Source organism: Triticum aestivum, chromosome 2D, assembly GCF_018294505.1.
Source record: "Triticum aestivum cultivar Chinese Spring chromosome 2D, IWGSC CS RefSeq v2.1, whole genome shotgun sequence".
NCBI classification, from domain to species: domain Eukaryota; kingdom Viridiplantae; phylum Streptophyta; class Magnoliopsida; order Poales; family Poaceae; genus Triticum; species Triticum aestivum.
The window spans coordinates 587827257-587897858 of record NC_057799.1 but is presented as its reverse complement, the minus strand read 5'-3'; the positions used below and the strand labels follow the sequence as shown (position 1 = coordinate 587897858).

The 70602-nt window shown below is 51.0% G+C and overlaps 3 protein-coding genes, 3 long non-coding RNA genes, 1 other non-coding gene and 1 pseudogene across 7 annotated transcripts; 3 read left to right on the top strand and 5 right to left on the bottom strand.

Moving 5' to 3' along the window:
* Positions 1–20882: 20882 nt before the first annotated feature.
* On the bottom strand, positions 20883–21955 carry LOC123050179 (uncharacterized). The gene has a single exon (XM_044473012.1). It carries the CDS (start codon positions 21743–21745, stop codon positions 21083–21085), a length of 663 nt encoding a protein of 220 aa, XP_044328947.1. The 5' UTR covers positions 21746–21955; the 3' UTR covers positions 20883–21082.
* A 2563-nt stretch (positions 21956–24518) lies between these two features.
* Positions 24519–27871, top strand: LOC123054737 (tRNA (guanine(10)-N2)-methyltransferase homolog). Its single transcript, XM_044478573.1, has 6 exons — positions 24519–24844; positions 24931–25142; positions 25312–25629; positions 25705–25779; positions 25953–26027; positions 27088–27871. The coding sequence occupies exons 1-6, from the start codon at positions 24643–24645 to the stop codon at positions 27631–27633; spliced, it is 1428 nt and encodes a 475-aa protein (XP_044334508.1). The 5' UTR covers positions 24519–24642; the 3' UTR covers positions 27634–27871.
* Positions 27872–30092: 2221 nt separating this feature from the next.
* LOC123050178 (NDR1/HIN1-like protein 3) lies at positions 30093–31127 on the top strand. Its single transcript, XM_044473011.1, has one exon. The coding sequence runs from the start codon at positions 30281–30283 to the stop codon at positions 30941–30943; it is 663 nt and encodes a 220-aa protein (XP_044328946.1). The 5' UTR covers positions 30093–30280; the 3' UTR covers positions 30944–31127.
* Positions 31128–38252: 7125 nt separating this feature from the next.
* LOC123050177 (uncharacterized) lies at positions 38253–39874 on the bottom strand. Its single transcript, XR_006423723.1, has 3 exons — positions 39543–39874; positions 39248–39313; positions 38253–38647 (listed from the first exon to the last, which is right to left on the bottom strand). It is a non-coding gene; the product is annotated as an uncharacterized lncRNA (long non-coding RNA).
* Positions 39875–47066: 7192 nt separating this feature from the next.
* LOC123056236 (uncharacterized) lies at positions 47067–47217 on the bottom strand (annotated as a pseudogene).
* Positions 47218–49277: 2060 nt separating this feature from the next.
* TRNAD-GUC (transfer RNA aspartic acid (anticodon GUC)) lies at positions 49278–49349 on the bottom strand. The gene has a single exon. It is a non-coding gene; the product is annotated as a tRNA-Asp (tRNA).
* Positions 49350–51303: 1954 nt separating this feature from the next.
* LOC123054735 (uncharacterized) lies at positions 51304–54733 on the top strand. The gene is made up of 3 exons (XR_006426309.1): positions 51304–51944; positions 52507–53193; positions 53464–54733. It is a non-coding gene; the product is annotated as an uncharacterized lncRNA (long non-coding RNA).
* LOC123054736 (uncharacterized) lies at positions 53187–57909 on the bottom strand. The gene is made up of 5 exons (XR_006426310.1): positions 57455–57909; positions 56481–56599; positions 54727–56091; positions 53414–53580; positions 53187–53325 (listed from the first exon to the last, which is right to left on the bottom strand). It is a non-coding gene; the product is annotated as an uncharacterized lncRNA (long non-coding RNA).
* Between the last annotated feature and the right edge of the window lie 12693 nt (positions 57910–70602).

Below are 70602 nucleotides of genomic sequence, written 5' to 3'. Positions count from 1 at the left end.
AGAGGAGCTGTCGTAGCCAACAAGACTCAGCAACACAGTTGGCGACGGCACGATACTCCGCTTCCGCACGAGACACAGTCGGTTGTCGTTTGGACGACCAAGAGATGAGGTTGCTGCCGAGGAACACGCAAAAACCGGAAGTGGACTTGCGAGTGTCGGGACATCCGGCCCAATCAGCGTCGCTATAAGAGATGAGGTCATGTGAAGAGGAGCGATAGAACTGGAGCCCGTAGTGAGTGGTGCCACGAAGGTAGCGCAAGACCCGCTAGATCAGCTGGAAGTGAGAATCAAGGGGAGCGTGCATGAACAAGCATATCTGCTGGACGACATAGGTAAGATCCGGCCGGGTGAGTGTGAGGTACTGAAGGGCTCCGGCGATGCTGCGGTATTTCGAGGGATCGGAGAAGGGCTGGCCGTCCACACTAGATAGTTTGGAGCTAGTGTCAATGGGCGTAGTGACGGGATGGCAATTAAGCATGTTGGCCCGATCCAAGACCTCAAGCGCATACTGCTCCTGAGATAAGAAAAGACCAGCGGCATTGCGATGTATGTTGATGCCGAGAAAGTGGCGGATGTCCCTGAGATCACTCATAGAGAATTTGCGGGAGAGCGAAGACACGAGCGATGTGAGGAGGGTAGTGGTGCTGGCAGTCAGGATGATGTCATCGACATATAAAAGCAGGTATGCCATGGACGCTCCGCGGTGAAGTATGAACAGTGAGGTGTCGCACTTGGAGGAGACGAAGCCGAGAGTGCGAAGGAAGCTCGTGAAGCGAAGGAACCAAGTCCGAGGAGCCTGCTTGAGGCTATACAAGGACTTGTTTAGGCGGCAAACATGCGTGGGGCGAGCGGAGTCAACGAAGCCGGGGGGTTGTTGGCAATAGACGGTCTCGGCAACATCACCATGGAGAAAGGCGTTTTTGACGTCCATCTGGCGGATCGGCCAACTGTTCGCCATAGCAAGACTGAGGACGACGCGGATCGTGGCGGGTTTGACGACGGGGCTGTTGGGGGTACCCATGGTGTGATGCTCCAGGGCGAGGGCCAAGGACCCCGGCCGAGTTGGGGGCGACCCAGGGCGCACGCGGGGGCGGGAAGGGCAGCCCCATGGGGGCAAAATACCCCAGGCAAGGCTGCTGAGAACCACGGCCACCGCTGCCCAAAGCGTCGCTATGGCCACGCCCGCGTCCACCACCACGCCCGCCAGGACGGTTTCCGCCGCCGAGTTGCCCCCCCCCCCCCCCCCCCCCCCCCCCCCGCCCGCCTGCAGCGGGAGGAGCGCGATCGCCGCCGCCTCCGCCGCCGCCGCGATCAACGCGGTCGCCGCCACCGCCACCGCCGCGTTCTTCATGGACGGCGAGGACCTGAGCACCCTCCGTGCGTGCCCGCTTGTCGAGGGCGAGTTCGGCGAGGACGAGGCGAGAGCGCGCCTGCGCGAAGGTCGGCAGCGGCACGGTGGACTGAAGAATGGCGGCCTGGAGTTCAAACTTTTTGCCGAGGCCATCCAACATCTGCAAAGTGAGAGTGCGGTCCGTGACCGGCTCCCGGACGTCAGCAAGGGCGGCAGCGATACCTTGGAGGTGGCGGCAATAGTCGTTGATGGAGCGATCGCCGCGCACGGCCGACCGGAATTCTTGGCCGAGATGCATGGCGAGCTCGGCCTCGTTCTCGAGGAAGTACTCATGGAGGCGTTTCCAGATCGTGAAGGCGGTGGACCCGGCGGGCGCGACGATGTCGAGGGGATCACCGGCGACGGTGGAGTAGAACCATAAGACAATCGTGTTGTCATCATCCCGCCAGAGCGGGTCGGAGAGGTGGGCGGCTGCACCGGCCTGGACGTGCGCCTCGGCGTGGTGCCGAGTGAGGATAAGGTTGATGTAGTTCCTCCATCGGGCGAAGTTGGAGCCATCGAGGGACAGCTTGAAGTCGACGATGTGCGTGATGCTGGCAGGAAGACCACCGGTAGGTGCGGCAACGCCAGGCACAGAAGAGGGGTCGGTGGTGGGGGTGGGTTGGGCGGCAGAGGTGCTAGGGGCAGACCACCTGAGGAGGATGAGTCAGGAGTGTCAGAGGCGTGAGGGTGCGCATCAGCAGTGGCTGCAGCGGCGGCGAGCTCTTCGGCCGAGGGGCCGTCGTCGGTGACGTCGCCGTCAGTCGAGAGCGGGTGAATCCGCCTTGCAATGCCGAAGACAATCTGCGCGCCGGACTCATCGTCATTGAAGCCTGGTTCAGGGGCTACTGAGGGAGTCCTGGATTAGGGGGTCCTCGGACAGCCAGACTATATCCTTTAGCCGGACTGTTGGACTATGAAGACACAAGATTGAAGACTCCGTCCCGTGTCCGGATGGGACTCTCCTTGGCGTGGAAGGCAAGCTTGGCAATACGGATATGTAGATCTCCTCCCTTGTAACCGACTCTGTGTAACCCTAGCCCCCTCCGGTGTCTATATAAACCGGAGGGTTTAGTCCGTAGGACAACAACAATCATACCATAGGCTAGCTTCTAGGGTTTAGCCTCTACGATCTCGTGGTAGATCAACTCTTGTAATACTCATATCATCAAGATCAATCAAGCAGGAAGTAGGGTATTACCTCCATCGAGAGGGCCCGAACCTGGGTAAACATCGTGTCCCCCGCCTCCTGTTACCATCCGCCTTAGACGCACAGTTCGGGACCCCCTACCTGAGATCCGCCGGTTTTGACACCGACATTGGTGCTTTCATTGAGAGTTCCAGTGTGTCGTCACTGCAAGGCTTGATGGCTCCTTCGATCATCGGCAACGATGGGATCCAGGGTGAGGTTTTCCTCCCCGTACAGATCTTCATATTCGGCGGCTTCGTACTACGGGCCAACTCGCTTGGCCATCTGGAGCAGATCGAGAGCTACGCCCCTGGCCGTCAGGTCAGGTTTGGAAACTTAAACTACACTGCCGACATCCGCGGAGACTTGATCTTTGACGGATTTGAGCCCATGTCAGGTGCGCCGCACAGTCACGACGAGCACGACTTAGCTCTGCCGTCGGACGGTGTTCGGGAGATCACACCTATGGCTACTCCGGCCCTAGATCCGGAGTCGATTGTGCCGTCCGAGGACGGGTGGATGGACCCCGCCTCGGAGGCCATACACTCAGTGGCGATAGAGCCGAATACTGACTTCACCTCCTATGAGACCTGTGTCGCCGGATCCTCGGATTCGTCCCTGACCACAGGCCCCGAACCACCTGCGTCCATGCTTATCGAATCTGATTGGGCGCCGATCATGGAGTTTACCTCCGCGGATATCTTTTAGCACTTGCCTTTTGGAAATGTGCTAAATTTATTAAGGTCTCTCTCCTTGTCAGGAGGCCCTTGGCCGAACTATGTCCGGCTCGAGTGGGAGGCGGACGACGAAGAAATTCGTTCCCCACCCACCACCCACTTAATAGCCACTGTCGATGACTTAACCGACATGCTCGATTTCGACTCCGAAGACATCGACGGTATGGACGACGATGCAGGAGAAGAACAGGAACCACCGCCCACAGGGCGCTGGACAGCCACTTCATCACACGATATATATATGGTGGATACACCCAAAGAAAACAATGACGAGGAACGGAAGGATGCAGCGAGGGATAGTTCCCTCGAGAAGCAACCAAAGCGACGGCGTAGGCGCCGCTCCAAATCCTGCCTCGGCAAAAACAGCGATAACAGCGCAAGAAAAAATAATACCCTGGTCGACCCCAGAGGAAACAACGACCACACGGACTCAGCGACAGAGCAGGATGAACCAGCGGACGATGAACATAGTACGGAGCCGCTGTCCGCTCACGGCGACGCCGAGGATAAAGCTCATCAACCTCTCTCCGGAGAGGAAAACAGTCCGGACGACGATGCACACACCATCCCGGAAAGGCACTCGGAACAAGAGAACCTCCATAGAAGGCTTATTGCCACCGCGAGGAGTCTGAAGAAGCAGAAGCAAAGGCTCAAGACCACACAGAATACTCTCAACAGTAGATGGAACAAAGTGCTGGACACTGAAGAAAAATATGGTGGCAGTCGCCACACAAAGAGCTATCCAAAGCGCAAGTTGTTGCCTGAATTCGATGATGAGGCCTTAGAGCCTACACAGCCGAAAAATAAAACGGCCGACCAATCGGGTCGACCACCTCGTGGCCGCGATAGGGCGGCTAACGAGGCCGCACATAAGTCAGCACACGATTCACGTGAGGACTTGCATCAAAAAGCCGGCATGACCAGATCCATCACGGATCTAGAAGCACGCCCCAGCGCAGAATCAAAACCGAACACTACAACCGTTAGAACGCCATGACACATCCAAATACAGGGGTGCCGCGCACCCCCTATGCTTCACCGATGAGGTGCTGGATCACGAATTTCCAGAGGGATTCAAACCCGTGAACATAGAGGCGTACGACGGAACGACAGACCCTGGGGTCTGGATTGAGGACTTCATCCTCCATATCCATATGGCTCGCGGAGACGATCTCCACGCCATCAAATACTTGCCCCTCAAGTTGAAAGGACCAGCTCGGCACTGGCTGAAGAGCCTCCCCGAAAATTCAATTGGAAGTTGGGAGGAGCTTGAGGATGCTTTTAGGGCTAACTTTCAAGGGACCTATGTCCGACCTCCGGATGCAGACGATTTAAGTCATATAATTCAACAGCCCGGAGAGTCAGCCCGAAAGCTTTGGAACAGATTTCTCACTAAGAAGAATCAAATCGTCGACTGCCCGGACGCCGAAGCCTTAGCAGCTTTCAAACACAGCGTCCGAGACGAATGGCTCGCCAGACACCTCGGCCAAGAAAAACCGAGGACAATGGCAGCCCTAACAAGCCTTATGACCCGCTTTTGCGCGGGCGAAGATAGCTGGCTGGCCCGTAGTAGCACCAGCGACCCAGGCACATCTGAAGTCAGGGATGGCAATGGAAAACCACGACGCAGTAAAAGCAAGCGTCGAAATAACGAAGACAGCCCAGACAACACGGCGGTAAACGCCGGATTTAGGGGCTCTCGACCCGGTCAACGGAAAAAGCCTTTCAAAGGCAACAGAGATGGACCGTCCAGCCTAAACAAGATTCTAGACAAATTATGTCAGATTCATGGCACCTCCGATAAACCTGCAAATCACACCCACAGAGAATGCTGGGTCTTCAAGCAGGCCGGCAAGCTAAACGCCGAACACAAGGGGAGGGAGACACCAAGTGAAGACGAGGATGAGCCTCGCCAGCAAAACACTGGGGGACAGAAAAAATTCCCACCAGAGGTCAAAACAGTGAACATGATTCACGTAACAAAAAGGAGGAGCAAACACGCACTCCGAGACATATGCGCCGTAGAGCCCGTCACCCCTAAGTTCAACCCTTGGTCGGCCTGCCCGATCACTTTTGATCGCAGGGATCACCCGACTAGTATCCGGCACGGAGGATTGGCTGCCTTGGTGCTAGACCCAATAATCGACGGATACCATCTCACCCAAGTCCTCATGGACGGCGGCAGTAGTCTTAATCTGATATATCAGGACACAGTCCGCAAAATGGGGATAGACCCGACAAGAATCAGCCAAAGCAATACTACCTTTAAAGGAGTAATACCAGGCCCAGAGGCCCGCTGTACGGGCTCTCTAGTACTAGAGGTTGTATTCGGTTCTCCCGACAACTTCCGAAGTGAAAAGTTAACCTTCGACATCGCTCCATTCCGAAGCGGCTATCAAGCACTACTCGGAAGAGCAGCCTTCGCTCGTTTTAATGCAGTACCGCATTACGCTTCTCTTAAGCTTAAGATGCCCGGTCCACGTGGCATCATCATAGTTAGCGGAAACACTGAGCGTTCCTTACGCGCGGAAGAACGTGTGGCGGCTTTAGCAGCCGAACACTAAACGGCCTCTCCAACCAGAATAAATGATCGGTCGTCAAGACCGCGGACACGGCTAGACGAGTCCGGCGCACCACTAGCTGTAACAGCTTAGATAAACCTGAGATTGGTTTGATGGATATACCCCCATAGGCGGTACCAGGGGCTTCCCGCATGTAAAAAGGACTACAGTTCAGCTTGACCTCATTTAGATTGAATTTTAATGAGAATAATTAGTTTTTCGCACGAAGACTTTCATCTAAGTTTTTCTCTTTTACAGATGACAATCGTGCTACACCCTTCCAGGATACGGCACAACGGAGACACAGGCGCAGACGTGCAGCAGGGCCCCGCTCAAAGGTTTCTTTTTAGATTAAGACCCTGTGTAAACCTTTCTTACTGTCTCTTGTTGCTTGACACCCCCCCCCGGATACCTAACACAACCGTGAGGGATGCTGGCGTTGTTGGCATTTCGCCACGTCAGACTAATGCATGTACCTGGAAATTTAGGGTCCATTATCAAGGGCGTTACTCAGCCCGGTACATGTTGTAAAGACCGAACACCTTAGGGAGTGTTCGGCGTCGCGAGTTTGGCCTTATATGCACCAGCTCCGAATCATGTCTTTGGTCAAATGTTGGGTTTGCCCGGCTCCCGCGTTTTGCTACCTTACGTTCCGCTCTATCGGCTAAGGTGGCACCGGGAGAACTACTGCGATTGTGCCCTGGTTCATCCGGATGAGCACCTCAGTAAAGAAAGCCGAAAACTGACTGTCATGATAAAGCGCGAGACTGGTCAACCACTCGATGACTAGCGGAATCTTCGGGATTCCTCCGCATTAACGAAGGGCCGGTTTTCCCGGTCATGTACGTACGCGCCCCGTACTCGGATGAGCGCGGAAGTACCAGGGGCACTGTCAAACTCCTATGGTTAAGTGAAAGTGTTAAAGCAATATAGTCTGATTGCCTCGTTCGCCGCGCTACCACCTCCTTAATGGACCAAGACGTTGGATCAAGTGTGAACACGCGCTTTTGCGAACATCCCTGCATTATATGCGTGGGGGCTGAAGTCGACGACTGCAAACTTTCAGGTATATATATATATATATACATAAACGGCCGCACAGGAGGCATCATAATACTTTCAGGCAAAAGTATAAACACAGCCTTTATAATTCAAATAGCATTGTTCTTACAATCGGGATACATGTCACTCGAACATGACACTCTTCGAGCATTGAGCCTTTATTAAACGAGCACCTTCTAGGACTTCTTCAAAATAGTGCTCGGCCGAAACCTGGCCTACGGCCGGATTCTGGGTTGCAATAGCGGTGGCCTCCATCTCTGCCCAGTATGTCTTGACACGGGCAAGAGCCATCCGCGCACCCTCTATGCACGCCGACCTCTTTACAGCGTCGATATGCGGCACAGCACCAAGGAATCGTTGCACTAGACCAAAATAACAATTCGGCCTTGGTCCTTCCGGCCATAGATGATCCACGACAGACCTCATGGCAAGTCCGGACAACCTATGGAGCTCGGCCCACTCGGCCATTTGCTCATTTAACAGCAGCGGACGCGCTGGAGCATTGAACTGCGACCAGAACAACTTTTCCACTTCGTGATCTTTTTGATCTTTGAAAAACTTGGTCGCATCAGCAACACTCGCTGCCAAATCCAAGTATGCGTCCGCAGAACTCCATAATTGATCCAGAAGGGCATACTTAGGATCTCCGAATTTTGTCCGTAACAAAAAGGGCTTCCCAGCCATGATATCTCCCGCTTGACGTAGCTCCTCCTTCGCCGCTTTGATTTTAGAGCGGGTTTCCTTGGCTGCTACCATGGCTTTCTCTAGGTCCGCCGTCTTCGTTTGACTTTCCCTTTCAAGAAGTTCATAACGGTCGGCGGCATCTTTTAACTCAACAACCATCTTGGCTATTTTCTCTTTGCTCTGGTAATGCGCAGCCTGTTCGGTTCTTAACTCTTCGACCGCCTTTAGGGCGGCCGCGTCACTCCTCCTGGCTTGTTCCTTGGCTCGGGCAAGTTTCGCCCGAAGGGTCTTCACGGCGGCAGCTCCATCTGCAGTCACAGCATATTATAGATACTAGCATCATGCTCCTCTTAATATATGTTGATCACCGGAGAATACATATCCTGTGCCTCGTCAAGCCGCCTGTTTACAAGCACGATGTCGGCATCCGCCGCATCACGCTTCAGTTTGGCAAACTCACCAGTCCGGCTAGCCACCGGACCCTCAGCCGCCTGCACATGAAAGCTGCATGATCATCACCTGGGACTATGATCCTCTGTTTGTCGCCTTTTTCGACAGCAACCAAAGTCTCAGGGGCTACTATCTGCATAGGGCACATCTAGCGTGTGCGGTACCATCAAAAATATACATATTACTTTGCGTACCTCAAAGCCTCTCAGCAGGCTCATAAAAGCTTCATGCAACCCGCTTTCGGCGGATGAAATCCTCTCAACCACCGTACCCATTAACGTACGATGCGCTTCTGAGATAGCCGCTTGCTCCAGAAGATTCATCAGTGCGTCTGGTCGCGCACCGGACAGTTCCGGACTCTTTCTGTTGCTCCCCTTAGGAGCCGAATACTCCGGACTTCGGGAGGCCGAAGGGTCACCTTCTGGCCTTGGTGGATCAGGAGAAATCCTTCGTGACGACACCTCTGGGTCGTCCGCCTCATGAGGCGGGGAGGCATGGGGAGGCGTTTCGCTCTCCATCATCTCCGGAAGAAGATCCCCCGAAGACGAACTCTGTCGAGAAGGGCTACGATCCGAACTACAAGACATACGTCTCGGTTATTGTCCTCGGAAATAAAGTAGGATATATTTACTATAAAGTACTTTTGTTTACTTACAGCTCGGTGGAGGGCTGGTCCCCTTGCGGGCACTGTGCGGTAAGGATGCCCTCCGGGGTAGGGCCCCTTGACAAAGGTTTCTTCCCTCGTTTGGAGACCATTGCTTCCAAGTCTTCAGAGGCGGTCCTCTTCCTTCCCTGGGGAGAGGGAATTTTAGATTCTTCTCCCCGGTTATCCTCCTTCGCGGAGGCACTAATTCCCCCGGTTTGGATGAATAATGAGTGAGGCCCGCTTTCGGCTTCTTTATTCCTCCCTTTATCTTCCCCTGATGGCGCTTGATAAGGCGCAAGCTCAAGCATCCTGGCTAGTACAGGATCCGGTGAGCCTTCGGGAAGGGGGGCCGAACACCTGATCATCTTCGCCTTTTTTATCCAGTCCTGGTCAAAGACCGACTTTTCAGAATGATGTTGTGATAAATAAAGAGACAGTATGTTCGGCCGAAGAGTTACTTACTTGGGTGTCTGGACGATTGCAGTTTAGGCCCGCATCCTCGGTGGTGTCCGGACACTTTATTCGTGATCCGAAGAACAATCTGTACATCTCTTCGAGCGTCACGCCGAAGAATTGCTGAATGGTTCGCGGTCCTTCCGGGTTGAACTCCCACATACGGAGAGATCGACGTTGGCATGGCAGGACCCGACGAACTAGCATGACTTGCATTACCTTGACAAGGCTGACATCTCTCTTGAGGAGATCCCGGATGCGACTCTGCAATGTCGGCACGTCATTAGCCGGCCCCCAGTCCAGCCCCTTGTTGACCCATGACGCCAGTTGTGGCGGGGGGCCCGAACGGAAGGCAGGGGCAGCTACCCACTTAGTACTTCGGGGAGCCGTGATGTAAAACCACTCCCGCTGCCATAAGTTGGACATCTCGGGGAAGGATCCCTTTGGCCATGGAGCATCGACGCCTTTGCTTATTATGGCGCCTCCGCACTCTGCGTGTTGCCCATCGATCAACTTCGGCTTCACATTGAAGGTCTTGAGCCATAAGCCGAAGTGTGGGGCGATGCGGAGGAAGGCCTCGCACACGACGATAAACGACGAGATGTGAAGGATGGAATCCGGAGCCAGATCATGGAAATCGAGCCCGTAATAGAACATAAGCCCTCTAACAAAGGGATCAAGACTAAAGCCCAGCCCTCGAAGGAAGTGGGAAACAAATACGACGCTCTCGTTAGGTTCGGGAGTGGGGATGACCTGCCCTTGAGCAGGCAGCCTGTGCGAGATTTCGGCGGTCAGATACCTGGCTTCTCTTAGCTTCTTGATGTCCTCCTCTGTGACAGAGGAGGCCACCCACCGGCCTTGAAGGTTGGATCCGGACATGATTGAAGGTCCGAAGCGCTTGGCCTCCGCCTTGGGTGCTGGAATTCGAGGTGGGAGAAGGGAAAGATCGAGCGCAAGAAGAAAAGGACAGGCCTTGACCCCTTTATAAAGAGGGTGAATATCAAGCGCCCTCCGCACGACCGTCTGGAACTTGCCTAAAATCGAGGAGTCATACCAGCGGGCACGATTGGGTTACCCACACCCGTATTGATGAGAATCCCGTGAAAAGAGGGACACGATCTCTGCTTCGACAGGATGTGCCAATAAAATCGCCTCGCAACGCGTGCAGTGGTAGGCTCGGAAAAAACGGTTCGTTATGACCAGACCACGGCAGAACATCACGTTAAGAAAAGCTGTCAGCAGATTAGATTTGTGGAAATATTATTCTCTCTACGGTGGTATGTGGAATTTGTTTTGCAGAGCCGGACACTATCCTTGTGTTCAAAATCTTCTATGGAGTATTCGGAGGAGGAACCCGCCTTGCAATGCCGAAGACAATCTGCGCGCCGGACTCATCGTCATTGAAGCCTGGTTCAGGGGCTACTGAGGGAGTCCTGGATTAGGGGGTCCTCGGACAGCCGGACTATATCCTTTAGCCGGACTGTTGGACTATGAAGACACAAGATTGAAGACTTCGTCCCGTGTCCGGATGGGACTCTCCTTGGCGTGGAAGGCAAGCTTGGCAATACGGATATGTAGATCTCCTCCCTTGTAACCGACTCTGTGTAACCCTAGCCCCCTCCGGTGTCTATATAAACCGGAGGGTTTAGTCCGTAGGACAACAACAATCATACCATAGGCTAGCTTCTAGGGTTTAGCCTCTACGATCTCGTGGTAGATCAACTCTTGTAATACTCATATCATCAAGATCAATCAAGCAGGAAGTAGGGTATTACCTCCATCGAGAGGGCCCGAACCTGGGTAAACATTGTGTCCCCCGCCTCCTGTTACCATCCGCCTTAGACGCAAAGTTCGGGACCCCTACCCGAGATCCGCCGGTTTTGACACCGACAGCGGGGGAGACTGGAGGTGGCTGGCCATGGAGAGAAGACCTAATGCTCTGATTACCAAGAAGAATGGAGGAATTGGTTGCCCGCTGTATTACTCATGAGATGCCGATACATATACAACAACCAGCGTGCTGGCCTTCCCTACATACAGGGAAGTGGGCGATCAGGCGCCGGGAGGTTAGCTAGCTACCTAAGGACCCGGCCCTGGAGTTAGGACTGGGCGTTCGGTTTATATGGTTAATACGGTTCGGTTTCTTCGGTTTTTAATAATTTCGGTTTTGAAGAAATGGAAACCGAAACAATCACACAAAATTAATAAACCGAACCATATTAACCATAATATATCGGTTCGGTTTCTTCGGTTAACCGAAAAACCAAAATACATGCACTGTCAGTATAAGTGTAATGATTCATGAGCGTTGATTCGCATTTGTATAGAAAGCATAAAATAGTCACAAGATCATGCAACTTTAACATTAGGCAATACTTTATTCGGTCAAGCAAACTAGTGAACATAATTAAGTGAAAAAATCACAGGGACTGTGCCATGTATTATATATGAAAGAATACGTATGATGCCTCTAAACTGAGCAGCTCATGCACTAAATTATACACTAGTACTCCCTCCATCCCCGCCTAAGTACCTTTTGGAGATACCTCCGCATGATGGAGTGAACATGGTATTACACAGGGCATCCTACACTTCGGTTTGTTCGGTCTATTCGGCTTTTGGGCATTGAAAACCGAACACAAACCAAACGCCGAACAACCTTAAAATTTCCCACCGAACCAAAAACCAAACCACCGAATTAACCGACATATCGGTTAATACGGTTCGGTTCAGTTTGGTTTTTCGGTTTTCGGTTTACTGTGCCCACCCCTACCTGGAGTTACAACGGCAACACATCTCATACATACATATACACGTACAACACTGGTCACGTTACAACTCAACAGGTTTTGCCTCTTTTGTTCTCCATCGGTTGTTAGTATGTGAACAGTTGTATCATGATTGGGTATGATCCTAAACAAAATAATGTCACCTGTCTATTTATAAATGCCTTGTGTGATATTTACTGAGTTGTTTCTTAAATGGCGTGCCACGAGCTTAGCTCAATGCCGCCTCTGGGTTTCTGCCTCCGGGTGCGGTTAAATCTGAGTCATCCAGGCTCAGCGGAGCAAACTTGTAGAAGCAGCGGCTGGGAAGTCGTCGATGCAAACCAAATACATCAATAACCGCGATCTGTGAAGCAAATCACCGCCCAGGAGAGGAAACTGCGAGAAAGGGAGTGTAGAAACTCCGAAGACCGTGAAAGCCCGCCGAATCCAGACGGATCCATCAGAAACCAAAACCAACCAAATCTAGGAAGACCCGCCGGCGACGATAAACACACCATTGGAATGGGCATGATTTCTACCCTTGGTTTAGCCTTGTGTTTCTTCTGTCAAAACCTTGGTAGTTTAGCCGTGGCAATGTGAGTTACCTCTGATGCTATGTGATACCTTCTGATACAGCAGCCAGCCCTATTTGCATCTAGAACTTGCTCTTGTCATGTAGGTGTGACGGATGCAGACTGTGGAGTTGCAAATCCTTCTCTTTTTTTCCCTAGACAGACTCCCTAGTTTCATTGCCAAAACAGAACATCATCGCCTGTCTAGGCTAGGCATCGGTGAATGCGTTGTTGTACCCCTCTGTCTTTCATGATGATGAGAAATGCGTGTCTGCAGTTTTATCGGCACTGGCAGCCACGTTCAATGTTATTTACTGGCTTGTGAATTGGAGATCGAGGTGTTAAAAGAAACTTGCATTATCACCTTCAGTGTTATGTAGTTATGATACATCTTCGCTGTATTGTGATCCATGTCAACTGTGCTAAGCTAAGAATGAACTAATGAACGCTTTGTATAATAATTCAGTGTGTTTGCAAAAATGTGTTTTTGCAGTTTTTGCTAATCGGTTATTAAAGCAACTCCAATGGGGCGACCTATTTCGTCCACCTGCGTCCGTTTCGGTCGGCGCGGACAAAAGTGGAGGCCCAACGCGCCGACCGAAACGCAAATCGCGTTTGCTTGGTGTCCGCACCGACCTATTTCCGGATCAAAATTGTGCCTGAAATGCGTCAGCACGGACGCGAAGCGGACGCGCCGCGCGTCTCCTCGGCGTTCGCCGCGTCCCCACCTGTAGGTCACCCAAACGCCGCCCGTTGTCTTATTTATGGCGATCACCGACAGCGGGCCCACTAGTCAGCCAGTGGAAGCGTCCTTTTTTAAGCATGCGTGCGGCGGGGGCGGCCTCATCCACTTTCGTCCACATCTGCCCCCCCCCCCCCCACCACTCCCTTTGCTTCCTCGCCGGCGACAACAAACCCTAGCAAGCAATGGGTCTCTTCGGTGGCAGCAGCAGCGGTAAGGGCAAGGGCAAGGACTCCCCTGGTGTCTCGTCGTCCCGCACTCCTCCTCCCCTTCCTCCTGCGACGCCGGCGCGTTTTCGCCCAGGTCGCCGGCGCCTGCACATTCCGGTGCACCAAGCGCGGTGGCACTGGGAGTACAGGCAGCCGCTGCCCTACCCCGACGTCACGCTGCCGCACCACTGGCACCTGGATCCACAACGGATCCCGATGCCGGCGGTTCCGCGGAGCCAGCGGGCGCACGACGAGGAGGTGCACAGGCGCCGCGCGCAGCACGCCGGAGCAGCGTCGGCTGCCTGAGTACGCCGCCGACTCTCCCAACTGGGAGGCTTGGTTCGCCCTCGAACACGAGGAGCAACGGCGTGTAGGCGTCTACGCCGACCCGCCGCCGTTCCCACCGCCGCCCCCGCAGGTAGAGCCGGAGGACATGGAGGCGGAGGCGGAGTACCAAGCCGCCCTCAAGGAGGCCCTGTAGCACGCGCTGGAGGCTAGCCGCCTCGAGGAGGACGCGCACTAGGATGGGCTGGAGCAAGCCCTTGCCCTGTCGGCGGCGGGGGACTCCGTCCACACCCCGCTCTTCGTGCCGCCACCGCCACCGCCGCCACCCGTTGAGCCCAAGCCGGAGCCGACGTGGAAGCGCTCCCCGCCTCCACCCACTTGGCCGGAGGAGGCCTACACGTGGACGGGCCAGTACCGTGAGTGGGTGAGCGCGCCTCAGGTCCACTTCGCCGCGACGCCGGCGCAGGAGGCGGCCCACCTTGAGCGCTGGAATGCGCACTGGCTCCGCCAGGAGCAGGCCGACGGCGAGCGCCAGATGTGCTACGAGGCGATGCTCCAACGCGACGCGGAGGTGCTCCGACTCGAGGAGGAGGAGGAGGAGCGCGCGGTTGGCCGCAATGCCGCCGCCCGAGCAGACGCCGGAGGAGGCCGCCCTGGCAGCGTACCAGGCGGCGTTTGGGTGGGCTGGCCCTGCTCCCGTCTTCATCAACCTCACCGGCGATGGCGAGGTCGACGCCAAGGGCAAGGGCAAGGCCGACGACGTCTAGGGCAGCGTGCGGGGCGGCAGCAGGCGGGCGCATACTTTTTTATGTTTTAATTCATGTTTAATTAGGTTTAAGTGTACTTTGACCGGCGTTTGACCGGCCACTTATGTTTAATTATGTTTATTTTGTGCGAACTGTTTTTTTTTCACACCGACACATTTGGGTCAGCCTTCCGTTGGGCAGTCAAGTCGACCCATTTGAGAATGCGGACGCGCATGTCCGCTTGGCCGACCCAAACAAACGAAAAGCGAATAAAGCGTGCGTCCATTTGGGTCGGTCCGTTGGAGTTGCTCTTAGTTTGTCAACCGGTTCTGTTTCGGTTACAAAAACAAAACATGCCACCAAAGGTTGCAGCAGATTTGAGTGCCAAGGCTGGCCGGCTCTGTGGAGAGATATAGAGGGCATCTAACCGGTTTTTACTTGTCCCCTTCGGCTTTTAGTTGGGAAGTCCACCGATGAGTTTTGACGAGTTCATATCTGTAGCCTGCAGGGGTGCACAACCTGGGAGCAGAGAAATTTTTGGTCGGCTGGGCAGCTTTTGGAGGACCTGCTTGGGCCATTTGGGCAACTCCTAGTGAGTTAATTAGTCTGTTATTGCAAAGTGTGTGCCTAATTGTTGCTCTTCTTATATTGTTTCCCTTAGAGATTAATCAAAGTGTGCTGGCCTTGATTCAATTTTAATATTTCTTTTTAATTGGGGGGAATATTTGATGACTTCATTCATATAGTTGTCAGTTAGCCTTATGAGCAATTACATTAAATTCTGTTTTTGATAAGCTAGATGAAGTAGAGTCTCTAAACTGACAAGTGGACTGTACATTTGCGTTATTGCTTCTCAAACATAGTACATTAGAAACCTGTTCATGTACTCCCTCCGTTTCAAAATAGATGACCCAACTCTATACTAGCTTTGTACTAAAGTTAGTACAAAGTTGAGTCATCTATTTTGAAACGGAGGGAGTAATGGTTTGCAGGCATAGTTTCAAAAACTAAACTAAGTTTCTTGCCCTTTATGTTAGAGTGTGGACTCTGTCTGCCCTCACCTCCCACGATCAAGGCCACGATCATCTCCACGTCGTAGCTGTTGTAGCGCTAGCACCTCTATATGTACCCCCCCCCCCTCCATGTACTCTCAAAGCAAGGTGTGAAACTCTCTGTTAATCTTCATGGTATCAGATATTCGATCCTTTTCCGCAACCACACGCTCGCCATGACGAATTCCGGCGAGCCACCTACCCACAACGGCGGCCAGCCGACCACCCAAGACGGCGGCCAGCCAATCCTTCCCTCCTCCAGCGGCCAGCCCATTGTTCCCGTTCCTCCCGTCGCTCAACCGCCTTCTCTCACCTTCAGCGACACGATCACAGACATCACCCCTTTTATCCCTATCGTGCTCGATCTCCATAGCCACAACTAGTACCATTGGCGGCATCTTTTTGAGATCCATCTTGGCCGCTGCTCTCTTCTCCACCACATCACCGGCGACGCGCCGCCGGCGCCCCACGACTCCCGATGGCTGAAGGATGATCTAGCCATCATCCAGTGGTTGTACACACGCATCTCCACCGAGCTCTTCAACTTGGTGGTCACCGATGGCGCAACCGCTCGCGACATCTGGATCGAGCTTCATCGGTTGTTCCAGGACAACCGCGACGCCCGCGTCTCCGCCCTCAACACTGAGCTTCGGACGATCACTCAGGGAGACCGCCCCGTCGGCGTCTTCTGCCAATGCATCAAGGCCATCGGTGATGAGCTTCGCGAGCTTGGCGAAGTGGTCGCCGACCGCTCTCTGCTTCACGCGCTTATGGGCGGGCTCGACGAGCGCTTTGCCCAACAGGCGACCTTGATCCCGCTTCTCCGACCACTGCCAACGCTTGCCGAGGCGCGATCCATGCTCCAGATGGAGGAGCAGAACCAGGCACGCAAGGCGGCTTCTCCGCGCCTCTTCCACGCCGCCACGCGCTCCGCTCCACCACCGGCGGTCGCGGTGCCGCCCCCGCCATCTTCTGCGCCACAACCTCCACCTGGGTGGCGCCCCAGCCCCAACTACAAGGGCAAAAAACCCGGTGTACCGCCCGCCGAAGCCCGGCTCGGCGTCTTCTTCATCGACGCCTGCCCCTGCATCGCCTACTCCACCGGCCGCCGCGCCCACTCCACCGGCTCCTTCGACCTGGCGTCCTCAGCACGATCCATGGACTGGGCTGGTGCAGGCGTGGCCCATGCCCTGGTCCGCGCCCTCGCCATATGGTGCTCCGCCGGCCTACAGCGGCAGCTGGGCTCCCGGCCTCCGTCCCTCCACCGGCGTGCCAGGTCTCCTCGGCGCTCGTCCACCACCGCATGCCTATGCTGCATATGCGCCTCTGTACCAGGCGGCGCCGCCCACGTACCCCTACGGCTTCCCCACGCCACCACCCTGGGAGCACGCGGTCTCGGGCGCCTCTTCGTCGACTCAGCCACCGCCGGCCTCTCCTTCCACCTCGACCGCACCGGCCTGGGATCAGGCCGCCTTCATCGCCGCCATGAACTCGCTTACCACTCAGGACGCAGGTAACGATTGGATCTTCGACTCTAGTGCATCCTGTCATATGTCTGCATCTAGCGCTTCCCTTTCTTCTCTTCATCCCTCTGTTCTGTATCCATCCATCACCATTGGAGACGGCTCATCTGTTCTGGTCACCGGCGTCGGTACTTCCTACCTCTCTCACTCTCTCTCGCCTCTTCTCCTTCGAGAAGTTCTTGTCGCTCCCGCTCTCATTAGGAACCTTATATCCGTTCGCCGCTTTACTATTGACAATCAAGTTTCCGTTGAATTTGACCCATTTGGATTGTCTGTGAAGGATCTTCGAACCAAGATGGAGCTGGCTCGGTTCAATAGTCTCGGCGATCTGTACACTGTCCACGGCGCCACCACTCCCACGCCTCCTCCTCAAGCCATGCTCGCCTCCGTCACTTTGTGGCATCACCGGCTCGGGCATCCCAACAGCACGACGACTACGGCTCTACTCGACGAATTTCAGATTCCTCATGCTCGTAGTTCCCATGACGCTTCTCTTTGTCACGCTTGTCAGCTCGGCAAGCATGTTAGGCTGTCGTTTGGCACTTCTACTACTCGTAGTTCTTTTCCTTTTGAACTTTTGCATTGTGACTTGTGGACGTCACCCACTCCAAGTGTATCCGGTTTCAAATATTATCTTGTCGTGTTAGATGACTACTCGCACTTCATCTGGACATTCCCTCTTCGTGCCAAGTCTGATGTTCATAGTCTGTTTGTTAATTTCCAACGCTATGTATCTACACACTTCGCTCTTCCCATCCGGTTCTTGCAATGTGACAATGGCCGTGAGTTTGACAACGCTCGCAACCGTGATTTTTTTTCTTCACCACGGCATCTTACTCCGCTTCTCTTGCCCTTACACCTCGCCTCAGAACGAGAAGGCCGAGCGCTCTCTACGTACACTCAATGATATCCTCCACACTCTTCTTATTCAGGCGTCCATGCCCGCCCGCTATTGGGTCGAGGCCCTTCGGCATGCAACTTTCCTCCTCAACGTTCGCCCAACCAAAACTTGCCCTCGTTATTCTCCCTACGATTCCCTTTTCCTCACCCCACCCAATTATGCCGATCTTCGTGTTTTTGGCTGTCTGTGTTACCCCAACATGTCCGCTGTCTCTGCCAACAAATTAGCTCCCCGATCACTTCCCTGCGTTTTCTTAGGGTTTTCCGACTCCCACAAAGGATATCGCTTCCTTCACATCCCTTCTGGACGCGTCATTCTCTCCCGCCACGTCATTTTTGACGAGACAACATTCCCCTTTGCCATCCACAAATCGCCAGACCTATCCGCGCCGCTTTCCACCCACCAGTCCTTTTCCCCACGATCCCCTACGATCAACGTGCATGGCCTGCATGGCCCTGTTCACTTGGACCCCGCCACCACCCCACCACTGCCTGCTGCCAGTTCCGCAGCTTCTGCTTCCGCCATCTCCGGTCCCACGGATCTCTCGGATCCCGCGCCCGCTCCCTCCCCCGCACCCACCACCCGCTGTTCCCCGAATCTCTGGGATCCCGCGCCCCCCAGCTCTCCCGCTCCCGACAACTGCTGCCTGCGGATCTCTCGAACCGAGCGCTATCCACTCCCCATACGCCCACCGATTCCTCCACTCCCCTCCCGCCAGCTCGCCAGCCGGATCCACCATCCGCTACTCCTGACTCCTCGCCTGCCCACCACCCGCTCCCACCTCGAGCCGTTCCTGTTCCCGTCCCTCACAATGCTCACTCCATGCGTACCCGGAGCAAAGCTGGGTTCGGCCGGCCCGTCGATCGTCTCAACCTCACTGCCTCCCCCTCTACCATCTCTCCCATCCCCGCCTCCTATAAAGCAGCTCTTCTCGACCCACATTGGTTTCAGGCAATGAAGGACGAATACGACGCACTCCTCCTCAACCACACCTGGACTCTCACCCCCCCCCCGGAGCTAATGTCGTCTCCGGAAAATCGGTTTTTCGCCACAAATTTCATTCCGATGGCTCGCTTGCCCGCTACAAAGCTCGCTGGGTCTGTCGCGGTGACTCTCAACAACCCGGCGTCGACTTTGACGAGACATTTTCGCCGGTTGTCAAGCCCAGCACCATCAGCGCCGTCCTCAGTCTCGCCGTCTCCTCATCATGGCCTATCCATCAACTGGATGTTAAGAATGCATTTTTGCACGGCTCCCTCAACGAGACTGTCTATTGTCGCCAACCCCTTGGTTTTTCCGATTCTTCCTTTCCCGACCACGTCTGCCACCTTCAAAAGTCCTTGTATGGCCTCAAACAGGCGCCGCGAGCTTGGTTTCAGCGCTTTGCTTCTTACATTCACCGCCTCGGTTTCGCTCCCTCCCGCTCGGATTCTTCCCTCTTCATCTTCCACTCCTCCACACATACGGCTTATTTGCTCTTGTACGTCGATGATATCGTTCTCACAGCCTCCTCCACTACCTTTCTCAACCACATCATCGCCTCCCTACGCGCTGAGTTCTGCATGACAGATCTTGGCCCGCTTCATCACTTCCTCGGTGTTGCTGTCTCCCGGTCCTCTACGGGTCTCTTCCTTTCTCAGCGTCAGTACGTTGTTGAGCTGCTCTCCAAAGCCGGTATGACCGACTGTCACCCCACTCGCACACCTGCTGAGACCGGCGCCAAGCTTTCTTCTGCCGGCGAAACCCTTCCTGACGCCACTCTCTATCGTAGTATCAGTGGCGCTCTCCAATACCTTACACTCACACGACCTGATATCGCCTACGCTGTCCAGCAGGCCTGCTTGCACATGCATGACCCGCGCCTTCCACACATGACCCGCGTCCGGCGCATTTTACGTTACCTCAAGGGTACACTTGATCATGGCCTCGCCATTACTCCCTCATCTCCTACCTCTCTCACCGCTTACTCTAATGCGGACTAGGCTGGATGTTCAGATACTCGTCGTTCCACTTCGGGATACTGTGTTTACTTGGGTGATAATTTGATTTCATGGTCCTCGAAGAGGCAGCTCACTGTTTCCAGGTCGTCTGCGGAGGCTGAGTATCGCTCGGTCGCACATGCTGTGGCTGAAACTGTCTGGCTTCGGCAACTTCTCACCGAGCTTCATCGTCCCGTGCATCAGGCTACCATCGTGTACTGTGATAATGTATCAGTTGTGTACATGTCGTCTAATCCTGTTCAACACCGTAGAACTAAGCATATAGAGATTGATATTCATTTTGTAAGAGAGAAGGTAGCTTTAGAGGAGGTTCGCGTTCTTCATGTACCGACAACGGCGCAGTTCGCTGACATCTTCACCAAGGGGCTCCCGTCAGCGACCTTCCTCGACATACGCTCCAGTCTCAACGTCGTCGACGCCGCCGCTGACACTGCGGGGGGTGTTAGAGTGTGGATTCGGTCTGCCCTCACCTCCCACGATCGAGGCCACGATCATCTCCACGTCGTAGCTGTTGTAGCGCTAGCACCTCTATATGTATCCCCCTCCATGTACTCTCAAAGCAAGGTGTGAAACTCTCTGTTAATCTTCAATTTAAGTTAGAGATCCTATAACTATCCTAAAGAGATAAGATATTGTTGCTGCCTTTGTTGGTGCTGCCGGGAACATGACTAACAGGACTAGGTACATGATTTTTTTTACAATAGAAATATTATCATACTAGTAATAACTTGACTAACAGGCCTAGATTCTTTTGCTAGTTCACATGTTCTATCATAACCTGCGTTCATGATTATTCTTTTCTTGGAACCCGTAAGTGCACGAGTTTTCTGGTTTAAATAGGTACAGGTAACACTCCATCTAGATTTGCTTTGCTGTGGATGATGTGCTACGTCCATCATTCATCGTCGAATATAGGATTGAAATGTTTGCAATTGCTGTTAGATGTTAGGTTTGAGTACTCCATAAATTAAGTATTTTGCTGAAAGACTGATCTACCCGCAAGAAAACTTCAGAAGAAAATAAGTGCATACCGATGGGGACAATCTAATCTACCTGCAGTTGGTCCTCCCAATCTACCGACAGAAATCACTAGCCACCAATCGTACCAATGACTAGCAGTACCTGCTCGCCGGAGCGAGCTTGCACTTGACCTTCTGGAAGACGACGGCCGGCGTGCCGGGCGGCGCGAGCTGCAGCTTGAGCGGGCATTTGGCCTGGAACTTGCACTTGGTGAAGTGCGCCTGGTACCTGACCTCGCCCGACAGCGCCACCTCCACCTGGAACGCCCCCGTCTTGTTCTCCTCCTTGAACTCGGCCACGCCGGCGTTGCCGAGCGCGACGTAGGCGCTGTCGGCGCCGGAGACGAGGTGGTGCACCTGTGTCTTGCGGGCGGGGTGCGTGGAGCCCTCGTCGGCGAGCCTGACCCGCTCGAAGCGCTGGCCGTCGAAGCTGTAGTCGGCCTCGAGCGGCTCCGTGTTCCTGACGCTCATGGCCCAGTTCCTGTTCCGGACGGTGAGCGTGAGCGAGAGGTTGTACGCGAAGGCGGTGGAGGGGGACGCGGCCAGCGCGAGGCGCGTGAGGGAGGCGTCGACGACGGCGACCTCGGCGTGGCGGATGAAGCAGTAGGCCGCGAGGAGGACGACGAGGAGGACGACGCCGGCGAGGACGGCGAGGCAGCACGCGCAGCAGAGGATGGTGTCGCGCGCGCCGGAGGAGACGCAGGGGCAGCAGCGGTCGCAGAATGCGTCGTAGCAGCCGCACTCGCTGCAGCACATGGCTGGCTGAGACCTGTCTGGATCTTGAGCTGGTTTCTTGAGCCCAATCTTCGACTGGCTCTTGAGCTAAGCTAGCTAGTAGATCTTGGATGACACTGCCGGACTGACACAGGAGGTAGGGGGTGGCGGCTTTTTTGATCTTCAGCTACCAGTCGATGCGGATTGGGGGATTGGGTCTTATTTTTCACTTCATATGAACGTGGATCCCTGACAGCAACGGCAAAAAAAGCCGGGCATAGCAACGAGTGGAGGACCAATGTTCAGTCAACGGGTCTGGTCATGTCGTCGAGCATAATTGTGCGCGACTTTTCTTAAAAACTAATCAACCCTCCCTCCCCATGTCCTCGTGTCGCCCCACAAGGCGACTCGGGGACGACAAGGGTTTCCCCCACTACCACCTTCCCCTTCCCCCTCCTCCCTTGCTGCCACCTGAGACGGTCGTCGGGGCAAGCCTGTGCTGGCGCCGGTGACGGTGGCGACGAGGATTGTCTTTGAAATGTCAGTGCGGGAGTATATTGCGGCTATATAATTTTCGCCATCACCCAGCCTTTGAAATGTCGGTCTTCCTCAGTTCCCTACCTCTGATTGTCTTGTGATGACACTGCCCGTAAGTGAAAGTGTTGGATTGTTACATCGGTGTAAACTCATTTAAATATTAAAATTTTGTGTTCTTTACTAATTCTTTCATTGCTGCCATCTTGTAGGAGGATGAAGAAATGGCGTGTAAAGATTGAAGAGTGAAGATGTCCCTGCTTATTATTATGTGTTCTCATTTATGTGCGTAAGTTGAACTTAGTGGAGCTTGCGAGTATGTTGTTTAAGTTAAACACTTAAAGCTATTATGATGTTTGTGTACTTGTTACCAAGTTAAACATTTAAGCTATTATGACGTTTGTGTACTTGTTGCCAAGTTAAACACTTAAGCTATTATGAAGACTTGTCTAAATTCTCTTGTGTTTTTATTATGTATGGAATAGCTTATTTGTATACAAATTCACATTGGTGACCGTTATTCCTTTTTCCCTCTTGTGGATCGGGAGGTTTTGTACACTGAAATCTTATCTTATACTCTCTTCTATGGATCATGAGGTTTCGTACAACGAAATCTTTATCTTCTACTCTCTTCCATGGATCATGTAGTTTCACCCACCGAAATATTGTCTTATTTTCCCTACAAGCCCAACGTCAATCCTTGAAGTTGGATTACTCTATCCATCTGCACCTGCCGCTGTTGGATCAATCGCCGGAGGTGTGCCCATCCTCTCTTCGCACATAGCTCGTCTATATATATACTACTTGAGTTGTTCACGTCAACGTGTACCCTCAACGCTAAGGGTGATGCACTGTAACTCACGTTGAAGTAGGCATGTCCGAAAGCGCGATACACAAGATATCAGGTGAGTGCTTTTATAAGCCCCAAACCCCGCTTGCGTGGGAGGGACCCGTCAGAGCTCGCAACATCCGCAGAATTCTCCACGTCGATTCACTCACCTAGGCCATGGTCAGCGGCCATTGACCCACTATTGGTGTTAATGGTGTAGGAGTATTGTTAATTTTGTTGTTGTTTATATGTGATCACTGTTGTGAAGTGTGCTGCATTTGGGTGGTATGACGATCACATTTGGAAAATGGGTGATCAGAACAATAAAGTAGACAATCCAAACAACTGCAGCTTGCATCTAGTCACCTCTAAAGCACAAATGCAGGCCACCAAACAACTGTCATAATCTGGCCACTGATGCAATGCAGGCTACCTAACAATGTTCACAATATAGTTTTGAGCCTGCATTAGCTCAGCCAAGCCTAGTTGAGTCACACATGCAAAGGCCCAAAACGATGCAGGATACCAAACACGCCAAGTTTGGGTTGTAGTGTGCCGGGTAGATTTTCTGTTCAATTTTTCCTTCTCGCGCATAGCTTCGACCACGAAAGATATGCCTTGACTAATGTACGCCTATCATCAGTGTGGTGTGGCCCGGTGGTAGGACCTCTAGGCGCTACGGTTTTGGAAAACCTTGCATGTGATTTTTGAAAGGTCTCATCTAGTTTTTTTTTACTGTTTTTCGGTTTTCTTTCTGGGTATTTTCAGGTTTTTATTTTTTAATTTCTATGATCATATTTTCCTTTTTAGTTTTAATCTTTTCTCCGGTTATATTGTTTCTTTATTTTTCAAATATATGCAGACATATGTACAAATACATGTCGGGTATATTCTTAATACATGTTAAACATTTGTTTGAATAGATGTTGAACATATTTAAACACACATTGAACATTTTTTGAATAGATGTTGAATATTTGCTAAAAACACGTTCAACATTATTTAAATAATTGGTGAACATTTTTTAAATACATGGTGAACAATTTTCTAAACACAGATTGAACATGTAATTCACAATGAACATTTAATATAGCATTTTTAAATACATGGCGAAAATTTTATAAATACATGATGAATTGTTTTTAACACACGATGATCACTTTGTAAACACATTATGAACATTTTTTAAATGTCATGAACATTTTGTGTATTGTATGAGCATATTTTTAAATTTCAGAAGAATTTTTAAATGAGGATTTATGGAATTGTAGAAATATTTTTTTCACGTATGAATATTATTTATAAACTGTGATGAACGCTAAAGAAACTAGCAAAAACCAACGTCAGAAACCAGCAATAAAACCAGAAAAAACACAGATCCAAACCAAAGTTACAGTGACACTGTATAATGGGCCGGCCCGTGAAGGAGCCCCTATAGGCGAGCGGGCGATCGAGCTCGCTACGGCCAATACCTAGACGCTCCCAGCTTCGATTCCCTCCACCCGCCGCCGCCGGAGACGCCACGCCCTCCGCCGTCGGCGACCTGCCCGAGGTACTCGAAAGGAGAGGCGGAGAGATGTGGTACCTTTGCGTCTTCTACCACAGGCTCCTGGACTACCGGCGGCCGGAAGTGCAATCGCTCGCCGAGCTCTTCGGTGGGCCCGTCGCCGGGGACGCCGTCGAGTGGCGTATGCCGGAGAACCACCACGAGGACTCCCCCTTCCACCTCGTCCGCCTCCCCGGCGACGAGCGTCTGGCCGCGCAGATCGCCAACCGCAGTAAGCGAGCTCCCCTCGCCAACCTTTCTTGATTTATACTGTAGTACCTAGCATCTCGCGTTTATGCCGGACACTGCATGCTCTAGGCCTGCTCGTGAAGGGGATCTTTGAACTGTGGGGACAGGGTGCCACATACGACGAACTGGAGAAGGCGATACGGGAGTACCCCGACGAGAGGAAGCTGCCATACCTGACGCCCGAAAGTTCGTTCAAGATTGTCGTCGACAGCTTCGGCAAGGTGATCAGCTTCGAAGAGCAGAATGAGATCATAAAGGGGTTCACTTACATCCCATTCGAGGTTACTGCCACAATTCTTCTACTACCTTGTACTAATTAGTGATCTAAACGCTCTTATATTTGTTTACGGAGGGAGTAGTTGTGTACTATTAATTCCAGAGGTAGGCATTTGTGGATGCCAATTGTTCCTTCTTTTTATGATGGGTGCTGTGTTATTTCTCTTGTTTTAGGGCCGTGTTAATTTGAAGAAGCCCGAACACAAGTTCTTTGTCTTGGAGACTGATGATTATGGGTCACAAAATGGCCTCCCACCAGTTGTCCAGAAGACGGTATTCTTTGGCCGGGAGGTTGGAGCAGCAGACAGGCATCTATTGCCGACGTATCAGTTGAAGAGCAGGAAGTACATTGGTCCGACTGCAATGGATTGTGAAATGGCGTTTCTCATGGCCAACCAAGGGCTCGCACGGCCTGGGAAACTTGTGTATGACCCTTTTGTTGGCACTGGGAGTATTTTGGTCGCCGCTGCACATTTTGGAGCCATGACTATGGTTTGTGCTTATTGCAGAAATAAATACATAGCTGTGCTTTTGCTAGTCAATGTCTCGCTTATAAAGTTCTTTCAGGGTGCAGATATTGATATAAGGGTTGTGCGGGATGGTCGTGGTCCTGATTGCAACATTTGGAGCAACTTTGAGCAGGTAATTAGGTCGACTTGACCAAATTTCAGTTCAGAGAAGCTTCTTGCATGCTTGCTTCTATACTGTCTGAATCATCATCATTAGATCTTGAAGTAGTAGATCTTCTTATTTAGTTTGTGAGTTGGTGGATACCTATAATTCATCTAATGTATTGACCATATTATCTTATTCAGTACAAGTTGCCAGAGCCTTTGTGTGTGCTGCGAGCAGATAACAACCTGCCACCTTGGCGTCCAGGATTGAAGGAGGTACACTATCCTGCATTTTGTGTTGTTTGTGCAATGTTTCTGTGCATCACTTGCAGTTTTGGAATTGTTCATTAATGACTAGTCGGAAATGAAAAAAAGCATCAGCAACTTTGTCCCTTCTGCACAAATGCATGCTGCTGAATGTTTGTAGTTGTGCTTGAAGTCTTGCATGGACACATATGTCAGGATACTCACATAGTCACATAGTCGAATGCTTATATGACCTTTCATGTGGTTGGTATATCTAGCTTAATTTGTAACAAATTCACCATGAAATGTTTGTTTTTTAGTCCCATGAGAAAATTAATTGATGGTTATTGTTTGCTTAATACTCCTTAAAAGCATAGTTAAAAAAGTCACGCCTAGGCTCTAGGTGATAGCAAAACGCCTAGCTTAATCTGCGCATAATTGCGCATAAGTGTGCGCCTTGGTCAGAAAAGTGCAAGGCAGTGGCAAAATGCACAATTGCCTAGCTCTTTTAGTAAATATGCTTAAAAGCAGTACCTGGGGCATACTGTATAAACTACTGCGTGATATATCAACTGAATTACTATGTGAAAAAATCTTTAGATTATTGTGAGATAGAACAACTGTATTATGTTAACATTGCTTTGTGATTGTGATTTCAATTGTGCTTACATAATACTCACAGTCACATAGTTGAATGTTTATATTACCTTCATGTCGTTGGTATATATCCATCTTTAATTTGAAACAAATTCGCCATGAAATTTGATTTTTAGTCCCATGAGAAAATAATTGATGGTTATTACTTGCTTAATACTCCTTAAAAGCAGTACCTGGAGCACACTGTATAAACTACTGCGAGATGTATCAACTGAATTACTATGTGAAAAAAATCTTTGGACTATTGTGTGATAGAATAATTGTACTATTGTTTGTGATTGTGGTCTACAACTGAACATTGCATCTTTCCTTAGATGCTAGTATTATGAGGTTATCTTCTGTGTAAGCTGCGTGCTGCTACTCCTCTGATACTGTCTAATTCTATTGTCTTGGTCACAAGAAATGATAAGCTACTGCTGCTTTTGTCCATCAGATATTTGATGCAATCATTTGCGATCCCCCATATGGCGTCCGAGCTGGTGGGCGCAAGTCGGGTGGTCGGAAGCTCCTAAAAGGCATCATCCCTCCGTACACAGTTCCGGACGAGAAGAGAGAGAACCACATTCCATCAACCGCACCATATAGCCTTGCCGAGTGTGTTCACGACCTGCTCCACCTTGCTGCGAGAATGCTGGTGGTTGGTGGCAGGCTCGTCTTCTTCTATCCAATGTTGCGGGAGGATGATGCTGCTGGTGTGGCGAAATTTCCGGAGCACCCCTGCTTCAAGCTGGTGTCCTCCTGCGAGCAGATCCTAAGCCTGCGGTACAGCCGGGTCCTGCTGACCATGGTGAAGGTGGGGCCCTACACGGAGGAGGTCGAGAGGATGGGCGAGGAGCGGCACCAGGAGTTCAGGGAGAACCACCAGAAATGGATGGAGGAAGGCAACCTGCACACCGCCGTGTTCAGCCCGGCGGAGCATGATAAGAAGCCCGAATCTGATAGAGGTTCCAAGCCCAAGTACAGAGGCAAGTACGTGTAGTGATGGAAACACTCTGGGATCGATGACAAATTTTATTGATCTTCTGTTGTTTGTATCTTTCAGTAATGGCTCTTGTATGGCTTGTGCTAGGTTTACAAGCCAGCGCCAATTAGTGCAAGGAACTGTATGATGAACTTCAACTTGATATCTTGGGAGGCTAGCTCATTTTGATGATGAACTGTAGTTTTCTAACTTGTTTTTCCTGGTTTGATGATAAACTGTAGTTTTCTTGTTTTTCCTGGTTTGCGTCTTGGGCCACTGCTTTTTTTCTAGAACATGAACTGCTCTGCTTTATATTCGGATAAAAATGATACAAATGTAGTTTTACATAACGGACTTCACAATCCTTCTCCAGGGTTTTTAAGTCGCTTGAGCCACCTGAGCTATCCGGTATATGAAACCAATGAATGCGTCTTGGCTGTGACGGCAAGTCCTTGGATCAGCGAGGTCTTCGTTGCCGAAGAAAGAAACCAAACTGTAGCTAGGCTTGTGCTAGGTCAAGCTAGCGCCAATTAGTGCAAGGTGTTGTATGATGAACTCTCAACTTGATATCATGCCAGGATAGAGGCTAGCTCATTTTATGACGAGTTGTAGCTTTTTTTACTTCTCTTTTCAGGCTACTACTTAGGGCATCTCCAAGTCGGACACGCAAACCTCCTGCAACCGTCCGGACCGCGGAAGCCATCCGATAGGGCACCAGAGAATGCACGAAGGAGGAGGAGCCTCCCCCTATCCACTCGCGAACGGTAGAGGGCAACCCCAAGCGAGAGTTCCTCATTTGAATCCGCCATGAGGGCATTCCGGTGGACAGGGTCAACCTCATACGAGAAGCCGTTGCCGATCTGACCACCATGAGGGCATTCCAATGGATAGGATCAACCTCATACGAGAAGTCATTGCCGATCTGACCATGGTACAACAAGGGGAGGAGAGCAAGGAGGGAACAGTGAAAGCGGGGCGGACAAGGAGAGTGAGGAAAGTGGAAGAAAAAGAGGCTAAGGTTTGATCGAGGTGGTGGTTTTGTAGGGTTGGGGTGGGCCAGATCCTACATGGTCGTTGTGTCCAGACCACCTCATTCCTGCTCCACATATGAGCTAGATACGAGGGGTGTTGGACAGCAGGGTTTGAGGGGTCCGCTTGGATGACATTTTTGGGACTGGGAGGTGTCCAAGCTGTCCGCCCAGACATATGGGGGGTGGAGGGTCTGGTTCTGGCGCTCCATTAGAAAAGGAACTGTCACCCCTACAGAATAAGCTTGAGCCCACATGGAAGTGTACGATAAAAAGCTTGAGCTCACATGAGTTGTAGCTACTAAAACAAGATGAAAACAACCAATTCTAAGTCTCTCCCGGATCAAAATCACTATTTTGACCTTATTAACAAAGTTAAGTATGCTCTAACCCCATTTTGAATTTTTTGCATGATTTGACCCTCGATTCTACCGCCAAGCGGTGCTGGTAGGGTTAATGAGCTACCACCATGGTCAATGGCGGTAGCCCTTGGACGACGTTCGGTCCGTATAGCTGCTTACCATGCTAACATGGCAGAAGTCTACCATTGTCGCCCACATTGGCTACGGGTCAAATGGTACCTCCAAAGACGTCAGTGGTATGGCCTTAAGGCTACGTCCAACCGTGTTGGGCAGGGGCGGAGCTAGCTCCCAGCAACCCGAAACGATTGCCTAAGCTGCTCTAGCCATACTTCATCAAATAATACAAAGACACTAAGGTCAGTATTGTTAATTGGTGGAGCAAATGCTCGACAATGTTACCATGCATAGCCGCATAGGCTTTGTCGAGGCTCCTTGAGCTGGCCGGCTCCGTCACTGGTTGATGGTAGGGTCTTGAGGGTACCTTCAAAGCAGTGACAGAGCTTGGGCCAAATTCCTGGAGGAGTGGTGGGTTGGGGGGGGGGGGGGGGGGGGGGGTGGACAGATTTGCCTCACTACTTCAAAGGCGTCAACGGCAGGTCTCAAGACTACTTGCAAAGACGTCGATTGTAGGGTTTCAAGACTACCTCCAAAGATATTGATGGCAGGATCTCAAGGGTACCTCCAAAGACGTCGGAGGGTTATACATCTGCCATGTCAAAAGAATCAAAATGATCAGCGGACATGGTCCGAATGTGGATGAGGCTATCGCTACTCACCATGGCGGTAAGCCCGGTAACCATACCGCCTTCTTGACCGGCGGTAGGTTGAAGAGTCGGATCATGAAAACTTTAAAAACGAAATTACTTCATGGTAAACTCGTGATTATAAACATTAAAACAAACAGTGATTTTGGCCCCTCTCTCTCCCGGACCAGCTGAAGCCTCCTAGCCGCAAATACGCTCGACGACTTGACCCGTTGACTGGACATGGGTCCTCCACTCGTTGCTAGTACAGTATTTCTATCGCTGTCAGGTATCGGGTCCCTACCTCCATTCCAACAAAGGGTGACAGGACAGGTTCACATCGAGTGAAAAAGTAAATCCGCAATTCCCCAATCCGCATCGACTGGTAGCTGAAACTCCAAAAAGCCGCCACCCCCTACCTCCTGCGTTCGTCCTCCTGTCAGTCCGGCAGTGTCATCCAAGATCTAGCTCAGCTCAAGAGCCAGCCCAAGAAACCAGCTCAAGATCCCGGCAGGGTCAGCCACAGCCAGCCATGTGCTGCAGCGACTGCGGCTGCTACGACGCATTCTGCGACTGCTGCTGCCCCTGCGTCTCCTACGACGCGCGCGAGACCATCCTCTGCTGCGCGGCCTGCCTCGCCGTGCTCGCCGGCGTCGTCCTCTTCGCCGTCCTCCTCGCGGCCTACGGCTTCATCCGCCGCCCCGAGGTCGCCGTCGTCGACGCCTCCCTCACGCGGCTCGCGCTGGCCACGTCCCCCGCCACCGCCTTCGCCTACAACCTCTCGCTCACGCTCACCGTCCGGAACAAGAACTGGGCCATGAGCGTCAAGAACACGGAGCCGCTCGAGGCCGACTACAGCTTCGACGGCCAGCGCTTCGAGCGGGTCAGGCTCGCCGACGAGGGCTCCACGCACCCCGCCGGCAAGACCCAGGTGTACCACCTCGTCTCCGGCTCCGACGGCGCCTACGTTGCGCTCGGCAACGCCGGTGTCGCCGAGTTCAAGGAGGAGAACAAGACGGGGGTGTTCCAGGTGGAGGTGGCGCTGTCGGGCGAGGTCAGGTACCAGGCGCACTTCACCAAGTGCAAGGTCCTGGCCAAGTGCCCGCTCAAGCTGCAGCTCGCGCCGCCCGGCACGCCGGCCGTCGTCTTCCAGAAGGTCAAGTGCAAGCTCTCTCCGGCAGACAAGAACTGCTAGTGATTACTACGATTCGTGTCTTTCTTTCTCGTTTTTTCTTCAGTAGTGAAACAGTGATTTCTGTTGGTAGATTTTAACTGCAGGTAGATTGTCCCCATTGGTATGCACTTTTCTTCTGAATTTTCTTCCAGGTAGATTAGTGTTTCAGCAAAACAAAATCCATGAAAAATCCCTTGATTGTTCTTGTGGCCTACCATCTTGGCTATCTTGCTGAGCACACACTCCTAAGATCTTTTACCAGTTGGTTGCCAAAGGAAGCAAGCCAGAAAGTAAGTACTTATGCAGTTACTGTTATAAACGCCAACTTAATTAATGCAGTCCTCAAACCAAACGTCTACTCCCTAACAACAATTGCAAACATTTCAATCCTCTGTTCGAGGCTGAATGATGGATGTAGCGCATCGTCCAAAGCAAAGCAAATTTAGACGGAGTGTCATGTATACCTCTTTTAACCATAACACTCTGCACTTATGGATTCAGAAAAAAAAAATCATGAACGCAGGTCATGATAGAACATGTGAACTAGCAATAGAATCTACGCCTGTTAGTCAAGTTAGTATGATAATATGTCTTTCGTCCTGTTAGTCAAGTTCCAGGCAGCAACAATATCTCTTTAGGATAGTTAGGGTCTCTTACTTAAAACAAGGATCGAGAGTTCTGTTTTCCCATGAAAACATGACAGCTATTCAGTACTTATCTCATTACTGCCACTAAACATTGCCCAAATCAATGTATGGACTTATCAGATTTATCCATAATTTCACCAGTGTCACCATGACGGACAAGAAACTTAGTTTAGTTTCTAAACTATGCCTGCAAACCATTACATGAACAGATTTCTAATGTATGTTTGAGATGCAACAACGCAAATGTACAGTCCACTTGTCTGTTTAGAAACTCTGCTTCATCTAGCTTGTCAAAAACAGAATTCAATGTATTGCTCATAAGGCTTAACTGACAACTATATGGATGAAGCCATCAAATATTCCCCCCAATTAAAAGCATACAGAAATTGACTCAAAGTCAGCACACTTTGATTAATCTCTAACGGAAACAATAAGAAGAGCAACAATTAGGCACACACTCTGTTATCACAGACCAGTTAACTCACTAGGAGTTGGTCAAATGGCCCAAGCAGGCCCTCCAAAAGCTGCCCAGCCGGGCTGTGCACCCCAGCAGGCTACAGACATGAACTCGTCAAAACTCATCGGTGGAAAAGCCGAAGGGGACAAGTAAAAACCGGTTAGATGCCTTCTCCATCTCTCCACAGAGCCGGCCAGCCTTCGCACTCAAATCTGCTGCAACCTGGAACTTGGTGGCCATGTTTTGTTTTTGTAACGAAAACAGAGCCGGTTGACAAACTAACAACCGATAAAGAAGGAAAATCAAGGAACACAACAGTCATAAAACTGCAAAAACACATTTCTGCAAACATGCTGAATTATTATACAAGGCGTTCATCAGTTCTTAGCTTAGCACAGTTGACATGGATGACAATACAGTACGGATGGATCATAACAAGTACGGAGTACTACATAACACTGAAGGTGAAAATGCAAGTTTGTTTTAACAGCTTGATCTCCAATTACTTGTCACAAGCCAGTACATGACATTGAACGTGACTGCCAGTGCCGATAAAACTGCAGACACGCATTTCTCATCATCATGAAAGACAGAGGGGTACAACAAGGCATTCACCAGTGCCTGGCCTAGACAGGCGATCATGTTCTGTTTTGGCAATGAAACTAGGGAGTCTATCCTACCCGGAAGTCTAGGAAAAAAGAGAGAAGAATTTGCAACTCCACAGTCTGTATCCCTCACACCTACATGAGATCAAGTTCTAGATCGCACATAGGGCTGGCTGCTGTATCAGAAGGTAGGACACAGCATCAGAGGTAATTCACATTGCCATGGCTCTAAACTACAGAGGTTTTGACAGAAGAAACACAAGCCTAAACTTATGTGTCATCGCAAACTGCTCAGTTCTTAGCTACTCAGTGCCATCTGGGCGTAACAAGCCTCTTCAGATCTTCGTCTTCATCAGAGAAGTCGATCGTCTTGAGTGCACGCTCCCTTTCCCTCTCCGTGAGTGCTCATATCCGGGCCCTCTTAGCGAGGAAGTCATCATCGACCTCCACGTAGCCATCCTTGGCGTACTCACTGCGCACCCACGCCTGGAATTTTGAGAATTCCTCTGCAATTCTGTAGAACGCGCGTACAGCAGCATAGTATCCCACCTTCTCCTAATCCATCTCCTCTTCCGGCGAAAGAATCAGGTCAGGGTTTCGGAGCTTGCGAGCCTTGAAGTCAGCAGGGGCACGATCGACATGGATCACACGGTCAAGGATCCAAGCGATCTCCTCCTTGTTGAGTAAAAATGCATTGCCTAGTCTCTTCCATCAGATCGGTCTTTTGGTTGCATTGGGTAGAGCATGCACTTCTACATGGTATCAGAGCCAAGAGGTCTTGAGTTCAAGACCCGGCTGGCGCAATTAAATTGCAGCCCACTTTCGGTCCACGTTGAGGCCTGAGGGAGCCACACGTGAGGGGGAGTGTTGAGTAAAAATGCATTGCCTAGTCTCTTCCATCAGATCGGTCTTTTGGTTGCATTGGCTAGAGCATGCACTTCTACACTCCTGCGGCAGCCGCGTCGTCTTCTTCCCCGGAGCTGACTCGGCGTAGCAAGCCTTGAGGAACCCTAGCTCTCGAACTTTTTTTTTAGGCAACCTCCTCTTGAACTTTTTTTAAGCTGCTTTATTCAAATTAAAACATCAACGGAATACAAATAATGTCTTGACGACCACAAGCTAAACTAGTAGGCAAGCATATGCTTTTCAGTATTACAATCCCGTTTCTCATGGATAACTTCTGAATGAGGTAGCATCTGCAGCCTCGTCTTGATCTCCTCTGTAACAGCCTTGCTCTGGCCCAGAAATGTCATCTGAATATGCTTGACTATTGCAAGACAGTCTGTGGAGATCTACACTTGTTGGACGTTCAGGTCCAAAGCCAGGGAAATCCCCTCACTGCACGCCATTGCCTCCAAGGTTTCTGGAGCATTCATATCTTGTACAATCGGCTGTGGTTGTAGAAGATATGAAAACCTCCTCTCGAACTGAGGAGTATTTAACCAAAAAATACCACATTTCATGGAAACGTGTGTACAAACTACCACTTTACGATTTTGTTTTGAAAACTACCACTTTTTTCCTAATCGTTGCAAAAAACTATCACTTTTGAAAAATGAACAGTTTAGAAGATTTAGACACGTTTATGACAAGTGGGGCCACCCGTCAGGGCTGACGTGGCAGGAAAGTCAACACCGTGAGCGGCGTGTTCCAGACAACACTGCTGATGCTTCCAGCGGACATTTTGTCGAACAGCTCGCGCACGAGCGCCATGCGGCCCGAGGCGACGTGGGCGTGGAGGAGCGAGCACCAGGACAGCGCGTTGCGGTCGCGCATCTCCCGGAAGGCACGCGCGCGGCGTCGTCTGCGCGGGCGCACCTGGCATACATGGCGACGAGCGCGTTGCCGACGGGGAGCGGCGCGCAGGCCGTTGCGGAGGAGGCGGGCGTGCAGATGCGTGCCGGCGCCCGGCGAGCGGACGGCCGCCGCTGCGGAGAGCGCGGCGGTGAGGGAGAAGGTGTCCGGCGTGCCCATGCCGACGAAGAGCGCGAGGGCCGTGTGCGGCTAGCTGGCGCGGGCGTAGGCGGTGAGCATGGCGTTCCACGCGACGGCATCGCGGCGGGGCATTGCGTCGAACACGGCGCGCGCCGCGGCGGCGTCGCCGCCGCGGCCGCGGGAGGCGATCCTGGAGGTGGCGGCGGACAGGCCGGCGATGGCGGAGGGGGCGATCCTGCTGGTACCGAACCCCGCCCTCAACGATCTGCGCTTGCCGGAAGGGATCCTCATCCTGTTTCTCCGCCGGGATGTTCTGTCGGCTATGCTCCCGTCCGTTCGGCGCCGGCGCACAGCTCCACGCCCCCACCTGGACGTCTCCGGCGCCGCCCCCACCTGCAGCGTGGCGCGGTGCGCGGCCCTGTTGACCACGGCCGCGTTGCTCCGCTGTTGCCCTCCCCTTTCTTGCCACGCCAGCCCTGACGGGTGGGCCCCACTTGTCATAAATGTGTTTAAATCTTCTAAACTGGTCATTTTTCGAAAGTGATAGTTTTTTGTCATGGATTAGGAAAAAAGTGGTAGTTTTCGGGACAAAATCGTAAAGTGGTAGTTTGTAGGCACGTTTCCATGAAATGCGGTAGTTTTTTGTTAAATACTCCGAACTGGGGGAAGGACGAACCGGCGTAGGCAGAGTGCGAGTGGACTGGACGGACTAGCCGGGAGCCCGGGACAGCGGGAAGTCCTTCCCCATGGCCTGGCTCTCTCGTGTGGGCCGGCCCATATTGACCCGCTTCACAACCCTAAAGAATCCGCAGGGATGCGTCCTGTAAAAAAAGAGAGGAAATCATGCAAATCCATCCTGATAGATCAAATCCACCCTGAACTCTAAAACCAGATAGATCACCCGTTGAACTATGCAAAACCGGATAAATGTCACTCGCGAGTGGTTTTGCAAAGAATTAAAGGTGGTTTTCGTTCTAATGATGTTGCTTAGGCTGTAAATGATGCTGACTGGTTATCCAATGCAACAAACTTCAATGGCGGCCCGTCCTGACTAGGTCACCAAAGAAGAACTCGTTGGTGCATGGTCCTCGGTGGCAACGATCTCAACATCTGACCTGAATCTGGTGTGCATCGACATGGGTGATTTGTCTCAGGTTTTCTTTAGGAAGTCTTCGTGTTTGGTTTGAGGCGAACGAGGGGGTGGCATTGTCCCAATGTAGGAATCATGTCATCCCGACCCTTTCCCCGTTCCAATGGTGTGCTTATCTTCATCGGTGGGTCTTCCATGATTCGGTTGGTTTTGGTTTGGTGGTTGATCCATCAAGATTTAGTCGGCTTTCGTGGTCTTCGGAGTTTCTCACCGTTGTCGGTGTATCTGGTCTGCATCCACGACTTCCCAGCCGCTGCTTCCATAAACTCTTAGGTTTAAACAAGTTTGCTACGCTGAGGTGGAAACCCGGAGGCGGTATTGAGCTAAGCCCCGTTCGTCCCTGTCAAAACACACAATGACATCTGGGAACAGTTTGTCTGACACATTGCACACTAGCATACGTATGCTAGCACAATTCACGCACACGTATACACGCAACACACGTACACACGTACACATACACGCATCACATGATGCACACATGCATCACACACATACACACAACACACATACACGTACATATCACACAAGCGTCCAGTAGTCATTGAGACAAAAATATGAAAGGGACCACTTTTACAAAGACCTGCTAAAAATTTGGCAAATGGCCTTTGGGTTTGCAAATATGCAAAGTGAGAGGTCAGATTTAAAGTGTGTTTGTTTGGGCTCCTAAGAGTGGCTTCTACAACTTCTAGCTCAAAAAAGCTAGAGCCCAAACAAAGGGGTGAATTTTGGGCCGGCTCCATGCAGCGGTTCCTCGGAGCGTTCCGAGAAAACACTAGAGAAGCCGCAACTGAAAAATCGAGCTTCTGGCTCCAAACTGACATTTTACTCTTTTACCCTCCTCCAAACATCATATAAGAGCATCTCCACTAGGCTCCCCAAGAAGCCCCCCAGAGGCGCTTTTTCAGCGCCGGCGGGCGAAAAACTCTCCACTCGCGCCCCTACGACCTTAAAAAATGCCGGATTTGACAAAAAACAGAGCCGGCGGTACCAGGGCGATCCCAGGCCATCGGGGGGCTGTTGGGGGCGGAGAGAGAAGATTTTGCATGTCAATGGCCCACTGTCAGCCTCTCACTCGTCTCTTCATACTTTTCCTCCCGGTCCCCACCCACGTGCCCACATACTCGCCCCCCCCCCCTGCTAGTCACGACCGCCTCCTCGCCGCACGCCGGCCTCTACCTCCTCCGCCGCCCTCTGCTCACACAGCTCCGTCGCGCCGCCCTATTGACAGCGCGCCACCGTCGCCGCCCTGCTCGTCGCGCGCCGGCCAAGCTGCCCATCGTGTCTTCTTGCCTTCACGGAGGAGGAGCGCGCGGCCGCGCGTCGCCGGGGCGGGGTGTGGCCGGGACGGCCCGCGCCCGCGCCCGCCTCTGCGTGGCCGGGGCGGAGCTCGCTCGCGCCCGCCGGGGCGTGGCCGGGGCGGAGCTCGCCCGCGCTCGCCTGGGTGTGGCCGGGACGGCCCGCGCCCGCCTCTGCGTGGCCGGGCATGCACAGGCAGCAGCAGCCGGACGGGTGTGCTCGGCACCATGGTCCGGGGTGCCACAGCACCGCGCCCAGGTCTTCTCGGCGGCGTCGAACGCGACGGCAGGGTAGGGAGGGCGCGGGCCACGCAGAACGGGATCACGGGGGCGCTATCGAGGCCGCACACGAGGAGCATGGGCGCGCCGAGCTCGAGCAGCGCGTCTCCGGCGGCGGCGAAGACGACCGGCGCCCACAACGCGCGCCTCGACCTGCTCGCGGCCAAGGGGCTCAAGGTCAACGTCAAGGCCCAGACGGGCGCGACCTGCTCTAGCTGCGCGACGAGGAGGTAGTCGGACGCCGCCGCGGGCAAGATGCTCGACGAAATGCCGCTCTGTTCGTGGGAGTCCAACACTGCTCGTGGGGATGCAACGAGTGGAAAATTTTCGCCCCTCAGGTCAAAATTTTCGCCGGCAGGCCCCCAAGGGGCGAAAAAAAATGCCTCCTGGGGGGGGGGGGGGGGGCAAACGGCTGGAGATACTCTAACGCTCAAATTGCCCATATCGGCCTGTTTCTTCTGCTAGCCTATTGTCCGACACCTTATACAAAGCTTTGTAAAGAATATTGGTGGGGAGGGCGGAGCGCTTATACAAAGGCTGTTGGAAAAGGAGATTCAAAAAGGCTGTTGAAAAAGATTTTCTGGCCAAGACTGTTAAAATAGTAAATGAGGGCAAATATAAAAATGTTCTTGGAGATAATTTTACAGGACAGAGCACCTTGTTCATCACAAAGTTTACTAGATCATCGAAGGCGCGCGTTGCCGCGCCCATCCAATTTTACATTATATTGATAGGAATTGATGACGTAAAAAAATAAAATTTCTATGAAGTGTCTCCTCAAAGTAGTGCATGTTGGCGCGCCTGTCTCATTTTACGGTAAAAATGCAATTTGCATACGAAATTTTCTGAAGACAAAAAAATGCAGTCATGAAAAAGATAACGAGATTCTTAATTAAGTAAGAAAGGGTAATATGTAATCTGTAGCTATGATGTAGTGAACTTCTTATTCATCGCGCTAATGTCCACCTGAAGTCCAGAGTCTCACACGCATTACAAATTTCGAGCCACGTCAGCATCAGCCAGATGTTGGATTGAGTACAAAATTTGTTCCAGTCGGAGTTTGAACGATTAAGAATTTAAGATTTAAAACATCACACCTTGGTTCCGCTCTGCATAAGTTTCTGCAGCACCTTGAGCCGCTCATTTTGTTCATTTCTCTATGTTTCTCACGACAAGACAAATACTTCAGATTAGTATTCAGACTTCGTGAGCACAACCGCAGACGTGGAGGTCAGGAAAGTGCACATGAACTGGTTGCTGGGGAAGAGACAGGAGCGGACGTGCATCGAGGAGAAGATCAGGTTTCCAAATGCATTTGAAGATGTGCATGTTTGGATTTGGATAGTCCATGATGCTGCACAACCAGTTTATTAAAAGGCAGCTTAGTAGTCTGAAAGAAACATTCTTAACAAAAAGCATGAAGAAATGGTGAACTTATATTGACCGTCAGAAAGTAATCACTAAATAACTTGTAAGCCAACTACTCATGTGATACAAGTCATACAGAAATATTTAGTGCATCCAAATTCAAACTCATACTGAAATGGAGACGCGTCATATTTGTAACTTGTCTTTCTGAAAACTGATGCATAGTGAAGTCAAATACTGTAGTGATGCAATTTTGTAGACAGCATTCAGAAAAACAGAATCGAGTCCAATAGTTCACATATCTGAACATCTATGAACCAAGAGAAACACACCTAAATTATAGGATTGGTACTGACCTGACTTTCACCAATAATTCAGAGTATGAAAAAACAACACATCTCACGCACACCTAATTCTAACTACGTTGGAGAGGATGAAAATTTCGACTCCCAAACACATATTTTATATTCCTCGTTGAGTTCAGGGCATGTAGGCAAGTACTGACATATGATTTTACCGATAGAAATTAATAAGAGTCAAATTAACACTCAGCCCACAAATCATCAACTTGAAAGCAGTGCTTCACCTTGCAATCAAGCAGAACCAGCAAAGAGCAAACCCACCGTAAGCAAGTTCCAACGAGCTTAAAAACCTGCATTCATTTGGGAGCAAAAAGAACAGTCCAAGTAAGAAAATGGACATGCATAAGTTTGGGGAAAAGGAGAAGGAACTATGTCAGACAGGCGGCGGGGAAGACGAGTAGAATTAGTTGGAGCTCGTTGAGAAGATGTTTGAGGAGGGGAATGGACAAACTGCAGCAGAACGGATTATATGGAGGCACGTACAGTAAAGACAGAGTATGAATCGACGATGTAACTGACCTGCAATTACTGGAGGACTCGAGCGGCGCATACCATTACCAGTAATGGCATGTAGTAGAAACTGCGATTTAATTACGGAATCCCGACAAACGAACTCGAATCGACAGGAGATGATTCCATGCTCGTGCCACCGCCTCGCCCTCGCCCCCACCTTTCTTCACCCGCATTGTCCGCCTCCGTTGATCCCCTTGCGCACCTCGCATCCAATCGCGCGCTGGAGCGCATCAGCTGGAGCCAGATCCTCTGGTCGATCCCAACGCGCGCATCGATGCCTCCCGCACTTCCGGTCGATCCAATCGAGCGACCCATCGGGACTGGATGGGCGCGGTCGCTCCCCGCTTCAGCTTCAGCGAGGCGAAACACTGGACCTCTTTAGCGAAGCCTGGAATGGGCCCAGTTAACCATAGGGCTCCGTTTAGGCCTCTGGAGCAGCAGCCCATAAGACAGCTGGCCCACTATTTACCAGACACGGGATAGATTGGCTTAACCCAGAGATCCGACGGCCAGATCGCGAAAACGGACGGTCAAAAACTCAAATCGCTGTGAGGGCTCGGTTTAGTCTCAGTTTTACTGTCCTTAATAACTCACATGGCCACTAAACCTACAAGGTTCTGAACGCCTAGCACTGCATGGCGAAAACTAATCCGGTAATTTTCCTCACATGTAATGAACAACAAATAAAACGTTGCATGACCTATCTGGGCAGCATGATCTTTTTTTTTTTGAAAAGAAGGATGACCCCGACCTCTCTGCATCTGGGAGATGCATGCAACCACTTTATTAATTATTCAGAAAGACCTTACAAAATAATACATTAATATGTCTGAAGCCACCATTTTAGCAATATCTGTAGCTACTTCTATCCAATGATGCAGAAAGTGTGAGTCAAATACCCAGACCTCTCACCTAGCCTAACATCTAAAGTCGAAGGCCCCGACCAAGCGACATACCGGGTCTGGGGCACAAACCGGTCGGACGCACTCTCATAGGCCATCGCCGCTGTCTTCCATCAACCCATCTTCAGAACAGGTACTGACGCATCGACCTTGCTCGGCCTGCCGTCGACGCCCCCATGGTGCTAGACAACGTCTCCTCCCTACACACATTCATCATCACGCATCCGTCGCTGAGACTTTGTTGCGCCTCGCCACCTAGACTCCACGACGTCGATGCGTCACCGGGAACGCCGCTCCACTGCAGATGCCGTCCACTGGTCCCTCGAGCCTATGCACACCTCCAAGAATGACGCCCTCAAGAGGGGTACGGCACCTGAGTGTCGCCGTTATTCGATCGACTGATCTAGGGTTTCCCTCGAAGGTAGCGGATAGGGGTCTAGAGCTTCTCCATGACGATGCCTTCAAGAAGAGGATGACACAGAGAAACGCCGCCATCGCTGACCTTAGCAACGTGCCAATAGTAGAGTTTCCCCCCGGATCCGCTCGAGGACCCTGCATTCAGCATCGTGTGCACGGGACCGTCAGCGATCACCGCCGCCGCGCATGGAACAGGCCGCACCGGCCAGATCAGACCAGACCGGAGACCAGGCCCACCATGCCGCCGCCGCAGTTTCGATCGGACCCGCCGCCGCAGCGGGCACACAACCAGCGTACAACGGGACACCCCCACCGCGTTGTCCCGATGAGGACGCTGCCACCATGAGCCGCCAGTCCTCGTGACCGCCTGACATGACCGCCCCGCACGGGCCCTCCCGAGGTGCGAAGAACAGGGCCCCGCTACCGGCCACCGCGAGGGGCTTTGCCCCGACGGCCCCGGCCGGCGGCGAGGGTGGGGAAGGTGGTGAGGAGGCGAGGGGAAGGAGATGGGCGTCGCCGCCCGAGTTGCCCACGGGGGGATGACACGGGGGCCCATCTCTATTTACAGCGGGAGCAGCCGGACAGCATGAGCTAGCCTCATCTACTCATCTGCACACACTCATTATAGACTCTAGGCTGTGTTTGGTTGAGCTGCAGATTCTTTAAAAGCTGCTGTGAGCTGTGAGCTGTGAAAAAGCTGCTGTGAACGTTTTCCCAACCCCTCTTGTTTAAATAACCTAATGGCCTATTCCCCTTTTCAACCTCTTCTCTCAATATTTCAATGAGTTTCTTGAGATGGGCATCATCCCACACCGCCTTCTCAGTCATACTTCAATAAAGCAATATGAGAAAAGCACGTATCAAGAATAATGCATTACATAATAGCAGCAAGTACTCAAATAGTATGTACAAGTAGCAAACATAATATCTATGTACAAGAAATTTTTGTGAATGTTGTTTGCTGTCTTTTTAGATGGCATGTCATGCAAGCTTATACATCACAAAAAAATAGGTATATCATGTTCAGCTTCTGTACATATCATGTATACAAGCAATTAAACATTACATAAATAAATTGTGCAAAAAATTCAAAGGAAACCTAAACAGGGAGGGTGAGGAGGAAGGAGAGGGGGAGGAGCAGGGAATTGGGGAGAGGGCTAGGAGGACTGAGGCCGGTGAGCTGGCGCCGCCGTCCGGCGGACGGACCTAGGCCGCCGGGAACAGGTGGGCCGGAAGGGGCGAGCAGGGAGGAGGATAGACGAAGGATGGATAAAGTGTGGAGGAGGGAGGAGGGAGGAGGGACTTGGGGGTACTAGGAGTGGCCGGTGCGCCGGCGAGGATGGCCGGCCGGAGCAGGGCCGCCGGGAACAGCAAGGGGAGGGAGGAGCATGGAGGAGGGAGGAGGTTGTAGAAATTTTACCTTGGAACGGAGCGGGCGGCAGCGGAGGTTCGCCGGAGCAGGCGGCGGCGGAGGATCGCCGGAGCCGGCGGCGTTGGCGGGCGGTGGCGGCGGCCAACCCTAGATCGATCTGTTGCTTCGTTCCTGCCTTCTGCGAGAGTTGAGAAGAAGAGATTGAACAGGTATGACTTGGGAGTGGCATTGGTGGGTAAATACCATCAATTATTATGGGGACAGCTGAAAGTGGTTGGTTTAGAAGCCGTAAAAGTTGGGGGTACCTCAGCTGTGAAATTTATACTACGTAAAAGCTACAGATTATTAGAAGCTACTTCGATAATTTATCCCTTTGGTTAGCTTTTAGCTTCTAAAAAGCAGAAGTTGGGACAATCTGTCCAACCAAACACAGCCTTAGCAGAGTGAGAATCGGATTCAGCTTGGCGAGTACTACGCGCCGGTCGACAGGCCCAAATTTGGGCCGGTCACCCTGCAGCCACCCGATTGGGCCGCGTACAGCCGTAGGATCTGGCCATCCCCTCCCAATTTGCTTCCGCAGGCTGCACGTGCTCAACATGGCAGAGCGCCACCCCCCTCCCCGCGCTCGCCACAAGTAACGTCTGCTCGTCGTCGTGGACGTGGCCGACGAGCACCAGCAAAAAATTGGCTGTCCTTCGTCGTGGACGTGGTCGTCGAGGACGGGCCTGCCCTTCGCCGCCGGGATTGCAACACGGCTGTCGGTGGATCACACGGCGTGGTCACCATAGATGTAGCTTTGACGACTGCTGGTTCCAGCCCTCGGGTGCATGGTTGCAATAATTCTCGCATCACCGGCTCCGGCTGCCGCAGTCGTCCAATTAGCACCATCGTGTTCCTAGCAAAAAATCATAGCAAATATAAAATCTCGACGGTCAGTTGAAGCAAAAAAATTGCCTGGTTCCAGCAAAAAAAGATACACCAGCAAACTCCAACAATTGTTCGATGCAGCAAATGAACTAGCCGGAATCTTAGCGAGCAAAAGACTCAGTGGTCAGTTGAAACAAAAAAATTGGCTGGTTCCAACTAGAATTTACCAAGGTTACAACAAAAAAGACATATCAACAAACTCAAACAAAAATCCAATGTAGCAAATGAACTAGCCGGTTCCAACAAAAAAAACCCACATGTTCCATCAAAAAGTAAAGCCGCCGATGAGTGCGCGTTCTGGTTCCAGCAAAAGTGGAAGCTGGTTCCAGCTCGTAGCCTTGCTGGTTGCAGCAAACACCTACGCCGGTTTGAACAAAAGTGTTGGCTGGTCCCTCACGCATCGCCGCACGACTCCATCGCAACATCTTTGCCGCGCCGCCGCTGAGGGTTTGCCCCCAAAGTATCTCTGTCACGCCAGCAAAACGCACGCACGGGGGTTGTAGCAAAACGCACGCCATGGCATCTCTGTCGCGGCGCCGTCGGTGATTCGCCCACAATGCAACGCCGCGTTCGTCGCCGCCGCACGACAACAGGGATCGGAGGTTGTTGGCGAAAAAGGAAACATAACGAGTGGTGGGGAATGAAGTAAGCGATGCGAGCGAAGGGATAACGTTGCGTCCAAAGCGGTGGTAGACCCTGTCAGCGTGGACGCGTGTGAGAGTTTGAGGATGAAAAGTGAGCGTCCGATCTGGACGCATCACATGACACGCATGAGACCGGCCCAAAGCTTCGGTCGGTGCGCCGTGTACAGACATTTCCCATTCAGTTTCCATTTTCTTTCTTTCTTATTAGGCAGTCAGATTACTACTCCTATTTTGTTTTTGAGCGTGTTCGATTACCATATATGGCAAGGAGTGTTTTTTCTATATGGCGAACCACCTGAAAATTGCAGCACTTTCGAACGCCCGCAGAGTCGTCAGACTGTGATCGCCCGGTCCAAATTATCTCCCGTCAGTTCCCTTTGATCCAACCACCCTGATACGTCTATTTTGCATCATGTTTTTCTACTGTTATTTATATTTTTTTTGTCATTATTTCATTTTATGATGCAATTCTAATGCCTTTTATCTCTTAATTTTCTTACATGAAGAGGGAAATTACCGCAGCTGGAATTCTGGACCTAAAAGAGCTACAACAGAGATAGCTATTATACGAAGCTCCAAATGACCTGAAATTTCATGAAGATTTTGTTATTGAATATGTAAAAAAATACAGGAACGAAGAACCACCAGAGGGGGGCCACCTGCTGCTCACAAGGCAACAGGGCGCATCCACCCCCCTGGGCATGCCTGATGCCTTGTGGGTCGCGCAACAGCGCTCCGGTGCGCTCCTTCTGCTATATGAAGCCTTTTTTCCCTTGAAAAAAAAGAGAATACCTTCGGGATGAAGCGCCGCCATCTCAAGGCGGAACCTGGGCAGGAGCACTTCTGCTCTCCGGTAGAGCTATTTTGCCGGGGATACTTCCATCCAGGAGGGGGGATCAAAGCCATCGACATCATCAACGATCGTCTCATCATGGGAGGACCAATCATCAACATCTTCACCAGCACTATGTCATCTGAAATCATAGTTCATCTCTTGTATTCAATCTTTTTCTCAAAACCTCAATTTGGCACCTGTGGGTTGCTAGTAGTGTTGATTACATCTAGTAGTTGATGCTAGTTGGTTTATTTGATGGAAGATTATATGTTTAGATCCTTAAGCATATCCAACACACCTTTGATCTTGAACATGAATATGATTTGTGAGTAGTAACTTTTGTTTTGAGGACATGTGAGAAGTCTTGTTATCAGTAATCATGTGAAGTTAATATTCGTTTGATATTTTGAGAATATATATGTTGTTCTTTTTATAGTGGTGTCATGTGAACGTCGACTACAAACACTTCACCATACTTGAGCCTAAGGGGAAGCATTGAGGAGTAATAAGTAGATGATGGGTTGTGAGAGTGACAAAAATTTAAACCCTAGTATGCGTTAATCCGTAAAGGGGTTGATTTGGATCCATACGTTTCATATGTTATGGTTAGATTTATCATAATTCATTATTCATAGTTGTGCATGCTTACTAGAGAGGGTAATAATAAGAGGGCTGCTTGTTCAAATAAGAAAAACACCCTAGCATCGATTCACCCACATATCAAATTATCAAAGTAGCGAATGTGAATCAACTAAATATAATGAACGTAACTAGATGAGAATTCACATGTGTTCTCGAAAACACTTTCCTTATTATAAGAGAACTTTCCGCCTTGTCCTTTCCTATAAAAAGGATTGGGCCATTTTGCTGCATCTTTGCTACTCTACCTTCTACTTGTTACGAATTAGCTTACTACAAAACTATTTGTTACGCCGCTTTCAGTACTTGCAAAGAATACCTTGCTGAAAACCACTTATCCTTTCTTTCTGCTCCTAGTTGGGTTCGACACTCTTACTTATCGAAAGGATTATGATTGATCCCCTATATTTATGGGCCATCACACCCCCGCATGTCTCGCCGCCCACGTCGCACACCAGGTCAAGTCCCGATTAAAAAAATAACCCCGATTCAACCAGGGGAACACCATCACTTTTAGCGATTGGGATTGACCAACTTCATAAAAAAATCAACATTCACAATACAAAATTAATATCATTACATGTCTCATGAATTTATTTTTCATATTTTACCGAAAACTTTGTGCACGCACATAGAATGTCCGGATATACACGCGGGATTTTTGTTCGGAATTTTTCAACTATTCAAAATGTGTACTTAGACAATGGGTGCATATGCACCTAGGAGCTATTGCCAATTTCTGATGAATGTTGATATTTTTTATTTAAACATGGTCAAACTTTATGATTTTTTTTGCGGGAAACTTTACGAAATTTGACTTCCAACAATTTCTATATGCAGAGTAAAAACAACGGAGAGTGTAGTAGGCTCCCAGCTGGATCGAAGATTGAAGCTCTTTCACAACTCTCACACAGTCAGCTGTTGTACTTACTTTATTTACATGCAAGGCTTTGACCAGGGCCAAAGCTTTCCTGCATGTTACTCTGTGCATTCGGCTTATTCGATTTACATGAGTCGGTTTATACTTTTTTCGGTCTGTACAGTATTAATATTTCAGTAAGTACGATATAAAATTAAAATATGGTTCGGTTTCGGTACATACCAAATTATTTCGGCATATACCATAATAACCAAAGTTGTCGTGAATTTGAGAATGATGCAATAATAATTTTCAAATTTATGACTCAAAACACATATTATTTTTCACAAATAGTATATAACTATATATATGAGTATATATGTATGCATTAATTCATACCTTGGTGGTTATGGACGTGCTTAGCATTTTTTTAGAGAAAAATGATTATGTTACATGAAAAATGTAGGTGCTTACTAGGCAATTTGGCTCGTGTACAAAAAAAAACGACAACTCATATGGTTGTTCGCCTCAAGAAAATATAAACATATTTTTTAGATCGGTTTATTCGGTTAACCGGTATATAACATAAAAACCAAGGTCAAAACAGTATGAAAACTTCATACCATGCTAAAACTAGAAACCATAACAATCGTAAAATTGGTTTGGTTCGGTTTATTTCCGGTATGATTTTTGGTTCGGTTACAGAATGGATAGAGTTACCTGCATGCAGTTGCGTTATTGCGTAGCCTTCCTCGTACTACAGTTTGGCTGTATAGTGGACCTGATGATATCGGCATTTTATGCCAACAGGATGCAATCCTTTTCATTAGAAAAAAAAAAAAGCACAACGGCATCGTATCTGGTGTGACCTTCAGTGTTCAGGTCAATTGAACAAAATACTACTGTAGTAAATATTTTGCATTGTCAGATTTGTGGGCTTTGCCCTCCCCAAAGGGAAGGAGCCCTTTCAGAAATTCTCAGTGGCCTCGGAGGACCAAAGAGGGGGTTTGGAAATAGTTTTCAACCAGCAATTGACGCGCCTCGGTATAACCTCACTAGCTGCGTCATTGCCCCAAGCGCAAAGATGCCACCCACCGTTCGCCCACTGCCCCATCTTATACCCGGCCACGCCACACGCTCTTTCCTCCACAGCCGATGTGGTACAAAACTAACATAACCCTGAACCGAGCAAAACAGACAGACTCAATGAATTAGAAGCGGGGCAGCAATCCTTGTTGGGCTGTGCCTTCCCACGGCCCATAAAAACCCGGGAGCCCAGCAGGCAGGTGATCACGAGTCTCCTCCTCTGCGTCCACTCAAAAAACAAAAAAAGTCTCCTCCTCTGCGCTGCGCTTCTTCTCTGCTTCTTTCTTCTTCCTCCTCCTCCTGCAAGCCAACCTACGCCTGCTGCGCTCTGTACGCTCGGCCAGCCCGAATTCTTCTATTTCATAATCGCGGGAGTTCTGTTGAGATACTTCGAATCCATGCGTGCCTTAGCGGAGTTCTGGTGCAGCAGAGAACTGGAGCGAGCTCCATGTCCTGCCAATACGCACTGTTCTGAAGATGTTTATCTCAGTCCCCAACGGAGGTGCATTTGTTTGTTCGCTGATGGATGGCTTAACTCACTGTTGCAGATATGTGTGTTTTTTCTTCTGAAGAACCTTCTGATCTACGAAACCACAGGCACCCATTTTTGCAACGTAAGAACAGAAGCGCGTCATCATGTCTGACAGTAGAATAACTCCGCAAATTTTACAAAGGGCATTTATGCTGCCCGGAAATCTACAAGAATAAGAGAGGAAAACATGCAAGTCGGCATCCCTCACATACCTACAGGACAAGTTCAGGTTACTGATCGCACCCAGACATGCATGATAAAATTGTTCACAGACTAACACCCAAAAGGAATAAAAGAGGCAAAACCGACTATGTTCTAACTTCTAATGTTAGGTTGCAGGGCATAGCACCTTGTTCTTCATCCCAAGGTCAATTACTCACATAGCCTATAAAACTGCATGGCCTGAACGCCTAACATTTTGTGACAACATGGAAATACTGCATAACGGAAGACTGAATCTTGGCAGCTTCTGTCAAACACATATTTCTGTAATGTAAGAACAGAACCGCATCCTCATGGCAAACTGATGGATATACCATAGTGAATCATCATACAACGCGTTCATCGCTGCTTAGCTTATCACAGTTTGATTCAGTTTCAGTTGGGCTACGTGACTGCGTCAGATACGGACTGCCTCTTGATAATTCAACGTTGAACCGAATCATGTCCAACGACCACTGGAATTTTTTCTATCCTTCCCCCGCAAAAATAAAGAATTTTATCCATCCTTCTTTCAGTTGAATCGAATCATGTCCAACGTTGAATCGAATCATGTCCAACGAGCACTCAGATAATTCAGACTTGTTGTAACTCCCCAACTGTCCATCTCGACGGCCGCAAGCTGGTAAGGCACGAGATAGAAAATTCATTTGTTCCTACGTACATCATTCAAGTCTTCAAGAGATCCAATGCGGCATTGTCATCGATCACTCGGACAAGAAGAGCTTATCGAAATCCATGCATCTCCAGGTTTTGATTCCATCTATTTTGCGCATTCGACGGAAAAGCCTTCTGGTCTTTTAGGATATAGGCAGAACATGTAGTTTGTAGTTCGCCATTCATAAGTTGCAATTGTAGCTGAGTTGCATACATAAAGAGACAGATGAATTCAGCTCCTAATTCTGTTCTGAGCTAGTAGAGTGCTGGATTCAACTCCCCCGAGAAGCTTGCTGGTCTTTTAGGAATCAGGGTATCGCGGGAACATGTGTCATGCCCTTTGCCTATTCGCAAGTCCTTATGAATTCCAGTCATTTAGTTAAGCCTGAGTTCCATAGACTGATAAATTCAGCTGCGTACTCTGAAGAAATGTTCCATGCTGAGCTACTAGAGAGCTAGATTCAGAGGAACAGGGGAATACTTGTGGGCTGTTATAATCTGAAGAAATGATCCACAGACCACAGTGCATGCGGTTGGTAGTCTTTTTTTTTGTTTTTTTGGAGGATGGTTGGTAGTCTTTGTGGTAGTGGGTACGTGCATTTTTATCTAAAAAATGAGTTGCACCGTGAGAAAAAATGGAGTACCAAAAATACGCCGTTGCCGGGGATCGAACCCGGGTCACCCGCGTGACAGGCGGGAATACTTACCACTATACTACAACGACTTGCTTGATTAAATTCGTAATCCAGGTTCTATCATTCGTCAAACTTGCCATTTTTAAGGCGCAATGTACTTTTGCGAAAGCGCGGCATGGCCAGAACTAATCCGGCAAGTTAACCTCACATGTTCCCTCAAAAAGTTTACCTCACATGTGATACGTTTTCTGAATCGACGGATTCAGCGGAATGAATGATGTTAGTACAAACTGGAGAACCAAATGTTGTTATTGGTACTAGATGACCCGTTGCAAGATAATATTACAACCGTGCCATTGTCACAAAGAGCCACACACTCTAAAGTCTGGACACCTATACACACGGGTTGCACATATGACATATAACGCCAGAGATAACCATGTGGTGGATTGTTGTCCTTTTCCATCGACCAGTTCATCCTCTTCCTATCCCCACTGTACTCGAGAAAGCACTTAGTAGAGGCGGCTCACGCCGGGATCCATCTTCGCGGCGGATCACGCTGCAGCTTGGCGGGGGAGTGGCTCCAGCTGCAGCTCAGAGGCGCTGCGGCTCCAACTGCATCTCGGTGGTCCGGCAGCTCCGAGGCGCATCAGCTCCAACTGCATCTCGGTGGTCCGGCAGCTCCAGCTGCATCTCGGCGGTCCGGCAGCTCCCGCTATAGCTTGAAGCTACGGAATCAGCAGATGGCGCCACTGTCACTCGTATCGGCGAGCCAAATCCTCATAGTTGTTGTTGTCGCTCCCTGCCGAAGGTGGCATTTGTTCTGGCTCACCCCAGGAATAAAAACTGAAGACCGAAGACTGAAACTGAAAAGACCGAGACCGAACCCGAAAAGACCGAATAAAATACGGTCTGCACAAATAGAAGACCGAATTAGTTTTTTTGGGGGTAAAGCAACTTTATTTATCATAGTCCACAGAAAGTGGGATACAATTAGGGTTGTGGGGCTGGCCTAGCCAAGTATGCCTCCCCGTCCCTCTACCAATAGCAAATCTAGCTAAGCTATGTGCTTCCTTATTGGCTGCACGACCTTCAAACGTAAATTTACAAAGAAAATCATTTGACCGGGCAATAATCTCCCTGACTATTGAACCATTCTTTCCCACGCTAGCATTGTTGATGTCCAGTATAGCCTGCTTGGAGTCAGACGCAATGAGCACATTACATAGGTTTAGGTCTTCCGCTAGGGCAAGAGCCTCTCTACATGCGATAGTCTCCAATATTAATGGATCATCCAGACCGGCTATTACCAGCGCTGAGCTTCCCAGATAAGCACCATTGTGATCTCGGCAAATAGCCGCAGCCGAGCCTCCCCTGCCCGCTCTGACTCCGGCATCGACATGAATCTTCGCGTAACCCATCGGCGGGGCCTTCTGGCGTATGGCCGGACTAGAGGAGCACCCCCCTGCATCCCCTTCTATGATGGTGGTGGCTCCATTCTCGGACAGGACCGAAAGCTCCTGTATGAATCTTTCTACAAACAAATGAGTAGCTCGAGGGGTTTGAAAGATATGCTCATGAATGGCTTTGTGTCTAGCTGTCCAAATTGCCCAGAGTGTGACCGCCACCTTTATGAATTGATCATGCGATAAGGAATCAATTAGTGTAAACAGCCACTGTTTTGCCTTGGTCTTATTTGTGTTCACTAGTTGACTGGCTAGCTCGTCATCGACCAGTGCCCAGGTGCACCTTGAGGTTGTACAGTTGATTAGGGAGTGTTTCCAAGAGTCTGGGGCGCCACACATTCCGCACATGGGTGAGTCCACCATGTCGGTGTGCTCGAACATCTTCAGTTGGCAGCGACTGTTTTGAGAGTCTCCAAAGAAATATTCTAACTTTCCCGGGGACTTTAATCTTCTACAGATTCTTCCATTGCGTCTCGTCGCCTGCCCCTGTTGATGGTCCGGCGACATTCTCCAGCCATGCCTCTCTGCGCTGACTTAGTTACGGTCTGATCGGTCCTAATGTCTTCAGGACCGAATAGACCACACGCAAGAGGCCCATCTGGCCAGCCCAATAGTCACACATAACACGAGTACACATCCTTCTCCTCACCTCACGATTCACAGGAACGCATTCATCTTTTTCTATCCCACTAGGAACCCTAGCCGCCGCCCGCCGCCCGCCGCCCGTCACCCACTGCTGTGGCCCGACGCCCCATGCCCATGAGATGTGAGCCGGTGACGACCGCCGCATCAAGGCGCGCGGCGCACCCCTGACCGACGAAGATCGGCGCCCCGAGCCCCGGCCCCGACCAGTGGAGACCGGCGCCCCGCGCCGCCATCCCCGACCCCCCGTCAGTCGCTCCACTGCCCGTGACACGGCCGTCCGCCGTCAGTGACGACCGCCGCGTCGAGGCGCGCGGCGCGACCTTGACTGATGTAGATCGGCGCGCCGAGCCAAGGCCCCGACCATTGGAGACTGGCGCCCCGCGCCGCCATCCCCGACCCCCCGTCAGTCGCTCCACTGCTCGCGACACGGCCGTCCGCCGCCGGTGCTCCGCGCCCCGATGACTGGTTCAGGAGCTGCAGTCCATCACCACTCATCACCACCCGTCTTCTTCAACTCTATTCGTCGGCTCGCTGTCTACTGCCCTCCTTCATTTCTCCACATCGCAGCTGAAGGTGAGCATCTACTTCATGTCTCTATGTACATCATCTGTGATTCCCATGAAAACAAATTGGGTACATGCCTTCCAAATTAGATACATGCTAACTTGTTATCTGTCATCATATCCCAGATATCCTTCCTGTTGTGAAACTAATCATGTGAGCACACCCAGCATAATAGCCATCTAAATGCATGTCCTATTATGTTTATGTGGCTAGTTATTTTTGGTTTTTATCATTGTCAAATTGTATTATTGCTATCTGCTCTAATACCGAGTATCTTTTCTCTTTTCTACATAGAATCTGAATCTGAACATCATGATGCACACATAGTAATTTGTTTGATTGTTTGTTCCTCATCTCGTAGTTATCTTGAAAACTATACTAGGTACTGATTGCATTTGTCATCAACCAAACGCACTCCACTCCAGCACTCTCCATTTGTCATCAACCAAACACACTCCACTCCAGCACTCTTCCTTGCATGCTAGAAATCAGCCAACTTTTCCATGAACTAGCAGAAGATATTACCAACACTAAGATTATGAAATTTTACTGAATACTTGACTTGTTGCAGAGATGATTGAAGAATTTGGGGACAAGGTGAAGGGAAAGCACAAGGTCCATGGTGGTGCTGAAATTGATTTGTTTGATGTCAAGTACTATGTTATCAAGTACTAAGTGATGGTGGTCTGCTGTTTGCTGCTTGTCGATTCCAATATTCCATGTCCTGTTGTTGCTTGTGATCTTCTTACTTTGTGTCAAATATAAATGGTGTTGCTTGTTATCTTCTCACTTTCTGTCAAATGTAATTGTTGTTGCTTTTTATCTTCTTACTTTCTGTCAAATATAAATGATATGCATACATGAATCTTGCTGCTGGACCATGAATCATGAATCTTCTTACTTCGTGTCAGATATGAATCTTGTTATTTCCTGTCAAATATAAACATAGAATTGTACTGGAAGCATCATGAATCTGAGTTGTAGCAATTAATTTGGTCTGTTTGGTCGGGACCGAAGACCGAATTGTAAAGACCGAAGACCGAATAGTTAAGAACCGAAAAGACCGAAATTATTTCGGTCTTCAGTTATGAAAGACCGAATTATTAGAAGACCGAAAAGACCGGACCGAACAAACCGAAAAGACCGAACGCCCGAGCTGAGTTCTGGCTGTGTGGCAGCCTGGCACTCCCTGAAGCTAGTTACTTTCCACGGCAAGGGAGGCTCCAGCAAGCCCACGGCGGTCGCCGTTGCTGCTCAGGTAAAAACTAACCTCCTTTGGTGCTTGATGAATCTGTAGAATTTTTGTGATTCAATTCCACTGTAGCACAAGGGGCACCATGATCTACTATTTTGCCGAGAGTAGTGGCATGGCAAAGTACATCTTCGTTTTCTGAAAAATAGAACAAGATGCAGGGACTGATCACTCGTAGAAGTAAACTCCAAAAGGAGAAGCTTATAACTTCACTAAATAACTATACCAGGAGCAACATTACTGATTACATCCTCATGGTTTCGTCATTTACAACAGGCCCAGTTGGAAAATGGCCTGTCAGGCCATTGACGTTGCTGATGTGGTGCATCGGCCCACATCGGTGAACCATCGTCGGAGTTGAACTTGTTGATGGACAATGACGGAATGCATCCCCTGAATGAAGTGAGCATTTTCCTGTTTGTTTATCTAGCCTCTCATTCTTACCTTAGACATACAAATGAAAAAAGAGGTACTCCCTCCGTCCGAAAAAATTTGTCCCAAGCTTGTCTCTCAAATGAATGTATCTAGAACTAATTTGATGCTAGATACATTTATTTGGGGGACAAGCTTTTTTGGACAGAGGGAGTATGGGAGAAAGAGGGTGGAGACTAAACAAAGATAAACCAAGATACCGAATTAATACAGAGTGATAATGAAAATAGAAAACGAAATGTGAATAAAGAGAAACCAAAGACTCGTAAAACAGAGAGTAAGAACGAACAACGAGGACCTAGCACTACTATGTTAATAGGCATGTCTCAAGAGTAGTGTTGATACTTAGATGAGTGATGCAACGTTGGAGTACTAATTAGTGGCTGGGACTGCTCCAACCATCGAGCGGGGTATATTGTATATAATACGTAGTTGAGTGATCGCCTTTAGATGTTTCAGATGCTGAAAAGTATTTTCCAATGAACATATATATTATGCTATGCATCCTGACATATGCACTTCCTTGGAATTGTTGATATGTATGTATCATTGCTAGCAGCCGTCGTTGGCCTACTTGGAGAACAAATAAGCATTTTAACATAAGGGCATCACAAAAATATCAGAATACAAAAACTATGTTAGGTCTGCATTTTTTTTCATGCATCATCTGAGTTTAGTGTACTTTTTGTGCAGCAGCAACCAGAAGCCAAAAGAACCCAATACTGTAATCTAAAATAAAAACATGTCCACAAGCCTAATAACATTGAAAGTCTGAGTCCTACTACAACAGTTCAAACAATCAATAGTCAGAAGAGGCTAATTAAGGTACTGGTATAAGGTACTTAACTGGGTATACATAATATCTAGGATCAAAGAATTTGGATAAGATGCCAAGGGTTCTTCACTCTATAAATGGAACTCACCTGAACACTAAACCCATGGTTGTCATTGCATAGCTCTAGACTGAATAATAAGGGCAATACCAAAAAATTTATGCATTAGTGCATGAACTAAGATAAAATAAAACGAGCCTATAATGATGGTGTTACTTTCTTGCGCAAGCACCAAAACTTTGCCAAAAAGTAAAATATACTGGGAGCATTGTACCTTTATTTTCCCTATAATCCTTGCCCTTGCTTCTAGATTATATGATGGCGGTGCAAGCTAGCCAACATCTTCAGATTAGTCCATCCAAAAAGCACCCCAAAGGTAAAAGTTGGATTGATTGTGTCATTCTTGAAACGCCATTATCAGAAATTCAGTTGGTGCTTAATAGTAAATAGAAGTGCAGGACATGCTCATCACGCTTACCTAGGACTCATAGGCCTTATCTAATCCCTCGCAAAGGAAATCATCTATTCTATGTGAAATAGGCAAGAGGTAGGCAAAAATGCTATATACCAAAGAGTATACGTCAATCTAAACTGACGTACTGCTCACAAGAAACAGAGTATGATAACACATCATTGCTCACTCTAAAAATAAAATAAGTTGTTGGAAAGGAGGGGGGCTATTTTATTTATACAGTTTAGTTTTGTGATTTAGTGCAAATAAGAACATGTCCAATCCTGATAGGCACAGCACCAAACAGTATACGTCAATCTAAACTGACGTACTGCTCACAAGAAACAGAGTGTGATAACATGTCGTTGCTCACTCTAAAAATAAAATAAGTTGTTGGAAAGGGGGGGGGGGGGCTATTTTATTTATACAGTTTAGTTTTTGATTTAGTAGTAGTACAAATAAGAACATGTCCAAACCTGGTAGGCACGGCAATCTCAAATCCATGGGGTCAGTTTGGTTAGATCAGGATGAGCAGAAATGAAACGCACCACATACATTTTCCATGCATCAAAATACGTTTTCAGTTTAATCAACACATGTGCTATTCTCTGAATATGAAAATCACACGGCCAATTTCTAATAGTACCCTACTTTTTTCTGTATGGCTCCTGCGATTTTTGAGAGTGCAAACCGATGAGATTAGCTTACATAGAGACTACAGCAGCAGCAAGAAAGCATTATGGTTTTCCCTAAAAAAATAAAGCATCATGGTTAAACTTATGCAGCTATCAACGCCTGTTTTAATGAAACAGAAGAAACTTAAATTAACTACAGTCTCTCACAATTCCATTAATTAGAGACTACAACAGCGGCAAGAAAGCATCGTGGTTTAGGTTTTGCAACTACCAAAATGTGAGCTCATGCGAACAAAAAATAGTAAATTATTCAGCCTAGCATCATGGTTCAGCATACAAAATTACCAAAATGTCATCTTCAGCCATGTCTTATAGTTTCAGGAAAAAGAATTACGAGAAAGTTCACCCATTAATGTGACTCAGATTCAACCTACCACAAGGTTAGAGCAGTTAATCGTCGTCCGCGTTGGCTTCGTTTGCTCGATCATTTTGCTCTGCAGCATTGGCTCTTTATCTAGTTTCCTCTGTTTTGCTCCAGGCTGCCTTTTTGCTTCTGAAGATTGCAGAAAGGGCTAAGTGCAATTGAATAAAGCTTAATATATTTCTATAACGATTTTTTCTAAATACAAAAGCTACCCACTACATACAAAGGAATCCCAAATTCATGCAATCCCTCGTACATAAGGATATAGAGATAGAGAGTCACTAAAAATCAATTGATTTAACAACTTCTATTTATTTATACTCCCATTTTATAAATTCCATTGTTGTTAACAACATCTATTTATGTATGCTCCCAGATTCTCACCAACAATCTAAAGCATTGAGCCACTGCACCATTCACTTGCATTGCCACATAGATTATTTATTCATGCAACATCTAAACTTAAAGAACATCAGACTGTAAAAGAATTGAGGAGACAGGTAGACAACAACACAGACCATCCAATGCAGTCCTCAGGGGCTCTACCAACTCTGGGAACTCAATCTCATCAAGCGCTTTGAAGACGTCTTCGGCGTTGCTTGTCTGCATCTTTCCTTCCTTGCACACATCATCTGACCTGCAAATAAGATCACACTCATGTTACTATCATCATCCAAAAAGCATCACATCACAAGTATAAGCATAATATTATTTATACTCTCAGGCGGCTCTCCCCTCTACCAAACAGCAGAGCAATTAGCTAAAAGCTCAACTATGCAAATCCTAAACCAGCAGTACTAACTATAAACCCCCAAACGTTTCATATAAGCATCATATTTCAATACCTCTGTAACCTCTGTGCCGTGAAGAATGAAAACTGCAGAAGCCTGAAGCTTTTCTTCAGAAAACTGAAAGTGTTAACACACATTCACTGAAAGTTTAGCTTCTCTTCATTCTTCTAAAAAATCAATTATTAGTGGCGAAGCTACTCTTCTCCATTAACCTCTCCCTGTTTGCTGCTGCTACAGATATGAACAAGTTCTTCCTTAGGGGAAAACAGTATATATAATATTGTGCTGACCGTTTGTGATGATTCCGGTATATACAGTAGTTAATGGATTTTGCCCTCAAGTTTGTTTCTCTCTTTTGCCGCTCTGCTCTAGTTGGGCACGGCATGCGCTCGAGTGTTCCCCTGTCCATGTTTTTGTGGCACCGCTTGTGGTTGGTGCTTCAGCCTCAATCTTTTTCTTTTGTGTCTAAAACACGAATGAATTTTATCGGCTAAAATGCCACATTGTGCAAGCCGTACCACTCTTGCTTATAATTAATTTCAGGGGCGTTTGGCAATGGTGTTTTGATGGCAGTGATGTCAGGTGTTCCAGCCACAGCCGACAGAGTACTACAAAGAAAAAACTCAAATCCATAACAAGAACTCATTATTTTAAAACAAACTCACGGGAGAAACTGGATGTGGCTAGAGGAGGTGCCTCACCTTGAACTGGTGCTCAGATCGCGGCCGCCAAGCGCGCCACCGCCTCGTCCGTGGAGGAGGCCCAGGCCTCTTATGATGCCATCGCCGAATCCAGGCGTTGTCCTCGTCCTCGCTTGTCTGTGATGCGGCCAACGGCGACCCTCCACTCCATGGCAACGCGAGCGGCGACGAGAGCTTCGATCTGGCTGTTTCTTCCCATGTTGTCATCCTCCTCACCTCTTCCGCTCCTCCACACCCACGCTGAAGACCTCAACGCCGCACTCTCCCATGAAGGCAACCAGCGGCCCATCCATAACCACTGTGTGTGCCAGCGCCGGATCGAGAGGAGGATAAAAGCGAAGGGGAAGCAAGGGGGCATGGTGGTGGTGGAGACTGGAGTGCAGGGAGAGGTGGCGGCGACGAAGCTAAAGGGGAGGGGAGGGAATGTGGGGCTCGAGGACGGGCTGGGATTGGGGATTAGGTTTTCACCACGCGGCCCGCACATCCCATAATTCAGCTACGTAAAACCAGAGTAAATTGACATCGTTCTCTGGACCCACACTTAACGAGGCCCATCAGTCATCCACCTCTGAAACGAGCACAAAGGTGCAAAAGAATTGACGGTCCAGCGATCGCCAGCAACAAAAATCGTATGACAGTAACAAGATCGAACGGCTCGCGCGGTGAAAATCACTCAAGGGCGCTAGAATGGCGGGCAACATAGCTGGGTTTATATGTTCAATTTGGTGGGCAATTTTTCCTCACATGTAATATGTTTTATTGAAACAATCTAGTCGGCGGATTGGATGATGTTACAACTACACCGGAGAATCAATGTTGTTATTGATATTGATCATTAGTTGTAACGGAATAGCCGCATAATACGTGGAGAATCGCTAGGCGTGCAATTCAACTAGATGTGTGGATCCTTGTTTGCTACTAGTACTAAAGTTGTACCAAGTTAAAATACTTATTTTGGACGGAGGGAGTATAATTTTTTTCCCTCTCTCACAACTAGGGTTTATTGTCCTCTCGTCGGAACCTCTTGGACAAGTATCATCTTCCTTTATCTCCGTCCTGCCGAGAAGCAGGGATGGAGCGTAGTGGTGACCATACCGGGCCATTGGATGTCCTTTTTCCACGTTTGCTCTTATGATTTGTTATACGTCTCCAACGTATCTATAATTTTTGATTGTTCCATGCTATTATATTATCTGTTTTGAATGTTTAATGGGCTTTAATATGCTCTTTTATATTATTTTTGGGACTAACCTATTAACCGAAGGCCCAGTGCAATTTGCTATTTTTTTTTGCCTATTTCAGTGTTTCGCAGAAAAGGAATATCAAACGGAACGAAACCTTTGCGAGGATCTTTCTTGGAACAAACGCAATCCAGGAGACTTGGAGTGGAAGTCAGAGACGCAACGAGGCGGCCACGAGGCAGCAGGGCGCGCCCCCCACCCTCGTGGGCCCCTCGTAGCTCCACCGACCTACTTCTTTCGCCTATATATATACTCTTATACCCTGAAAACATCCAGGGGAGCCACGAAACCACTTTCCCACCGCCGCAACCTTCTGTACCCGTGAGATCCCATCTTGGGGCCTTTTCCGGCGATCTGTCGGAAGGGGATTCGATCACGGAGGGCTTCTACATCAACATCATAGCCTCTCCGATGATGTGTGAGTAGTTTACCACAGACCTTCGGGTCCATAGTTATTAGCTAGATGGCTTCTTCTCTCTTTTTGGTTCTCAATACAAAGTTCTCCTCGATGTTCTTGGAGATCTATTCGATGTAATGCTTTTTGCGGTGTGTTTGCCGAGATCCAATGAATTATCGTTTATGATCAAGATTATCTATGCACAATATTTGATTCTTCTCTGAATTCTTATATGCATGATTTGATATCTTTGCAAGTCTCTTCGAATTATCGGTTTAGTTTGGCCTACTAGATTGATCTTTCTTGCAATGGGAGAAGTGCTTAGCTTTGGGTTCAATCTTGCGGTGTCCTTTCCCAGTGACAGCAGGGGCAGCAAGGCACGTATTGTATTGTTGCCATCAAGGATAAAAAGATGGGGTTTATATCATATTGCTTGAGTTTATCCCTCTACATCATGTCATCTTTCTTAATGCGTTACTCTGTTCTTATGAACTTAATACTCTAGATGCATGCTGGATAGCGGTCGATGTGTGGAGTAATAGTAGTAGATGCATGCTGTTTTTTTTTTTTGCCTATTTTAGTGTTTCGCAGAAAAGTAATATCAAACGGAACGAAACCTTCGCGAGGATCTTTCTTGGAACAAACGCAATCCAGGAGACTTGGAGTGGAAGTCAGAGACGCAACGAGGTGGCCACGAGGCAGGAGGGCGCGCCCAGGGGGGTAGGCGCGCCCCCCACCCTCGTGGGCCCCTCGTAGCTCCACCGACCTACTTCTTTCGCCTATATATACTCTTATACCCTGAAAACATCTAGGGGAGCCACGAAACCACTTTTCCACCGCCGCAACCTTCTGTACCAGTGAGATCCCATCTTGGGGCCTTTTCCGGCGATCTGCCGGAGGGGGATTCGATCACGGAGGGCTTCTACATCAACACTATAGCCTCTCCGATGATGTGTGAGTAGTTTACCACAGACCTTCGGGTCCATAGTTATTAGCTGGATGGCTTCTTCTCTTTTTGGTTCTCAATACAAAGTTCTCCTCGATGTTCTTGGAGATCTATTCGATGTAATGCTTTTTGCGGTGTGTTTGCCGAGATCCAATGAATTGTGGGTTTATGATCAAGATTATCTATGAACAATATTTGATTCTTCTCTGAATTCTTATATGCATGATTTGATATTTTTGCAAGTCTCTTCGAATTATCGGTTTAGTTTGGCATACTAGATTGATCTTTCTTGCAATGGGAGAAGTGCTTAGCTTTGGGTTCAATCTTGCGGTGTCCTTTCCCAGTGACAACCGGGGCAGCAAGGCACGTATTGTATTGTTGCCATCGAGGATAAAAAGATGGGGTTTATATCATATTGCTTGAGTTTATCCCTCTACATCATGTCATCTTGCTTAATGCGTTACTCTGTTCTTATGAACTTAATACTCTAGATGGATGCTGGATAGCGGTCGATGTGTGGAGTAATAGTAGTAAATGCAGAATCGTTTCGGTCTACTTGACACGGACGTGATGCCTATGTTCATGATCATGCCTAGATATTCTCATAACTATGCGCTTTTCTATCAATTGCTTGGCAGTAATTTGTTCACCCACCGTAATACATGCTATCATGAGAGAAGCCACTAGTGAAATCTATGGCCCCCGGGTAGACTTTACATCATATAAGTTTCTGATCTATAATTCTAGTCTACTATTTATTTCGCAATCTTTATTTTCCAATCTATACAATAAAAATACCAAAAATATTTATCTTATTATCTTTATCAGATCTCACTTTTGCAAGTGGCCGTGAAGGGATTGACAACCCCTTTATCACGTTGGTTGCAAGGTTCTTGATTGTTTGTGCAGGTACTAGGCGACTTGTGTGTAGTCTCCTACTGGATTGATACCTTGGTTGTCAAAAACTGAGGGAAATACTTACGCTACTTTGCTGCATCACCCTTTCCTCTTCAAGGGAAAACCAACGCATGCTGAAGAGGTAGCAAGAAGGATTTCTGGCGCCGTTGCCGGGGAGATCTATGCTCAAGTCAAGGCATACCAAGTACCCATCATAAACTCTTCTCCCTCGCATTATATTATTTGCTATTTGTCGGGTGGTAGGTGCGACATATGCCAACGGATGGCTTATCATAGTGGGAGCCAGTAAAACATCGCCGGTGCCTGGAAACGGGATGAGGCGAAGACATGCACGCCGGCGGATCTTACCCAGGTTCGGGGCTCTCCCTGGAGATAACACCCCTAGTCCTGCTCTGCGGGGTCTCCGCATGATCACTAGATCAATTCAAGTAGTTACAAGCGCTCCTTGAGCTGTTTGGCTAGAGGAAGAAGAAGGGCAAGGCTAGCTCTCCTTTTCTCTCTATGTGGTGTGTGGAATTCTATGAGATCAACCCTTTGCATGGGTGTCCCGGGGGGTTTATATAGGCCTACCCCCAGGGGTACAATGGTAATCCGGCTGGGCGCGGGTCCCAGCCGTCAGCGTCTATGCACGCCGGCTTCTCCGCCGGTCATTGGGGCCCGCCGACTGGTGGGTCCCGCCGGCTGCCGGCCTCTTGGCCGACAGGCCGGCCCCACCGCTTGGGGGCTTTGTCGGCGGCTGGTTACTGTTGCCTCGCCTCGGATGACGAGAGCTTTGTTGAGGTAAGCGTGGCTACAGTGTCGCCGCCTTGCGGACTCTCACTGTAGCCTTACCTCGTCTTGTCTCCTTAATGAGGCACATGTTTCGAGGGAGGGAGGTAGCCGGCTATTGGGAGCCGGCCACACCCCTGGCCGACTAGAGGAGGCCAGGCCGCCTTCGGGTGTCTCTCTGGCAAAAGGGGCCCGCCGCCTACGGGCCGTACTGGCGCCTGTCGTGGGTGACATCGAGGCCAACACGGCTACAGTGCCGCGCCGGACGGGGGATGGCTGGCCCGTACGGCGCCTTGTGGCCATGCCTGTTCCGGGATTCGGGGGTAGTGGGCTGTACTGCGGCCACGCCCCATCCTATCGCCGTTATGTGGGTACAGTCTTAGTGGGTGCAGTCTTGGCCGGCTTCTGGGAGCCGGCTTTCTTCATGGCCGGCTTCTGGGAGTCGGCTTTCTTCATGGCTGGCTTCTGGGAGTCGGTCCTGGGGATAGCCGGCCGGGGGAAGGCGGCCCTATGCTTTGTATGCTTGAAGGCTTGAATGGCCTGATAGTTTTTCGAAGAGCCAGGGGGAGTCGGTTAGGCTACCCGTGGCCATTTACTCCGACAGTAGTCTCCGAAGCTGGTTGGGCTTCGAGGCTAAGAGGAGGTCGAGAAGCTCGGTCAGCTTCTTATCTTGATGAGCCAGCAGCTGGGAGCCGGCTTCGGTTGGGCGCGCCGTCTTGGCAAAAAATTTAAAGTCGGAAGGCAGGAGTCCATTGGCGCGTGCACCGGGCCGCGGGCCGGTCGCTCGCCGCCTGCGAACCACGTGGCGTCCCTTGGCTGAAAAGAACCTGCCAACCCACGCGCGCGACAAGACGTCGCCGCAGGCCGAGGGCCCACCACTCCAACGCCTGGGCCCAGGCGCGGATTCTTGTGGCCCAAAGCTGTCTGCACGTCTTCCGGCGGCGGTTTCCGCACGCCGTTAGGGTGCAGTAATCGCGGGGCGTGGGGGAGTGGGCGCAGTTAATCCCACGTTCCTCCCCACGCCTCGCCTCCTCGGCTTCGCCGCACGAGGCTATAAGTAGGGGGAGGAGGGGAAGCGGCAGGCGCTCGCACGCTCCTCTCCTCTCCACCATCTTCTTTCTCCTGCTTTCTCTCGCAGCAGCGCCTCGCCGCCGCGCCGTCCCACCAATCTTCACTCCGCCCTGCAGCTTTGCCGCCGCAGGGCCGCGCTTTCTCCGCCGCTGCACTCTTCCTCGATAGCTTCTCGCCACCATGCAATACGGCGGGGACTGGGACGGCTCCAACGTCCATATGGACCACATTGAGTTACTCCGCAAGACGCGGCGGTTGCCCGGCGCAGACCAGGTGCGGGTCCGTCTCGCACCTGCGAAGGAGATCACGCCGGCGCCGGAGGAAGGCGAGCGGGTAGTCTTCCGCCCACACTTCCTGCGCGGCATCGGCTTGCCGGCGAGCGCTTTCTTCTGCTCCTTCCTCGACTTCTATCAACTCTAGCCGCATCACCTCACTCCGAACACGGTGGTGCTGCTGTCCACCTTCGTCACATTGTGCGAAGGCTTTCTTGGCGTTCTCCCCACCCTCGAGCTCTGGGGGGAGTTCTTCCAATCGAAGCTGGGCACCCGCATGCAGGGCGTGCCGGCCCAGAGCGGCGCCTTCATCGCGATGCGGAGGCCGGCGGCCGACAACCCCTTCCCCGTCATCACGTTAATCCAGTCGGTGAAGCTCTGGCAGAAGTCATATTTCTACATGAAGAACGTCGCCCCACAAGGCGACTACGTCAACTTGCCGGCTTACGTAGCCGGCCCGCCGGCTGGGAGGCGGCCCCAGTGGTCCTATCGGGCCGTGACGCTGTCGCAGGCTGGAGCCGCGGCCGTCGCCCGACTGCGGGTGATGATCCAGTCGGAGGGCCTGGCTGGATCCGACTTGCTGGCCGCCTTCGTCGCGCGCCGGGTGCTTCCGCTTCAGAGCCGCCCTCACCTGATCTGTCAGATGAGTGGCCAACTCGATCCGAGTCGGATGTGCACCAAGGACATGCCGCACGAAGAGGTGGCCCACATGATGAATTATCTTGCGAACTGCAAGCTCTCCGCAGAGTGGCGGTTTGGCAAGGAGCCATATTCCCGTGCACATCCGCCGCCCACGGTATGTTCTCCTTTTCCCTTTCTTCTCTTAGTTTTGTCGACGAGTTCCTCTTCGCCGACTCTGACCAGTCGGCACGTCTTGGCAGAGCCCTCTCCTTCGACCGGTAACCGGGTCGGAGACGGAGCGCCGATTCCTCCCCGACCGGGCGGAGCATGACCTGGAGGACCACGACTTGGGGCGGCCGCCATGGATGAAAACACCGAGGCGGGTGGCGGCGAAGCCGGCGGCGAAGCAGGCGGCTCCGGGCTCGGAGCCAGCTTCGACGACTGGCGGGATGACGACGAGGCGGAAATCGTCCCACGCCGCCAGCCGGCGCCCGGCTACGGCGCGGGTTCCTCCGCCGCGCCGCCTGCTCGAGGCGGCGGGCAAAAGCGTCGGGCCGCGTCGGGCTTGTTCGGCAGTCGGCCGAAGAAGCCCAAGGGCGGAGCGGCGGCGACCAGGCGGGATGAGGCGGCCGCGAAGGCGGCCCGCTTCCGCAAGGTGGTGAAGCAGCCGCAGACGGTGTCGGCGTAAGTGTATATTCCTTTGTACATTCTTTCTTCTTTTCTTGGTGATTTCTGAATCCTTGTCCTTTCTCAAAAACCAGGGCTCCGCTTTCGCTCGAGCGGGTTGCTGCCGCCTCCGTCGTTGGATCGCCGGGAGGATCCGGGAGCACCCGCCGCGTGGACCCCCGCGCCGAGCTTCAGGCGGCGATGGAGCAAAACGCGCGGGAGGTGCGGGAGGAGCGGGAGGCGGAGGAGTTGAGGGTGGCTGCCGCCAAGGCGGCACAGGAGGAGGAGGAGGAGGCGAAGGCGTGTGCCGACGCAGCGGCAAAGGCCCAAGCGGGGGCTGCGGCCGCGGCAACAGTGGAGGGGGCCTTGCTCATCACCCCTCTGCGTGTCACGGCGCTCGAGGCCCCGGAGCCCCCGCCGGAGGAAGCCGGCGGCGACCAACCGGGGTTGGAGAGGAAATACGACGTCATCGTCTCAGAGAGGGAGGCGGCACCGGCCCCGCCGACTGGGGCGGCTCAAGGCAGCAGGCCTAACGTGCCGCCTGCGCAATCGGCCGGGGGCGAGCTGGCCGCGAGGACGGACCTGGTGGTCCAGTCGCCAACGCGCGGGGAAGGCCGCATCGGCCCCGCAGAAAGCCGCGGGCTCCGGCTCGTCAGCCCGGGACGTGGAGGCGGCCAGCGCCAGCTCGGGGTGGACGCCGGGTGGAGGGACGACCGTGGTGAATGTGGCGGCGCAGGACGTCCGGAACCGACTTCAGTCCCAGGCTGCGGCGCTGAGGAAATACAACGACGAGTTCCTTGCGACGCGAGTGGCCATTCGGGTTAGTCTTCCTTTTTTGCTTTTTTGATCTTGGTTTCTTCTGTGGGGGCGCGTCAGCGCACCCACTGGGTGTAGTCCCCGAGTTCCGAGTCGGCTGCTGAGCAGGCGGCTTGGAACTTCTTAGCGGGCTTTGTTTTGCTATCTTGTTCTCATTCGCTCCTCTGCCTGACTTGCAGGACTACCACAACCTCCGCGCGGCTGCCTTCAACTCCCAGACTCGGGAGCTGACCCAGAAGAATGCTGACCTATCTGAGAGCCGGGGTAAGTGCTTCATCCTTTATCTCACGTGGGGGCGCGTCAGCGCACCCACTGGGTGTAGTCCCCGAGATTCGGGCCGACTGCTGAGCAGTCGGGTCGGATCTTCCTTGACGACTTCTTCCTTATTGCTTCTTTCTTTTCTGCCATGCCTGCAGCGGCCAACGCCAAACTGAGGGAGCAGCTGGGTGGGACTCAGGCCGCCCTCCGCGCTAAGGAGGCCGAATTTGACGCCTTGGCCCAGGAGCATGACCGCCTGGCCAAGAGGCTGGCCGACCAGGAGAAGAGCCACAAGGCGGCCCTGAAGGCGGTGCAAGACAGCGAGGCCGCCCTCCAAGCCGAATATGAGACAAAGGCGGCAAGCTGGGCCGAAACGAGGCAATCGCTGATTAATGGCTACGGCCAGATCGAAGACTTGGTTGACGGTAGGCCGCCCTCTTCTTCGTCCTTGCTTGCTGCTTGCCGTTTGGCTCATTTTCTGATTTGGTGTTTTTCTTTTCTTTCTCTTTCTTTCTTGCGCAGAGTACTTCCCTGGCTACTCTACTGCCGCCAACCAGGTCGTCGAGGCCCACCGCGAGGCACAAAGGCAGGCTGGCGCCGAGATCGCGTTGGATGCTCGCCGGTCGCTGGAGGAGCAGCTCTTGGCGATTCAAGCCCGCCTCCAGCCGGCTCACCGCATGCTCCGCCGGCTTCAGCGTGTTGGGGCGCAGGTGTTGGCCGCTCTCTGGCCTGGTGAGGTGATTCCCCGCACCCCCAGTCGGACTGCCGACTGGCTGGAGGTGGCGGTCGGCCGCTTCGAGGCCTGGAAGGCTTTTGCGGCTCGGTCCGGCGCCAGGCGGGCGCTGGAGTTCGTCAAGGCCTGGTATCCCGAGCTGAGTCTGGACCAGCTGGCCACCTGGCGGCAGGAGGCCGACACGGAGCTGGAGCCGGCGCGGCCGGCTATCATCCAGCGGGCTTCGGCGATTGCTGACTACACCGACACCAGCGCCTTCGCTCCTGAGGTGGACGACAACGGCGTTGCCCAGCCGGAAGAGTGGTTCGGGCTGAACCCGGCAGATGGCGAGGACTCGGCGGAGGAGATCGACTCCAGCGACGAGGGCGAGGAGGAGGAGGAGGAGGGTGAAGACGCCGCGCCAGATGGTGGAGCGGCCGGTCAGCCTCAGCTTGACCGTGCCTCCAGCAACAAGGCACGCGCGGGTGCACCGCCTGCAGCCGGCGATGATCAAGCCGAGACCCGCCAGTCGGCCACTCCTCCAGCCGGCGGCGCCGTCTCCACCGACCAGCCCGGCTCCCCTGCTGCGCCCTTAGTCTAGTCTGCTGCCTCTACTTTCCTGTTTTACCACTCTTGGAACAGTATTTTGTTAAGTTTGCACAATTCCACCCACTGGGGGTGTATTCGAACTATATTGACTGCCGGCCTGTTGGGGGCCTTATGTGTAAATATAATTATGCATGCGTTTGGCTTTCCCTTGTTCTTTGCTTTTCATCCTTCGGCTGTTTCCTTTGCCGCCCTCCCTTGGTTGCCGCCTTCCCAGCCGGACAGCTGCTCTGCAATCTGTGGCTGGAGAAGTGCTTGGCCAGTTGGGAGGGCAAGTACTCTAGCTTTGTTGGATTATAGCGAAGTGACTGGGAGGCCGGCCAGCCGGCTGTTTTGACAGCCGGTAGGCGTGGTTGGAGGCCGTCTTTGCGTTATATAAGTTCGTTAGTCCTTAGCCATTTTTTGTGTGGGCATCCTTTCTGCCTTTGGCTCTTGCCAGTCGGACAGTCGGTTCTTTGAGCTACGATTTTCAACAAGAGAGGGCTCGGGTGCCGGCACACTACTTGTCTGACTTCAGGTAGAACTTCTAATATAACTTAAGGCGGCCAGTCCCCGGGCCGACTAGTCAAACCCGGTGCCAGATAGAAAATCAAATGTAATAATATATTCATGAGTATGACACTCGTCATTCATAGATAAAGGAGGGCAGTCCCCGAGTGCGCCTCGGGGTGCCCGTTTGTCTCATATTTAATAAAAACGGTAGCATGATACATACTGCTTTCAACTGTTAAATCTTCTCAGGAGGTTTGCGTTCCATGGTCGTTCCGATTCCTTGCCGGAATCATCCCTCTTGCATGGTCTTGGCTTCTGTGCGTCGATCAGGTAGTAGGAGTCGTTGCCTAGTGCTTTGCTGACGACGAAAGGGCCTCCCCAAGGGGCCGAGAGCTTGTGCTGGCCGGCTGTTCACTGGATCAGCCGGAGCACAAGGTCGCCCTCTTGGAAGGATCTTGGCTTGACCTTTCGGTTGTGGTAACGGCGCAAACCCTGCTGGTAGATGGCGGACCGGCTGAGTGCTAACAGCCGGCCTTCTTCCAGCAGGTCGACGCCGTCTTCTCGTGCTTCTTTGGCCTCCGCCTCCGTGTACATGGTGACCCGAGGCGAGTCGAACTCGATGTCAGTTGGGATGACAGCCTCGGCACCATACACAAGGAAGAACGGAGTGAAGCCGGTTGACTTGTTTGGGGTAGTACGCAGACTCCAGAGGACAGCCGGCAGCTCGTCGAGCCAGCAGCCGGCCGAGCGCTCCAGTGGTACGACCAGTCCGGGCTTGATGCCGGAGAGGATGAGGCCGTTTGCTTGCTCGACCTGGCCGTTTGACTGCGGGTGGGCAACAGACGCTAAGTCCAGTCGGATGCCCTGTGTCGCGCAGAAACGTGCCAGTGCTCCCTTGGCAAAGTTTGTGCCGTTGTCGGTGATGATGCTGTGCGGCACGCCATACCGAGTAGTGATGTCGGCAATGAATGTCACGGCAGTCGGCCCGTTCAGCTTCTTGATCGGCTTCGCTTCGATCCACTTGGTAAATTTGTCCACGGCGACAAGCAGGTGTGTCAAGCCGCCGCAGGCTGTCTTGAATGGGCCCACCATGTCCAGCCCCGAGACGGCAAAGGGCCAGGTGAGGGGGATGGTCTTGAGTGCAGAAGCCGGCAGGTGTTGCTTGGAACTGAAGACTTGGCATCCTTTGCAGCATTTGACTATCTCTTTGTCATCTTCCAAAGCAGTCGGCCAGAAGAAACCATGGCGAAAAACTTTGGCCACAAGTGATCTTGAGGCTGCGTGGTGGCCGCATTCGCCTTGGTGGATATCCTTGAGGATCGCTACACCCTTCTCTGGCTCGACGCAGCACTGGAAGACTCCAGTGATGCTGCGCTTGACAAGTTCTCTGTTTATTATTGCATATGCTCCAGCTCGGCGTTGCACTAGTCTTGTCGAGATCTCATCAGTCGGCAGCTCTCCGTTGACTAGGAAGTTGAGGATGGGCTGGGCCCATGATGGAGCTGTGACTTCTTTTACTGTTAGTACGGCCACTGTGACTCAGGTGGGTGGGTTGGGTGGTGGAGAGTTGGAGTCGGCCACCGCTTCTTGTGTCGCTACAGTCCCCGTGCCGACTGCTGCAGTCCCCGGGCCGGGTTCTGAAGTCCCCGAGCCGGGTGCGACTATGGCAGACCCCGGGCCGCTTGTAAAAGTCCCCGAGCCGCTTGCTGGGTTCCTCCAGTCGGGTCCGGCCGCATCGGGGGCGGGCGGTACGAGGATAGAGTCCGACTCTGGAGACGGCTTGATAGACGGTTTGAGGAGGCCCTGGAGAGAGACACCAGTTGGTATAGCCTGTCAGGTGGAGCCGATTCGTGCCAGGGCATCTGCTTGGTCGTTGTCGGCCCGTGGTACATGAAGGAACTCGCACCCTTCGAAGTACCCACTGATCTGCTGGACGAGGAATCGATAGCTCACCATGTTTGCATCCTTGGCGTCCCAGTCGCCAGATGACTGCTGGACCACCAAGTCGGAGTCGCCATAACACAGGATCCGGCGTATGCCGAGCTCTTTGGCTAGCCGGAGCCCGTGTATGAGCGCCTCGTATTCAGCCACGTTGTTGGAGGCGGCAAAGTGGATTTGCAGCGTGTATCTGAGCTTGTCGCCTTTGGGAGAGGTGAGGACGATGCTGGCTCCCAAGCCAGTGCGCATCTTGGACCCGTCTAAGTGCATCCGCCAATGAGTAGAGTCGGGAGCCGGCGGTAGGTACTGGGTGTCGGCCCAGTCGACGAGGAAGTCGGCCAATGCTTGGGACTTGATGGCGGTGCGGGGCTGGTAGAAGATTGTGTAAGGCTTCAGCGCAATGGCCCATTTAGCCACCCGGCCGGATGCATCCCGGCTGCCTATGATCTCAGCAAGCGGGGCGGTGCATACTACCGTGATGGGATGCTCTTGAAAGTAGGGCTTCAGCTTCTTGGCGGCGAAGTACACTCCATAGCACATCTTCTGGTAGTGTGGGTAGTTTTTCTTTGAGCTGGACATTACTTCGCTTAGATAATACACCGGCCTCTGGACTAGCTGGGCTCGGCCTTCTTCTGGGCGCTGAACCACGATAACTGTACTGACCACTCGGCTAGTTGCGGCAATGTAGAGGAGCATGGGCTCCTTCTCAGTCGGCACCGCCAGGACAGGTGGAGTGGTCAGCATCTTCTTCAACTCATGGAAGGCTTGGTCTGCTTGGTTATTCCACTCGAAATGAGTGGATTTCTTCATGAGTCGGTACAGGGGGAGAGCCTTATCTCCTAGCCGGCTGATAAAGCGGTTTAGGGAGGCCAGACACCCAGTGAACTTCTGCACGTCTCGCAACTTGGTGGGAATCTCCATTCTTTCAATGGCTTTGATCTTCACAGGGTTGCACTCAATGCCGCGTTCGGAGACCAAAAATCCTAGAAGCTGGCCGGCTGGTACTCCGAACACGCATTTCTCGGGGTTGAGCTTGATCTGGAATCGGCGCAAGTTGGCAAATGTTTCCTTGAGGTCTTCCAGCAGGGTGCCGCGCTTCTCTGTCTTCACCACAATATCGTCTACGTAGACGTGGGCATTTCTTCCGAGTTGCTTGAGGAGGCATTTCTGCATGCAACGCTGAAAAGTGGCATTGACATTCCTCAAGCCGAATGTCATAGTCAGGTAACAGAAAGCTCCGAATGGTGTGATGAAGGCGGTCTTCAGGCGGTCTGCTGGGTCTAACTTAATCTGGTGGTATCCTGAGTAGGCATCCAAGAAACTCAACAGCTCGCATCCGGCTGTGGAGTCTATTACTTGATCAATCCGTGGCAGAGCAAACGGATCTTTTGGGCAGGCCTTGTTGAGACTAGTGTAGTCTATACAC

Bases quoted from the DNA above. Each gene is read 5' to 3' on its own strand.
- LOC123050179 (XM_044473012.1), bottom strand. From the start codon at position 21,745: ATGTGCTGCAGCGAGTGCGGCTGCTACGACGCATTCTGCGACCGCTGC.
- LOC123050178 (XM_044473011.1), top strand. From the start codon at position 30,281: ATGTGCTGCAGCGACTGCGGCTGCTACGACGCATTCTGCGACTGCTGC.
- LOC123054737 (XM_044478573.1), top strand. From the start codon at position 24,643: ATGTGGTACCTTTGCGTCTTCTACCACAGGCTCCTGGACTACCGGCGG. The intron at 25,143-25,311 runs GTTACTGCCACA...CTCTTGTTTTAG, and splicing joins TCACTTACATCCCATTCGAG to GGCCGTGTTAATTTGAAGAA. The intron at 25,630-25,704 runs GTTTGTGCTTAT...AAGTTCTTTCAG, and splicing joins ATTTTGGAGCCATGACTATG to GGTGCAGATATTGATATAAG.